This window comes from Oncorhynchus nerka, unplaced genomic scaffold (genome assembly GCF_034236695.1).
Source record: "Oncorhynchus nerka isolate Pitt River unplaced genomic scaffold, Oner_Uvic_2.0 unplaced_scaffold_1113, whole genome shotgun sequence".
Taxonomy (NCBI): Eukaryota; Metazoa; Chordata; class Actinopteri; order Salmoniformes; family Salmonidae; genus Oncorhynchus; species Oncorhynchus nerka.
This window is the reverse complement of record NW_027040209.1, coordinates 69,105-134,805: the sequence shown is the minus strand read 5'-3', so window position 1 is coordinate 134,805 and position 65,701 is coordinate 69,105. Positions and strand designations below refer to the sequence as shown.

The window sequence follows — 65,701 nt, the reverse complement described above, 5'->3', positions numbered from 1 at the left end:
AGGGACTGGGCTGCATGTAGGGACTGGGCTGTATGTAGGGACTGGGCTGTATGTAGGGACTGGGCTGTATGTAGGGACTGGGCTGCAAAAGTAAGTCTAAGTCTAAGTCTTAACTCTTGATACTCCCCATCCCGGATCCGGGAGCGTAATCATCGACTGACACTAATTAGCATAACGCAACGGACATAAATATTACTATAAAATATTCCTTTTCATGAAAATCACAATTTAAATATATTGAGACACATCTTAGCCTTTTGTTAATCACCCTGTCATCTCAGATTTTAAAAATATGCTTTACAGCCAAAGCAAGACAAGCGTTTGTGTAAGTTTATCGATAGCCTAGCATAGCATTATGTCCAGCTAGCAGCAGGTAACTTGGTCACGAAAATCAGAAAAGCAATCAAATTAAATGGTTTACCTTTGATGAGCTTCGGTTGTTTTCACTCACAAGACTCCCAGTTAGATAGCCAATGTTCATTTTTTCCGAAAATATTATTTTTGTAGGCGAAACAGCTCCGTTTGTTCTTCACGTTTGGCTGAGAAATCGCCCGGAAATTGCGGTCACCACAACGCCACATTTCTTTCCAAATTAGCTCCATAATATCAACAGAAACATGGCAAACGTTGTTTAGAATCAATCCTCAAGGTGTTTTTCTAATATCTATTCGATAATATATCCGTCGGGACAATTCCTTTTTCTCTAGGACCGATTGGAGTAATGGCTACCTCTGTACTTTACGCGAGAAGAATCTCTCTCGGAGCCACAATGTGACCACTTATGCAATGTGCCACCCCCCATACGGCTATTCTTCAACAGAAATGTGTAAAACTACGTCACAATGCTGTAGACACCTTGGGGAATATGTAGAAAGCGTAAGCTCGTTGATGGTACATTCACAGCTGAATAGGGAGTCATTGGAACGCAGCGCTTACAAAACCTGGGGCACTTCCAGATTGGATTTTTCTCAGGCTTTCGCTTGCAACATCAGTTATGTTATACTCACAGACAATATTTGTACAGTTTTGGAAACTTTAGAGTGTTTTCTATCGAAAGCTGTCAATTATATGTATACGTTTTTTTCCAAAAATGACAATACTGCCCCTAGAGTTCCAAGAGGTTTTTAAGGGTGGGACACAGCCAGTTGATTAAGGGTGGGACACAGCCAGTTGATTAAGGCTAGGACACAGCCAGTTGTTTAAGGCTGGGACACTGCCAGTTGATTAAGGCTGGGACACAGACAGTTGATTAAGGCTGGGACACAGACAGTTGTTTAAGGCTGGGACACAGCCAGTTTATTAATGCTGGGACACAGACAGTTGATTAATGCTGGGACACAGCCAGTTGTTTAAGGCTGGGACACAGACAGTTGATTAAGGCTGGGACACAGACAGTTGATTAAGGCTGGGACACAGCCAGTTGATTAAGGGTGGGACACAGACAGTTGATTAAGGCTGGGACACAGACAGTTGTTTAAGGCTGGGGCACAGACAGTTGATTAAGCCAGTTGCTGGGACACAGCCAGTTGATTAATGCTGGGACACAGCCAGTTGATTAATGCTGGGACACAGCCAGTTGCAGTTGATTAAGGGTGGGACACAGACAGTTGTTTAAGGCTGGGGCACAGCCAGTAGAATAAGACATGTGAAATGAAAGCATCAACAGGAAAATGTGAGTAATGCCAGGAAACAGAGACAGTGGAGCGTGTATTGATACAGTGTGGACATTATTGTAGAGAAAGAGAGGATGAGATCTAGTATGAGGAGAAGGGGATACAGGAAATTAGTTTAAAGAGTATAGTGAGTAGAACGTCATTAGATATAGTCGCAAATATTTTATCTTTTTTAAGAGCAACGTGGCTGACAGGTAGGATTTAATTTCTCCGTGTCTCTGGCCCACACTCCAGTACAGTAGGTGGCGGTAATGCACCATAATATAGGATGCCAACCGCCGATAAACCCCACCAAAGAAGACGGAATACTGCTTCGTGATTCCAACGCATACCTCGGAGCTCCGGTATCAAATGTAACATAACTATTTAAACATTTAGAATAGGTTTTACTTGATTTGGGAAGTTGTGAATTCCACACGAGACTGATTTTTTTGTCGAGGGAGAGTGACAGCTACACAGATTTGTTTGATAAATATCTGCTCTTCAAATCTATTTCTGTAATTGTTTCTCAGCCTGAACTGCAGCCCGGAGTTTCAGGATAAGACGGTGAACGTGCAGTGTTTGATTTCGGACAAGTTTCTGATCAAAAACAGTCATGTAAGTTTGTTACGACTAAACTTCAACGTTGGTCTGCGCTGTCCACTGTGAGTTCATGTCATTTCTAAGTTTGCTTAAAAATGTGTTAATATCTAATTCACATTTGGAAGACTATAACATCTTTACTGTACCACTTTTTATATGGAGGAGGCTAATCTACATTTCCCTTTTATATGGAGGGAGGCTAATCTACATTTCCCCTTTTATATGGAGGAGGCTAATCTACATTTCCCCTTTATATGGAGGGAGGCTAATCTACATTTCCCCTTTATATACAAACTGAGTCTACAAAACATTACATGCTCTTTCTATGACCAGGTGAATCCAGGTGAAAGCTATGATCTTTTATATGGAGGGGAGGCTAATCTACATTTCCCCTTTTATATACAAACTGAGTCTACAAAACATTACATGCTCTTTCTATGACCAGGTGAATCCAGGTGAAAGCTATGATCCAGGTGAAAGCTATGATCCCTTATTGATGTAACTTGTTAAATCCACTTCAAATCAGTGTAGATTTGGTGAGGAGACGGGTTTAAGAAGGCTTTTTAAGCTTTGAAACATGGATTGTGTCTGTGGCATTAAGGATGAATGGCCAAGACAATAGTCTGAATGACTAAAACCAGGTAGAAAGTGTGTAGAAATTATTATTAAACTTTTGATTTTATTTATTTAACCTCTGAACTCTTTCTTTCCATTAGTATTTTCAACAGTTATTAGCAGCACTATTTAGTGAATTTGGTAGATTTTTTGATCTCAAACCAGTGACTTTAACATTAAAGTATATGGGCAAAACTGAATTATTGACAATGGAAAAGTTGTTCCCTTGTCATGTAATTGGTACATTTACTATCAACCCCCCCAAATGGATCACGACAGACAACCTGGTTCAATTTGGGTCCGAGGCAAAACCAGTTGAGAACCACTGTATTAGGCTAGCCCAATACTGGACTACAGGAGCTTATCGTTACTCCGTGTAGTCCAGGACCTTCTAGCTACATGTTCTGTTTAAAGGCCAATATGGCTCTGGTAGCCGAAACCGACAAAATGCTACATCCTGAACGTGAATCGATTCTCAATTGCGGCACGGTTCTAGAAGCAAAAATCCCTTTAGTTTCTTATCACATCAAAATAATTTCACAACTAAAAAAATACACTCTTACCGGTTGGTGCCAACAGTATTTTCTGTGACAACACGTTGGTGGCATCATTCTCCTGTTCAGGAGACGCAGATGGCTAACTGGCATCGGTAGTCCACTCTGTCTTCCATTGACATGCTCTTATATGGACATATGACTGTTGTTGGGACACTAACCATATATCAATTTAACACTAAACCTAACCGTGTATCAATTTAACCCTATTTATATATATATATATAGTGGGGCAAAAAGTATTTAGTCAGCCACCAATTGTGCAAGTTCTCACTTAAAAATATGAGGCCTGTAATTTTCACACAAAATCACATTGTAGGATTTTTTTTAAATGAATTTATTTGCAAATTATGGTGGAAAATTAGTATTTTAAAAATGTACATACAAAAAAAGACTTTAGGGGAGTCTCAAAGTTGGATTTGATTTACCTTGAATATTGCAACCCATTTGTGTAGACTATTAGCCAGACGACCTGCTGAGTTTAACAATAGAGACTGAATTGATCCACCAGGCGACCGCTTTTTCCTCATTGTTAGGCTATTTGATGTGGAATCTTTATGAAGGTTTATGAATGGAAGCTAAATACGGTATATAGATAATACACTGCATGAACTGACGGTAGTATTTGGCGTTAATAGACTGGTTTTACGCACGACAACTTTCTAACCAAGCTGGGAGATCATTAGAGGACGGCTCATGTCACTCAGGTTCAGCTAGATTATATATTCAAAACAATCTATTGGTAGCTGATCAGTATGTTGCATAAAAAAAGTATTTTTTTTACCGATAGCCAGGGGTTCCAACAGTCACACTGTTTAGTGAGTTCAACAGATCATATCAAATAAAGGTTAAATAAATTAAATCTGAGGCAGTAGGGATGACCGCAGTAGGAATGACCGCAGTAGGGATGACCGCAGTAGGGATGACCGCAGTAGGGATGACCGCAGTAGGAATGACCGCAGTAGGGATGACCGCAGTAGGGATGACCGCAGTAGGGATGACCGCAGTAGGAATGACCGCAGTAGGGATGACCGCAGTAGGGATGACCGCAGTAGGGATGACCAGGGATGTTCTCTTGATTAGTGTGTGAATTAGACCATTTTCATGTCCTGCTTAGCATTCAAAACATTACTTTTGGGTTTGAGGGAAAATGTATGGAGTAAAAAGTACATTATTTTCTTTAGGAATCTAGTGAAGTAAAAGTTGTCAAAAAAAATATAAATAGTAAAGTACAGATAAATACATAAACTACTTCAGTAAAAATACTTGAAAGTACTACTTAAGTACTTTACACCACTACAAGTGAGCCAGCTGTGATCAGTACCATCAGCTGGGAACTCGAGGTGGGCCGGCTGGAACCCCACTTGGGTTCTTGAGAGCTAATCTAAAGTAGGAGAAATTGTTTGCTGAATGTATTTGCTGTCAGTAAGAGGCTAAACTGTGATATTTTAGTGATTAGCTGAAGCTGTATCGGCTCATGTACAGTATCCCGGACAACTTGTGGGGCGATAGATGTACATACTGTTCCAGCTAACCCTGTCCATGAATCATTCACACCTTACCAGGCTTCTACACCTTTCAAGCTGAACCTGTTCTTATTTATTTCAAATCCCCACATAGCTGATGTGCCCTTGTAATGGAGGCAGCCAGGCCTGTCTGTGTAGTTGTCTGTCTGTCAGCCAGGCCTGTCTGTGTAGTTGTCTACACCCTGATGACCTTGCTGAAACTATTCGTCTGCCTGCCTGCCTGCCTGCCTGCCTGCCTGCCTGCCTGCCTGCCTGCCTGTATTGCTGTCTGTATTGCTGCCTGTATTGCTGTCTGTATTGCTGCCTGTATTGCTGTCTGTATTGCTGCCTGTATTGCTGTCTGTATTGCTGTCTGTATTGCTGTCTGTATTGCTGCCTGTATTGCTGTCTGTATTGCTGTCTGTATTGCTGTCTGTATTGCTGTCGTGTAACACTACCTCTCCCCCCTTCTCCAGGGAGATGTTACTGTGCTGCTGCTGTAGTCTGGATGTGTGCCTGTATTGCTGCGTCACGGTGGTCAGGCCAAATCGTGTAACACTACCTCACCCCCTTCTCCAGGGAGATGTTACTCTGTGGGTGTTAGGTGTTTTTACCCCAGCTGCTGCTGTTCTCCAGTCTGAGTGTGGTACTCCTTCTGGGTTCCTTCACCTCAGTAGCTCCTAACCCCTAGAGGATTCCCACCCCAGTAGCTCCTAACCCTAGGTGGTCAGGGCCTTTACCTCAGGCTCCTCCAGAAGCTCTAACCCTAGGATTCCTTTACCTCAGTAGCTCCTAACCCTAGAGGATTCCTTTACCTGGGGAACAGAACCCTAGTTATTTACCTCAGTAGTCCTAACCCCTAGGGATTCCTTTTACCTCAGTAGCTCCTAACCTGCTTTACGTGTCCTACCTGGGACACATGAACAATGCCCGAGGATTCCTTTACGTCTCCTAACCCCTAGAGGATTCCTTTACCCCAGTCCTAACCCCTAGAGGATTCCTTTACCTCAGCTCCTAACCCTAGGTTCCTAGATCCTAACCCCTAGGGTTCCTTTACCTCAGGCTCCTAACCCCTTTCTCTGTTAACCCCTAGTTTTACCCCACAACCCCTATTCCTTTACCCCAGTAGCTCCTAACCCTAGAGGATTCCTTTACCTCAGTAGCTCCTAACCCCTAGAGGATTCCTTTACCTCAGTAGCTCCTAACCCCTAGAGGATTCCTTTACCCCAGTAGCTCCTAACCCCTAGAGGTTCCTTTACCCCAGTAGCTCCTAACCCCTAGAGGATTCCTTTACCTCAGTAGCTCCTAACCCCTAGAGGATTCCTTTACCTCAGTTCCTAACCCCAGTTCCTTTAGCTCCTAACCCCTAGAGGATTCCCCTCAGTAGGAGATTCCTTTACCTCAGTAGCTCCTAACCCCTAGAGGATTCCTTTACCCCAGTAGCTCCTAACCCCTAGAGGATTCCTTTACCTCAGTAGCTCCTAACCCCTAGGATTCCTTTACCTCAGTAGCTCCTAACCCCTAGAGATTCCTTTACCTCAGTAGCTCCTAACCCCTAGAGGATTCCTTTACCCCAGTAACCCCCCCTAGTCCTTTAGCTCCTAACCCCTAGAGGATTCCTTTACCTCAGTAGCTCCTAACCCTAGATTCCTTTACCCAGTAGAACCCCTTCCTTTCCTTTACCCCAGTAGCTCCTAACCCCTAGAGGATTCCTTTACCCCAGTCTCTAACCCCTAGAGGATTCCTTTACCCCAGCTCCTAACCCCTAGAGGATTCCTTTACCTCAGTTCCTAACCCCTCAGTAGCTCCTAACCCCTAGAGGATTCCTTTACCCCAGTAGCTCCTAACCCCTAGAGGATTCTTTACCTCAACCCCCCCTAGAGGATTCCTTTACCTCAGTAGCTCCTAACCCCTTTACCTCAGAGCTCCTAACCCTAGAGGATTCCTTTACCTCAGTAGCTCCTAACCCTAGAGGATTCCTTTAGCTCTCAGTAGGCTTTACCCCAGTAGCTCCCAACCCCTAGAGGATTCCTTTACCCCAGTAGCTCCTAACCCCTAGAGGATTCCTTTACCTCAGTAGCTCCTAACCCCTAGAGGATTCCCTCAGTTCCTAACCCTAGGTTCAGTAGCTCCTAACCCCTAGAGGATTCCTTTACCCCAGTAGCTCCTAACCCTAGAGGATTCCTTTACCTCAGTAGCTCCTAACCCTAGAGGATTCCTTTACCTCAGTAGCTCCTAACCCCTAGAGGATTCCTTTACCTCACTCCTAACCCCTAGTTCCTTTAGCTCCTAACCCCTAGAGGATTCCTTTACCCCAGTAGCTCCTAACCCCTAGAGGATTCCTTTACCTCAGTAGCTCCTAACCCCTAGAGGATTCCTTTACCTCAGTAGCTCCTAACCCCTAACCCTAGAACCCCTAGAGGATTCCTTTACCTCAGTAGCTCCTAACCCTAGAGGATTCCTTTACCTCAGTAGCTCCTAACCCCTAGAGGATTCCTTTACCCAGTAGCTCCTAACCCCTAGAGGATTCCCCTCAGTAGCTCCTAACCCCTAGAGGATTCCTTTACCTCAGTAGCTCCTAACCCCTAGAGGATTCCTTTACCCCAGTAGCTCTAACCCTAGAGGATTCCTTTACCTCAGTAGCTCCTAACCCCTAGAGGATTCCTTTACCTCAGTAGCTCCTAACCCCTAGAGGATTCCTTTACCCCAGTAGCTCCTAACCCCTAGAGGATTCCTTTACCTCAGTAGCTCCTAACCCCTAGAGGATTCCTTTACCTCAGTAGCTCCTAACCCCTAGAGGATTCCTTTACCCCAGTAGCTCCTAACCCCTAGAGGATTCCTTTACCTCAGTAGCTCCTAACCCCTAGAGGATTCCTTTACCTCAGTAGCTCCTAACCCCTAGAGGATTCCTTTACCTCAGTAGCTCCTAACCCCTAGAGCAGTGGTCACCAAACTACGGCCCGCGGGCCGGATACGGCCCATCAGCACATTTGGCCCGGCCCTCTGAACAATACCAGAGACGCTATCAAATTTTTTTCCTATTTGGCCTCCAGAAAAAAAATCCTAGGCCCGGCCCTGTCAAAGAGAGAACGGAATAATGGCGAAAAGGTTAGGTAAGAGAAAAATTGATTCAGAATGCAGGGTATTTAACCTGCAGTGGACAAACAATTTTTTTGTTCAATGCAAAGAAAAGGCTGTTTGTCTCATCTGTCAAGAGACGGTGGCGGTATTCAAAGAATACAATCTTCGCCGACACTATGAATCCCGTCACAAAGACAAGTACGATAGCTTGCAAGGCCAAATACGAGCAGACAAACTCTCAAAGCTAAAAAGTGGACTACTGTCTCAGCAGAATACATTTGTACGCCAAGCTCAGCTGAACCAGGCATCCGTTCGGGCCAGCTTTCGGGTTGCTAAACTGATAGCAAGAAGCGGTAAGCCTTTCACTGACGGAGAGTTTGTTAAGAAATGTATGGATGCTGTCGCGGAGGAGGTGTGTCGAGAAGAAAGATGCATTTAATGCCGTAAGTCTGTCGGGCGAGTACAATCACCAGACGCGTTGAAGAAATCGGGAGTAATGTATATGCCCAGCTGCAGCAGAAGACAAAAGAATTTGACTTTTTTTCATTAGCACTGGATGAGAGCACGGACGTGCAAGACACAGCGCAACTGCTCATTTTTATTCGTGGAGTTAGAGCAAACTTTGAGATATGCGAGGAGCTGGCAGCCCTCCAAAGTCTCAAAGGGACTACAACGGGAGAGGATATTTTTGACAAAGTGTGCCAAACCATGGAGAAGTTGGACCTGGACTGGTCAAAGCTAGCTAGCATCACGACTGACGGGGCTCCTAGCATGGTGGGCGAAACTCGCGGTCTAATAGGACGCATGAACCGGGAGTTGGAAAAAGGGGTCTCACCGCCCGCTACGAGTCCACTGCCTAATTCACCAGCAAGCACTGTGCTGCAAAGTGTTGAAGTGGGATTCTGTAATGAAGGTTGTGGTGTCGTGCATAAACTTCATCAGAGCAAAGGGACTTAAACACAGGCAGTTCCAAGAATTCCTGTCTGAACTGGAGTCTACGCACGGAGATGTGCTGTACTACACAGAGGTCCGATGGCTGAGCCGGGCAGAGTTTTGAGGCGTTTTTACGAGCTGCTACCCGAAATTAACGCATTTCTTCATTTAAAAGACAAAACGGTCCCAGAGCTGATCGACCCAGAATGGAAATGGCACCTCGCATTTTTAACAGACGTGACAGAAATACTTAACAGCCTTAACTTGCAGCTACAAGGCGAGGGAAACTCATTTGCGACATGTATTCACACATAAAAGCATTTGAGGTGAAATTAGCGCTGCTTTTGGAACAAGTGAAAAGCGCAACTTCGTCCATCTTCCTGCTACCCAAAACCTGTCGACAGAGAACCCAGCGGTCCCGTTCCCAGCTGAAAAGTGCGTGGAAGCACTGGAAATGCTGAAGGCGGAGTTCGGTGTGCGATTCAGTGAACTACATGTTCATGCAAAAGAAATCCGTCTTTTTCAGAACCCCTTTGTTGCCGACATTGATGAAGCCCAGCCTTCATATCAGTTTGAGTTGGCTGAGTTACAGAACTGTGATGTTCTGAAAGACGCATTCAAGCCCAACAGTCTCATTGACTTCTATGCCGCCCTCCCAAACGACACATATCCAAACATCAAAAAACACGCAATGAAAATGTCCACAGTTTTTGGCAGCACGTATATCTGCGAAAACCTTTCTCGCATGAAACTGCTGAAAACCCGATGAGATCAAGATTGACAGATGAACATTTGCATCAGTGCTTGAGACTGGCTGTAACTAGAATGGAACCTGATATTCAACTTCTCACCAGCCAGATGCAGGCCCACAGTTCACACTGATGAACATACATAGGTAAGCTCACTTTTCTGACTTGAATGAGTCATTCTGAGCATAAACAAATATAATCATAATAAAATCTACTGGGATAAAATCCATCTTTACAACCATACTGGTAGTGAAATGTATTGTGCTGTGTAGGTGCTGTATCACTTAGTTCAGTTTCTCAACCTGCTTCTTTTGTGGTTTTCACAGGGAAGTTGATGAGAGAGAGCTGCAAACAGCGGTGTCTACAAGCCTACTGGAACCTACAAAAGGATTATAAGGAAGGAACACAAGAACTTTAAGAGACTGCTCATATGTGTCAGAGAGATTCTGCTCTGACAACTGAGCTGAACTTTTATCTGTTAAGATTGTGCATGGCACGACAGAAAGTTAATGTTCCATGGCTTTTTTTTCTATGAAGAACCCAGAGAGAGTTATTTAGTTATTATTTATTTCATTAATAGTGTTATTATTTGTTTCCTGACTTTTTTTCTGTGAAGAACCTGGAAAGGGTTATTTGGTTATGTGTGGCTTTCTGGAAAACAATAAATTTTTTAAGCTCCCCTACGATCGTCACACTTTTTCTGTTACAAACTGACACCGGCCCCCCATCAGAGAAGGGAAAAGTTGTGGCCCTCACAGGAAAAAGTTTGGGGACCCCTGCCCTAGAGGATTCCTTTACCCCAGTAGCTCCTAACCCCAAGACAATTGTGTGTGTGTGTAACGTCCTGTACCCACACAGGGTGTATGATGATGATGTGGAAATGTTGTCCTCTCTCAGGTTCTCCCTGTACAGTCGTAACGGGGTGTTTAAAGCCTGCAGAGCCCTGAGGGCCACCATGGTGGTGGGGGCCACTACTATCCGCCTGCGCCGGGCCCTGTGCCTGGGGGAAGCATTTGAGCTGCGCACCAGAATCGTGGTCTGGGACGAGAAGGCCTTTTACCTAGAGCAGCGTTTCGTCTCCTGCAGGTGTGTGTCTGCTAGTATAATGCCTTATGGACTTCAATGGAACTGTGTATGGCACGGGGACAACTGTGTATGGCGCGGGGACAGCTGTGTATGGCACGGGGACAACTGTGTATGGCGCGGGGACAACTGTGTATGGCACGGGGACAACTGTGTATGGCACGGGGACAACTGTGTATGGCACGGGGGACAACTGTGTATGGTACGGGGACAACTGTGTATGGTACGGGGACAACTGTGTATGGTACGGGGACAACTGTGTATGGCACGGGGACAACTGTGTATGGCGTGGGGACAACTGTGTATGGCGTGGGGACAACTGTGTATGGCGCGGGGACAACTGTGTATGGCGCGGGGACAACTGTGTATGGCGCGGGGACAACTGTGTATGGCGCGGGGACAACTGTGTATGGCGCGGGGACAACTGTGTATGGCGCGGGGACAGCTGTGTATGGCGCGGGGACAACTGTGTATGGCGCGGGGACAACTGTGTATGGCGCGGGGACAACTGTGTATGGCGCGGGGACAACTGTGTATGGCGCGGGGACAACTGTGTATGGCGCGGGGACAACTGTGTATGGCGCGGGGACAACTGTGTATGGCGCGGGGACAACTGTGTATGGCGCGGGGACAACTGTGTATGGCGCGGGGACAACTGTGTTGTTTACAACCTGTTTTGGCTTCATGTGTTACATCCCATATTAATCAGTCTATCATTGTTTCCTCTTCCAGGGACGGTCTGGTGGCAGCTGTCATGTTGTGTAAACAGAACGTCATGCGCAGCAGTCCTGACAAGATCCTACAGTTCCTCTGCAAGAGAAAAGTAAGAGGAGGTGGAAGGGAAGGAGGGGTGTGGGGGAGATGAATGACTGGATGGGAGGAAGATGAATGACTGGATGGGAGGAAGATGAATGACTGGATGGGAGGACGAGCGACGGATGTAGAAGTTGAGAATTGTAAAGGAGGGCTGCTATAAGTTTTAGTCCTCATAAGGAAATGAGGGCTTGGAGGCGTGGCTCTCTCCTGTGTGTGTATGTTTGTACGTGGGAAGAGTTGGGACATCTGCCAAAACACTACAGTTACAGGCACTCAGCCTTCTAGATAACTTTAAACCGTCTAACCAGGAAGTAGCCTGTAACTAAAAACTTTAAACCGTCTAACCAGGAAGTAGCCTGTAACTTTAAACCGTCTAACCAGGAAGTAGCCTGTAACTTTAAACCGTCTAACCAGGAAGTAGCCTGTAACTTTAAACCAGTCCTAACCAGGAAGTAGCCTGTAACTTTAAACCGTCTAACCAGGAAGTAGCCTGTAACTTTAAACCGGAAGTCTAACCAACCAGGAAGTAGCCTGTAACTTTAAACCGTCTAACCAGGAAGTAGCCTGTAACTTTAAACCGTCTAACCAGGAAGTAGCCTAGACTATCTAGCCAACTTTTTTCTTCAGCCGGTTTGACTTTGGATAGCCTCTCTGGGGCTAGTTAGGAACGTCAATATATTCCACAATGTAAATGGGACAATATTTTCATGTTGCACACCTTTTCTCATTAAATGCTTTCAATATTTGTATATGAATTTCTACAATTCATAGTATCAGGTTTTTAAGTCATTGAATTTGAACATATTGTCATGTACATACATGTACATTGTGTAATTTACTGATGGATATATCCAAAAACCAAACCAAGTCAGTGTGCACCACAGTCAGTGTGCATACCACAGTCAGTGTCAGTGTGCATACCACAGTCAGTGTGCATACCACAGTCAGTGTCAGTGTGTGTTCCATTCCCAGGTGTTGGCCATTATGATCGGGTTGCCTTCAGCTCCAAATGGATGATAACTTGGGTACAGCTTTGAGCATGTGGGCATGAATGAAATATACTCAACCCAGGGTTACACTTATACATAGTCTACCCTTCATCTGTCTGGCAAATCTCCACTTTGGACGAGACCAGACTTTATGACCAAAATGTTCCTATTTCCACTTCCTAGTGTATTTTGACACTAAAATACATGGAATATCGCTCAGTCCTCTTCTCTCACTCAGTCCTCTTTCTCTCACTCAGTCCTCTTTCTCTCACTCAGTCCTCTTTCTCTCACTCAGTCCTCTTTCTCTCACTCAGTCCTCTTTCTCTCACTCAGTCCTCTTTCTCTCACTCAGTCCTCTTTCTCTCACTCAGTCCTCTTCTCACTGTGTGTTCAGGTGGAGTGTCCCGACTCAGTCCTCTTCTCTCTGTGTGTTCAGGTGGAGTGTCCCGACTCAGTCCTCTTCTCTCTGTGTGTTCAGGTGGAGTGTCCCGACTCAGTCCTCTTCTCTCTGTGTGTTCAGGTGGAGTGTCCCGACTCAGTCCTCTTCTCTCTGTGTGTTCAGGTGGAGTGTCCCGACTCAGTCCTCTTCTCTCTGTGTGTTCAGGTGGAGTGTCCTGACTCAGTCCTCTCCTCTCTGTGTGTTCAGGTGGAGTGTCCCCTTCTCTCTGTGTGTTCAGGTGGAGTGTCCCGACTCAGTCCTCTCCTCTCTGTGTGTTCAGGTGGAGTGTCCCGACTCAGTCCTCTTCTCTCTGTGTGTTCAGGTGGAGTGTCCCGACTCAGTCCTCTCCTCTCTGTGTGTTCAGGTGGAGTGTCCCCTTCTCTCTGTGTGTTCAGGTGGAGTGTCCCGACTCAGTCCTCTCTCCTCTGTGTTCAGGTGGAGTGTCCCGACTCAGTCCTCTCTTCCCGACTCAGTCCTCTTCTCTCTGTGTGTTCAGGTGGAGTGTCCCGACTACCCTGAGGATCTACAGCACTGGATCAGCTTCATCTCAGCCAGCAGCCAGGCCCTGAGAGCCCAGAGTGGTCTAGAGGACAAGACTGGACCGCAGGAAGACAAAGACAAGTGATTGAGTGCTGTGCTGTTGTCGACGATATGGGAGCATGAAGGCTCTCTCTGACAGATCTGGGGTGTATTCATTAGTGTCGACTGTAGGAAAACGTTTCTCATTTGAAAATAAGAGTTACTATTAGATTAATGTAGGTAGGTTTGTTCCGTTTGGTTCCTAGTGAATACACCCAAGCTTCAGACTGCTGGACGCTCTATCTCTTCCACTCTGACCTCCTGCTGACTAAGGCTGCGTTTACACAGGCAGCCCAATTCTAATCTTTTTTGCCACTAATTGGTCTTTTGACCAATCAGATCAGGTATTTTGCCACTAATTGGTCTTTTGACCAATCATATATTTTCACATCAGAAATTTTTCGGAGCTGATCAGATTTGGGCTGCCTGTGTAAACACAGCCCATGAGACTTCACTTCACTGGTGCCTTCTCTCTTCTAGGCCCAGTCCCAAATGGACCATATGCCATATGTACTTGTGGAGATTTGAGAGAATTTGATTGGTATAAGCGATACGGTGAAACTTCTACCGAGCCTATCAAAGTGGAAGTTGGATCCATTTCCATATCGATTGCATCTGACCAATCATCTCACATCTGTACTAGGGCATAGGGTCCGTTGTGGGACTGGACCTAGAGTCAAATAGGACAGACCTGTCTATGGACCCTCTGCTGTATCCTGGATACTCCTTGTGGAGGGTGGCATGCACAACGGTCTGTTACTACTGACCATTCCATATAGGAATTGGAACATAGGAATCTATAGGAAAGAGGTCAAATGAATTCATCTATATTTTCTATGTTGTAAAATAAAAATCAATTGATTTGAGTTTGTTTGTTTGTTATAGGCTTAATTAATTAAGATCTGATAAAATGGTAACTAAGGTTGATTGTGAAATATTGGGAATAGAAACCTGGTTAAAATGTATTATAGTTTAAGATCTAATCGGGAGAATTTAAAGATTCTCTTGATGCAGACAGTGGGGTCTTTTCTCAACTCCTCGTGTCCTCTCGCCTCCTGCGGGACCTCTGATTTTCTCATCCAATGGGTTTTGAGGATGAGGAAAGAGGACGCGAGGGGTATGCAATTGAGAGAAGGCCAGACTCTCCTCGACCACTCATCGGTTTCCGGGTCACGGAGGAGAGAGGGAGGATGGACTTTTCCCCAAATGAGAAAAGGTCAGGGTTTTTGTTGTGATTAAAAATCAGCGAAGCATGTGACATTATTTGGTTCGTGGTTCAGCTGGGATGTGTACTACCCTGTCAGAGCTTTTGTATCCAGGCCATTGCAGTCAATGTTTTCTCATGTAGACAGTGTTGGCAGACAGGAGCTGAGCTGTAGGATGTCTGGGGAAGATCACTTTGATGTTGATTGTATAGCAGAAGAGAATTACAAAGGAATAAAGTGTAGTAACTGTGGAGGAGAACATGAGGGGAGATCCTTGGAATGCCAAAATCAGGGCAGTGGTATAGCGGAAGACGGTGCTTGACTTGGGCAGGAGTTCATCGGAGCTGAGTACCGGCACATCAAATGTTCGATTGCTTGAGCTGCTATTCCTGTTATAGAATAGATGTAGCTGCTGTTCCTGTTATAGAATAGATGTAGCTGCTGTTCCTGTTATAGAATAGATGTAGCTGCTGTTCCTGTTATAGAATAGATGTAGGTCCTGCACCTACATATCAAGCTGCCGGCACTGAAAATGAGTACGGGAACTCTTTCAGTCCAAGTCAAGCACTTGGAGGAGCTAAAGAGCAATATGCACCAAGGCCTGCGTGTCACCAGCAGGATCCAGACAGGCTTCAAGTGAAGAATGTGGACTTTATTGCTTTAAAAGCAATGCGCAAATTGGAGGAAAAAAGTCAGCTGAGCTGTTTCTGGGATTAAAAGACTACATGCATTACTGACTCGTGCAGTCACACCCTCACAGGCCCCAGAGCCTGAACAAGGGATTTGAAGTTTAGAATGACTAAAGGAGTGGCAATATATTTGATTAAATTATTTTGTGTAGATTAATGTTCATTTTCTCACACCAGTAGTATAATTCACTTTTCTTTAGTGTTTATTTTTTTTCACCCCCGTCCAGTTGGTGGCGAGAATATACATTTAGCGTGTAGTTCGCCAACAAACCCGAAGAAGACATTGTTTGAACCAATCGAATTGTGGCAGGGTGACCGGCTGAAAGTAAGCACACCGTATATAACCGTTCTCCTAGCAGCAGGATATTAATGCTGACAGCACAATAGCGGATGTTTTTTTTTATTCCTCTTCGAAATAAGAGTCCCTGTGGAAAAGACAAGCTACATTTGAGAATATCGATATTTTTTTTCACTCCAGTGCAGTACAACGTTTAATCACAACATTGCAACCACCTCTTAAAAAGACAATGGGAAATTTTATGTATTTTATTATTGTATTATTTAACCCAGAGTTAAGTTTACATAAATACTCATATGTTGAAAGCTATTGGGTGGGCTATATTTAAAGAAATACACTGTTAATAAAATACAAATATATGTTATTAGAATTACTCAATACAGTCTGCAAAACTTAAATGGGTCTCTTGTGCTGACAGAGTACTGGTGAGCCTTTACTCCACCCACTCCTTTCACTGCACCGCAGACGCAGTATAAGGGATACTTATTATAGGGGCAGCAGGTAGCCTGGTGGTTAGAGTGTAGGGGAGGAGGTAGCCTAGTGGTTAGAGTGTAGGGGAGGTAGGTAGCCTAGTGGTTAGAGTGTAGGGCGGCAGGTAGCCTGAGTGGTTAGAGTGTAGGGCCGGCAGGTAGCCTAGTGGTTAGAGTGTAGGGGCGGCAGGTAGCCTAGTGGTTAGAGTGTAGAGTCGGCAGGTAGCCTAGTGGTTAGAGTGTAGAGGAGGTAGGTAGCCTAGTGGTTAGAGTGTAGGGGCGGCAGGTAGCCTAGTGGTTAGAGTGTAGGGGAGGTGGGTAGCCTGGTGGTTGGGGTGTAGGGGCGGCAGGTAGCCTAGTGGTTAGAGTGTAGGGCCGGCAGGTAGCCTAGTGGTTAGAGTGTAGAGGCGGCAGGGTAGCCTAGTGGTTAGAGTGTAGAGGCGGCAGGGTAGCCTAGTGGTTAGAGTGTAGGGGCTTGCAACCGAAAGGTTGCAAGTTCATATCCCAGAGCTGACAAGGTTAAATAAAGGTAAAGTTAAAGGTAAAATAAAAATAAAATTGGCTTCTAGAGAGAGAATCTTTCTACCTGCTTCAGCTAAATTGGTCTGGGAAATACTCAGTAGGGTCTCTACTAACCAAATATGTGTAGTTTTGAAGTGGGGCTGTGCTGCACTATGGTGGGAACCATAAGCATACTGAAAGTCTGGTAAGACTGAAAGATGCAATGTAATTCATATGATTCCTCATGAATTTAGAACAAAACAGGACCATGATGATGATTTATTTTTATGAAATGTCGGCCTGGACACTTTTTGAATTCCTAACAACAATAACAAAGCAACTAACTATTGATAACCGTCTACTTGAACTTCAAAATGAACGTGCCTGTAAAAAAAAGGTGTTTAGTATGTGTAGTTAATCATATCAGTAATGTAGGTTCAATATATCCGAGCTGTAGCTCCGCCCACCGGTGAAGTGGAGCAGAGCATGCTGGGTGATCTCAAGCCCAGAGATCAGTGAGAGAAAGCTCCAGCCATCCTTGTGTTTTCACCAGTTAGCTTTCATTGTGTTAGCCAAGGCCAGTGGGCATCCTTGTCTTTTCACCAGTTAGCTTTCATTGTGTTAGCCAAGGCCAGTGGGCATCCTTGTCTTTTCACCAGTTAGCTTTCATTGTGTTAGCCAAGGCCAGTGGGCATCCTTGTCTTTTCACCAGTTAGCTTTCATTGTGTTAGCCAAGGCCAGTGGGCATCCTTGTCTTTTCACCAGTTAGCTTTCAGTGTGTTAGCCAAGGCCAGTGGGCATCCTTGTCTTTTCACCAGTTAGCTTTCATTGTGTTAGCCAAGGCCAGTGGGCATCCTTGTGTTTTCACCAGTTAGCTTTCATTGTGTTAGCCAAGGCCAGTGGGCATCCTTGTCTTTTCACCAGTTAGCTTTCAGTGTGTTAGCCAAGGCCAGTGGGCATCCTTGTCTTTTCACCAGTTAGCTTTCATTGTGTTAGCCAAGGCCAGTGGGCATCCTTGTGTTTTCACCAGTTAGCTTTCATTGTGTTAGCCAAGGCCAGTGGGCATCCTTGTCTTTTCACCAGTTAGCTTTCAGTGTGTTAGCCAAGGCCAGTGGGCATCCTTGTCTTTTCACCAGTTAGCTTTCATTGTGTTAGCCAAGGCCAGTGGGCATCCTTGTCTTTTCACCAGTTAGCTTTCATTGTGTTAGCCAAGGCCAGTGGGCATCCTTGTCTTTTCACCAGTTAGCTTTCATTGTGTTAGCCAAGGTCAGTGGGCATCCTTGTCTTTTCACCAGTTAGCTTTCATTGTGTTAGTTGTAACTTTTTTTTTTACCAATAATGAAAATGTTGACACAGTTATGTTGAGAATGGTGGGCTGTAGAGAAGTGTTCTACTGTCTCAGCTAAAGTGGGGTGGGAGATAATCAGTAAGATTTCTCTTATGTGTATTTTTAGAGGGGACGGTTTTTAGTACACAACCATAAGCAGCACTTATAGCTGCACTCAATGCATTATGGTGCCATAGGCAATCCAAATCACTGTAGGGGAGGACTTGGTGGCCTGTATATTCTTTGAATGAGTTATACACGTTGCAATGTTTTGAAATACGGGCTTTTATTTTTAACATTTCCTCATTACCATACCAACCGGAAGTCATCGTTTGTGCTGCTGGCAGAATACCGGCTTGTCATTTACGGCTTCTTCCACTTCGCAGCACATCTCCAGATAAACGCAGTAAGTTTACCGGCTATTCAATTATGAAAATTAAAAACATACCTTGTACATGTTAACATCTGTCTAGAAATATATATAATACAACTTCAATGATAAAATAAGATTCAATACAATCCCGACCCCACATTTGAGCTAGCTAATTTAGCTAGCAGATTACCTGAGGTAGCGCGCTAACGTTTGTTGGTCTGTACTTGAACGTTATTGAACAAGCTAACGCTAGTCATCTAGTAATTCAATTACATTTTGCTCAGTGTTTGATTTCAAGTTGAATGTGTAGTTTACGCTGCTGATGATTTACAGTGGTTGCCAAGGGAAAGCCACGTTTCCCCAAATAATATATATATATTTTAAACAACCATATATATATAATAATTTCGGGAATCTCTTGTGTTTCATAAATGTCCAATCAATTCGCAAGAGGCTGAATGTGTCTCACTGGAGAAAGCGAACGAAACAACGCCCCTCTGTCTCAGTATGTGTAGTGTATCTATCTGATGCTGTCTGGTCAGAAAGAGTATGACACTGAAGACACCCATAGCATTAAATGCAAGGGAAGCCAGTGAGCATTTGGCCTCCCTTGATAAAAACATAAAATAATAGCCCATCAGCGTTCTTTCCTCTCTTCCTGCAAGTGTATACTCGTCAGACGTCATGATATGTCATTAGAAGTGTCCACTTCATTTGAGGGCTGAGGGGATAGGGTGTGTCTTATAAGTGTTTGGGCTACAGCCAGGGATTTGTACAGTTTTACTTAATTCTCTGTACTGGCCAATGACGATAACAGGGATTCAGATCCAACCATTAATTCATACATTATGCCCCTGGTCTGGGAGGATGGAAGTTTAATATGTAGCTGGAGGTAGTATGCGAGCAAGCATTTTAGTCAGGTAGTTTAGGACAACAAAACTGAAAGGTGGTACTGTATGACATAGACCGTTTAGACAACATGAAAGATGAGGATGGCATCGGTGTTTCTCTACAAGTAGGGTTAGTCAACATGTATTTTTCTTCTACACACAGATGTGCAAAAATCAGTACAATTGACAGCCACATCATATTTAGCTTACTTTGATTGGACTAAATAGTTTTTGGTATCTTTTAGTTGTCAACTGTATTAGACTAAGAGGAGGTGATTAGATGCTGAAATGGTGTGGGTTTGTCATGCAATAGAATCCAACTGATGCGTTCTGCATACAACAAAATCTGTTTCATAGTTTGTTTTGGTATGTTGCATTGAAAATAGCTAATAGGGCTTTGATTTGATCACAATTCCCACAATAGAGGGGAACGTTGATAGTGTTAACTAAGGGGGAAAACGAGAAAGGTGAGAAGTTCAATCTTGTGCTTGTCTGTGCAGCAGTACCAGAGAGCTGCACACTCGCCACTTAGGGGGAACGTTGATCACAACACATACGTTGTAATATGGCATTATGTTCTGGATTGGCTTCCCCGGTGATTTAACCCACGCTAATGTTGATTTAACAAATGACCCTAGCTAGCTAGTGAGTAGCCATAATCCCAATAAGACATTCATTACCTTCTCTCTCTAATGTTGATTTAGCAATGATAGCTTGGCTAAATACAGGGAGTACCAGTACCTAGTCAATTATAGCTTGGCTATATACAGGGAGTACCAGTACCTAGTCAATGACAGCTTGGCTATATACAGGAAGTACCAGTACCTAGTCAATGATAGCTTGGCTATATACAGGAGTACCAGTACCTAGTCAATGATAGCTTGGCTATATACAGGAAGTACCAGTACCTAGTCAATGATAGCTTGGCTATATACAGGAGTACCAGTACCTAGTCAATGATAGCTTGGCTATATACAGGAGTACCAGTACCTAGTCAATGATAGCTTGGCTATATACAGGGAGTACCAGTACCTAGTCAATGATAGCTTGGCTATATACAGGAAGTACCAGTACCTAGTCAATGATAGCTTGGCTATATACAGGGAGTACCAGTACCTAGTCAATGATAGCTTGGCTATATACAGGGAGTACCAGTACCTAGTCAATGATAGCTTGGCTAGATATACAGGGAGTACCAGTACCTAGTCAATGATAGCTTGGCTAGATATACAGGCTGCACTGTATATGTAAATAATGTGCTGTGTACGTTGACACATTCCCCCTCTTTTCCCACGTTTTATTTTTTATTTTTTTTACCTTTATTTAACCAGGCAAGTCAGTTAAGAACACATTCTTATTTTCAATGACGGCCTAGGAACAGTGGGTTAACTGCCTGTTCAGGGGCAGAACGACAGATTTGTACCTTGTCAGCTCGGGGGTTTGAACTCACAACCTTCCGGTTACTAGTCCAACGCTCTTACCACTCGGCTACCCTGCCGCCCCCGTTGATTTAAACCCCCCTGCAAAATAAAGTAGGTTTCATACATTGTAAAATACAGTGCATTCAGAAAGTATTCAGACCCCTTGACCTTTTTCACATTTTGTTACGTTACAGCCTTATTCTAAAATGGATTAAAAACAAAAACAAATCCTCAGTCAACTACACACAATACCCCATAATGACATCACAATACCCCATAATGACATCACAATACCCCCATAATGACATCACAATACCCCCATAATGACATCACAATACCCCCATAATGACATCACAATACCCCATAATGACATCACAATACCCCATAATGACATCACAATACCCCCATAATGACATCACAATACCCCCATAATGACATCACAATACCCCCATAATGACATCACAATACCCCCATAATGACATCACAATACCCCATAATGACAAAGTGAAAACAGGTTTTAGAAGTGTTTGCAAATGTATTAAAAACAAACAACAGATACCTTGTTTACGTAAGTATTCAGACCCTTTGCTATGAGACTCCTGTTTCCATTGATCATCCTTGAGATGTTTCTACAACTTGATTGGAGTCCACCTGTGGTAAATTCAATTGATTGGAGATGATTTGGAAAGGCACACACCTGTCTATATAAAGGTCCCACAGTTGACAGTGCATGTCAGAGCAGAAACCAAGCCATGAGGTTGAAAGAATTAGAGCTCAAGACAGGATTGTGTCGAGGCACAGATCTGTCAAAGGGTACCAAAACAATTCAGAAGCATTGAAGGTCCCCAAGAACACAGTGGCCTCCATCATTCTGCAGCATTGAAGGTCCCCAAGAACACAGTGGCCTCCATCATTCTTAAATGGAATAGGTTTGGAACAACCAAAACTCTTCCTAGAACTGTCCGCCAGCCAAACTGAGAAATCGGGTGAGAAGGGCCTTGGTCAGGAGGTAAGAGCAAAGAGCAGAGCTCCCTTGGAGTTTGCCAAATGGCACTAAAGACTCTCAGACCATAAGAAACAAGATTCTCTGGTCTGATGAAACCAAGATTGAACTCTTTGGCCTGAATGCCAAGTGTCACGTCTGGAGGAAACCTGGCACCATCCCTACGGTGAAGCATGGTGGTGGCAGCATCATGCTGTGGGATGTTTTCAGCTGCAGGGACTGGGAGACTAGTTAGGATCAAGGGTAAGATGACCGGAGCAAAGTACAGAGAGATCATTGATGAAAACCTGCTCCAGAGCCTCAGGACCTGAGACTGGGGCGAAGGTTCACCTTCCAACAGGACAACGACCCTAAGCACACAGCCAAGGCAACGCGGGAGTGGCTTCGGGACAAGTCTCTGAATGTCCTTGAGTGGCCCAGTCAGAGCCCGGACTTGAACCTGATCGAACATCTCTGGAGAGACCTGAATATAGCTGTTCAGCGACGCTCCCCATCTAACCTGACAGAGCTTGAGAGGATCTGCAGAGAAGAATGGGAGAAACTCCCCAAATACAGGTGTACCAAGCTTGTAGCGTCATACCTAAGAAGACCCAAGGCTGTAATCGCTGCCAAAGGTGCTTCAACAAAGTTCAAACTAAGAGTCTGAATACTTATGTAAATGTGATATTTCCGTTTTATTTTTTATAAATTTGCAAATATGTCAACCTGTTTTAGCTTTGTCATTATGGGATATTGTTTGTAGATTGAGGGTGAAATAACTAATCGATTTTAGAATAAGGCTGTAACGTAACAAAATGAGGGAAAAGTCTGAATACTTTCCGAATGCACTGTTTTCAACACTACAAATACAACATTTCACTGCATTCAACACTACAAATACAACATTTCACTGTATTCAACACTACAAATACAACATTTCACTGCATTCAACACTACAAATACACCATTTCACTGTATTCAACACTACAAATACAACATTTCACTGCATTCAACACTACAAATACAACATTTCACTGCATTCAACAGTGCAAATACCACATTTCACTGTATTCAACAGTGCAAATACCACATTTCACTGTATTCAACAGTGCAAATACAACATTTCACTGCATTCAACAGTGCAAATACAACATTTCACTGTATTCAACAGTGCAAATACCACATTTCACTGTATTCAACAGTACAAATACACCATTTCACTGCATTCAACACTACAAATACACCATTTCACTGCATTCAACACTACAAATTAGAGGTCGACCGATTATGATTTTCAACGCCGATACCGATTATTGGAGGGCCCAAAAAAAAGCCTTTGCCGATTAATCGGACGATTTTTAAAAATCTATTTGTAATAATGACAATTTCAACAATACTGAATGAACACTTATTTTAACTTAACCTCTTACCTCTACCTGGGACGCTTGCGTCCCAACTAGAGCTCTGGAAATGCAAATGTGCTACTCTAAATGCTAATAGTATTAGTTAAAACTCAAAAGTTCATTAAAATACACATGCAGGGTATCAAATTAAAGCTACACTCGTTGTGAATCCAGGCAACAAGTCAGATTTTTAAAATGCTTTTCGGCGACAGCATGAGAAGCTATTATCTGATAGCATGCACCAATACACTACAACAGAAAAGCACAGCAGGGGACGTAAACAAAATAATTAGCATTTCGGCGTTACACAAACCGCACAATAAAATAGAAAACAGTCATTACCTTTTTTCACCATCTTCTTTGTTGGCACTCCTAGATGTCCCATAAACACTATTGGGTCTTTATTTCGATTAAATCGGGCCATATAAAGCCAAGATATCGTTATATGTAGACTGTGTGATAAACGAAAAAACAGCGATTTCACAACGTAACGTCATTTTTAAAATTCAAAAAGTAGACGATAAACTTTCACAAAACACTTCGAAATACGTTTGTAATGCTACTTTAGGTATTAGTAAACGTTAATAAGCGATAAAAATCATCCGTAGGCGATGTACATATCATTAGCTGTCGTTTTGGAAAAAATTTCAGGAGAGAGCTCTTCCGGAATGATCTGGGCGGAGACCGGAGGTACGTCGTGCCCTCTTCGGTTCAACCAAGAATCAAAGAGGATTAAATTCACAAGATACTCGACTACATGGGGATGCTGTGGGAGTTGAATGCTCGGTCTTATCTAATTCGGCTCACTGTTAACAATTGCTGGAAGTGGCGCAAGGATATTTATTTCCATTTTCTGTGATCAGGTTTTCCTGCGCTTTCCGATGTAACGCACGTTATGTAATAGCCACAGTCATGATTTAACCAGTTTTAAAAACGTCCGAGGGTTTCCTATACACACATTCTAACCATATGAACGTACTATATTCCTGGCATGAGTAGCAGGGCGCTGAAATGTTGCGCTATTTTTAACAAAATGTTCAAAAAAGTAGAGGGTAGGAGTAAGAGGTTAATATAATACATCAATAAAATCAATTTAGCCTCAAATAAATAATGAAACATGTTCAATTTGGTTTAAATAATGAAACATGTTCAATTTGGTTTAAATAATGCAAAAACAAAGTGTTGAAGTGCAATATGTGCCATGTCAGAAAGCTAACGTTTCAGTTCCTTGCTCAGAACATGAGAACATATGAAAGCTGGTTGTTCCTTTTAACATGAGTCTTCAATATTCCCAGGTAAGAAGTTTTAGGTTGTAGTTATTATAGGAATTATAGGACTATTTCCCTCTATACCATTTGTATTTCATTAACCTTTGACTATTGGATGTTCTTATAGGCACTTTAGTATTGCCAGTGTAACAGTATAGCTTCCGTCCCTCTCCTCGCTCCTCCCTGAGCTCGAACCAGGAACACAACGACAACAGCCACCCTCGAAGCAGCGTTACCCATGCAGAGCAAGGGAAACAACCACTAGAAGGCTCAGAGCGAGTGAAGTTTGAAACGCTATTAGCGAGCGGTAACTAGCGAGCCATTTCACTTCGGTTACACCAGCCTCATCTCGGGAGTTGATAGGCTTGAAGTCATAAACAGCGCAATGCTTGACGCACAACGAAGAGCTGCTGGCAAAACGCACGAAAGTGCTGTTTGAATGAATGTTTACGCACCTGCTTCTGCCTACCACCGCTCAGTCAGATGCTTAGATACTTGTATGCTCAGTCAGATTATATGCAACGCAGGACACGCTAGATAATATCTAGTAATATCAACCATGTGTAGTTAACTAGTGATTATGATTGATTGTTTTTTATAAGATAAGTTTAATGCTAGCTAGCAACTTACCTTGGCTTACTGCATTCGCGTAACAGGCAGTCTCCTTGTGGAGTGCAACGAGAGAGAGGCAGGTCGTTATTGCGTTGGACTTGTTAACTGTAAGGTTGCAAGATTGGATCCCCCGAGCTGACAAGGTGAAAATCTGTCTTTCTGCCCCTGAACGAGGCAGTTAACCTACCGTTCCTAGGCCGTCATTGAAAATAAGAATGTGTTCTTAACTGACTTGCCTAGTTAAATAAATATGAAATATGGAAGTAAACTATACATACAGCAGTATGAGACCCCTTCATCCACTATATATACAGCAGTATGAGGACACCCCTTCATCCACTATATATACAGGACACCCCTTCATCCACTATATATACAGCAGTATGTGGACACCCCTTCATCCACTATATATACAGCAGTATGAGGACACCCCTTCATCCACTATATATACAGCAGTATGAGGACACCCCTTCATCCACTATATATACAGGACACCCCTTCATCCACTATATATAGAGCAGTATGAGGACACCCCTTCATCCACTATATATACAGCACTATGTGGACACCCCTTCATCCACTATATATACAGCAGTATGTGGACACCCCTTCATCCACTATATATACAGGACACCCCTTCATCCACTATATATACAGCAGTATGTGGACACCCCTTCATCCACTATATATACAGCACTATGTGGACACCCCTTCATCCACTATATATACAGGACACCCCTTCATCCACTATATATACAGCAGTATGAGGACACCCCTTCATATACTATATATACAGCAGTATGTGGACACCCCTTCATCCACTATATATACAGCAGTATGAGGACACCCCTTCATACACTATATATACAGCAGTATGTGGACACCCCTTCATCCACTATATATACAGGACACCCCTTCATCCACTATATATACAGCAGTATGTGGACACCCCTTCATCCACTATATATACAGGACACCCCTTCATCCACTATATATACAGGACACCCCTTCATCCACTATATATACAGGACACCCCTTCATCCACTATATATACAGCAGTATGTGGACACCCCTTCATACACTATATATACAGGACACCCCTTCATCCACTATATATACAGCACTATGTGGACACCCCTTCATACACTATATATACAGGACACCCCTTCATCCACTATATATACAGCACTATGTGGACACCCCTTCATACACTATATATACAGGACACCCCTTCATCCACTATATATACAGGACACCCCTTCATCCACTATATATACAGCAGTATGAGGACACCCCTTCATCCACTATATATACAGCAGTATGAGGACACCCCTTCATCCACTATATATACAGCAATATGAGGACACCCCTTCATACACTATATATACAGGACACCCCTTCATCCACTATATATACAGGACACTCCTTCATCCACTATATATACAGCAGTATGAGGACACCCCTTCATCCACTATATATACAGCAGTATGTGGACACCCCTTCATCCACTATATATACAGGACACCCCTTCATCCACTATATATACAGCAGTATGTGGACACCCCTTCATCCACTATATATACAGGACACCCCTTCATCCACTATATATACAGGACACCCCTTCATCCACTATATATACAGGACACTCCTTCATCCACTATATATACAGCAGTATGAGGACACCCCTTCATCCACTATATATACAGGACACCCCTTCATCCACTATATATACAGCAATATGAGGACACCCCTTCATCCACTATATATACAGGACACCCCTTCATCCACTATATATACAGGACACCCCTTCATCCACTATATATACAGGACACCCCTTCATCCACTATATATACAGGACACTCCTTCATCCACTATATATACAGCAGTATGAGGACACCCCTTCATCCACTATATATACAGGACACCCCTTCATCCACTATATATACAGCAGTATGTGGACACCTCTTCATCCACTATATATACAGCAGTATGTGGACACCCCTTCATCCACTATATATACAGGACACCCCTTCATCCACTATATATACAGCAGTATGTGGACACCCCTTCATCCACTATATATACAGCAGTATGAGGACACCCCTTCATCCACTATATATACAGCAGTATGAGGACACCCCTTCATCCACTATATATACAGCAGTATGAGGACACCCCTTCATCCACTATATATACAGGACACCCCTTCATACACTATATATACAGCAGTATGAGGACACCCCTTCATCCACTATATATACAGCAGTATGAGGACACCCCTTCATCCACTATATATACAGGACACCCCTTCATACACTATATATACAGGACACCCCTTCATAGACTATATATACAGCAGTATGAGGACACCCCTTCATCCACTATATATACAGCAGTATGTGGACACCCCTTCATCCACTATATATACAGGACACCCCTTCATCCACTATATATACAGGACACCCCTTCATAGACTATATATACAGCAGTATGAGGACACCCCTTCATCCACTATATATACAGCAGTATGTGGACACCCCTTCATCCACTATATATACAGCAGTATGAGGACACCCCTTCATCCACTATATATACAGGACACCCCTTCATCCACTATATATACAGGACACCCCTTCATCCACTATATATACAGCAGTATGAGGACACCCCTTCATACACTATATATACAGCAGTATGAGGACACCCCTTCATAGACTATATATACAGGACACCCCTTCATCCACTATATATACAGCAGTATGAGGACACCCCTTCATACACTATATATACAGGACACCCCTTCATAGACTATATATACAGCAGTATGAGGACACCCCTTCATCCACTATATATACAGCAGTATGTGGACACCCCTTCATCCACTATATATACAGGACACCCCTTCATCCACTATATATACAGGACACCCCTTCATAGACTATATATACAGCAGTATGAGGACACCCCTTCATCCACTATATATACAGGACACTCCTTCATCCACTATATATACAGGACACCCCTTCATCCACTATATATACAGCAGTATGTGGACACCCCTTCATCCACTATATATACAGGACACCCCTTCATCCACTATATATACAGCAGTATGTGGACACCCCTTCATCCACTATATATACAGCAGTATGAGGACACCCCTTCATCCACTATATATACAGCAGTATGAGGACACCCCTTCATCCACTATATATACAGGACACCCCTTCATCCACTATATATACAGGACACCCCTTCATATACTATATATACAGCAGTATGAGGACACCCCTTCATCCACTATATATACAGCAGTATGAGGACACCCCTTCATCCACTATATATACAGCAGTATGAGGACACCCCTTCATCCACTATATATACAGCAGTATGAGGACACCCCTTCATCCACTATATATACAGGACACCCCTTCATCCACTATATATACAGCAGTATGTGGACACCCCTTCATCCACTATATATACAGCAGTATGTGGACACCCCTTCCTACACTATATATACAGCAGTATGAGGACACCCCTTCATCCACTATATATACAGGACACCCCTTCATCCACTATATATACAGCAGTATGTGGACACCCCTTCATCCACTATATATACAGCAGTATGTGGACACCCCTTCATCCACTATATATACAGCAGTATGAGGACACCCCTTCATCCACTATATATACAGCAATATGTGGACACCCCTTCATCCACTATATATACAGCAGTATGTGGACACCCCTTCATCCACTATATATACAGGACACCCCTTCATCCACTATATATACAGGACACCCCTTCATCCACTATATATACAGCAGTATGAGACCCCTTCATACACTATATATACAGGACACCCCTTCATCCACTATATATACAGCAGTATGAGGACACCCCTTCATCCACTATATATACAGCAGTATGTGGACACCCCTTCATCCACTATATATACAGCAGTATGAGGACACCCCTTCATAGACTATATATACAGGACACCCCTTCATCCACTATATATACAGCAGTATGAGGACACCCCTTCATCCACTATATATACAGCAGTATGAGGACACCCCTTCATCCACTATATATACAGCAGTATGAGGACACCCCTTCATCCACTATATATACAGGACACCCCTTCATCCACTATATATACAGCAGTATGAGGACACCCCTTCATCCACTATATATACAGCAGTATGTGGACACCCCTTCCTACACTATATATACAGGACACCCCTTCCTACACTATATATACAGCAGTATGTGGACACCCCTTCATCCACTATATATACAGGACACCCCTTCATCCACTATATATACAGGACACCCCTTCATCCATTATATATACAGGACACCCCTTCATCCACTATATATACAGCAGTATGAGGACACCCCTTCATCCACTATATATACAGCAGTATGAGGACACCCCTTCATCCACTATATATACAGGACACCCCTTCATCCACTATATATACAGCAGTATGAGGACACCCCTTCATCCACTATATATACAGCAGTATGAGGACACCCCTTCATCCACTATATATACAGGACACCCCTTCATCCACTATATATACAGCAGTATGAGGACACCCCTTCATCCACTATATATACAGGACACCCCTTCATCCACTATATATACAGCAGTATGAGGACACCCCTTCATACACTATATATACAGCAGTATGTGGACACCCCTTCATCCACTATATATACAGGACACCCCTTCATCCACTATATATACAGCAGTATGAGGACACCCCTTCATCCACTATATATACAGCAGTATGAGGACACCTCTTCATCCACTATATATACAGCAGTATGTGGACACCCCTTCATCCACTATATATACAGGACACCCCTTCATCCACTATATATACAGGACACCCCTTCATCCACTATATATACAGCAGTATGAGGACACCCCTTCATCCACTATATATACAGGACACCCCTTCATCCACTATATATACAGCAGTATGAGGACACCCCTTCATCCACTATATATACAGCAGTATGAGGACACCCCTTCATCCACTATATATACAGGACACCCCTTCATCCACTATATATACAGCAGTATGAGGACACCCCTTCATCCACTATATATACAGCAGTATGTGGACACCCCTTCATCCACTATATATACAGCAATATGAGGACACCTCTTCATCCACTATATATACAGCAGTATGAGGACACCCCTTCATCCACTATATATACAGGACACCCCTTCATCCACTATATATACAGGACACCCCTTCATCCACTATATATACAGGACACCTCTTCATCCACTATATATACAGCAGTATGTGGACACCCCTTCATCCACTATATATACAGCAGTATGAGGACACCCCTTCATCCACTATATATACAGCAGTATGTGGACACCCCTTCATATACTATATATACAGGACACCCCTTCATCCACTATATATACAGGACACCCCTTCATCCACTATATATACAGAACACCCCTTCATCCACTATATATACAGCAGTATGTGGACACCCCTTCATCCACTATATATACAGGACACCCCTTCATATACTATATATACAGGACACCCCTTCATCCACTATATATACAGGACACCCCTTCATCCACTATATATACAGCAGTATGTGGACACCCCTTCATCCACTATATATACAGCAGTATGAGGACACCCCTTCATACACTATATATACAGGACACCCCTTCATCCACTATATATACAGCAGTATGTGGACACCCCTTCATCCACTATATATACAGGACACCCCTTCATCCACTATATATACAGCAGTATGTGGACACCCCTTCCTACACTATATATACAGGACACCCCTTCATCCACTATATATACAGGACACCCCTTCCTACACTATATATACAGCAGTATGTGGACACCCCTTCCTACACTATATATACAGGACACCCCTTCATCCACTATATATACAGCAGTATGAGGACACCCCTTCATCCACTATATATACAGGACACCCCTTCATATACTATATATACAGGACACCCCTTCATCCACTATATATACAGCAGTATGTGGACACCCCTTCATCCACTATATATACAGCAGTATGTGGACACCCCTTCATCCACTATATATACAGGACACCCCTTCATCCACTATATATACAGCAGTATGTGGACACCCCTTCATCCACTATATATACAGCAGTATGAGGACACCCCTTCATCCACTATATATACAGCAGTATGAGGACACCCCTTCATCCACTATATATACAGGACACCCCTTCATCCACTATATATACAGCAGTATGAGGACACCCCTTCATCCACTATATATACAGCAGTATGTGGACACCCCTTCATCCACTATATATACAGGACACCCCTTCATCCACTATATATACAGGACACCCCTTCATATACTATATATACAGCAGTATGAGGACACCCCTTCATCCACTATATATACAGCAGTATGAGGACACCCCTTCATCCACTATATATACAGCAGTATGAGGACACCCCTTCATCCACTATATATACAGCAGTATGAGGACACCCCTTCATAGACTATATATACAGCAGTATTAGGACACCCCTTCATCCACTATATATACAGGACACCCCTTCATCCACTATATATACAGCAGTATGTGGACACCCCTTCATCCACTATATATACAGCAGTATGTGGACACCCCTTCATATACTATATATACAGCAGTATGTGGACACCCCTTCATCCACTATATATACAGCAGTATGAGGACACCCCTTCATCCACTATATATACAGGACACCCCTTCATCCACTATATATACAGCAGTATGTGGACACCCCTTCATACACTATATATACAGGACACCCCTTCATCCACTATATATACAGCAGTATGTGGACACCCCTTCATCCACTATATATACAGCAGTATGTGGACACCCCTTCCTACACTATATATACAGCAGTATGAGGACACCCCTTCATCCACTATATATACAGCAGTATGAGGACACCCCTTCATACACTATATATACAGGACACCCCTTCATCCACTATATATACAGCAGTATGAGGACACCCCTTCATAGACTATATATACAGGACACCCCTTCATCCACTATATATACAGCAGTATGAGGACACCCCTTCATCCACTATATATACAGCAGTATGAGGACACCCCTTCATCCACTATATATACAGCAGTATGAGGACACCCCTTCATCCACTATATATACAGGACACCCCTTCATCCACTATATATACAGCAGTATGAGGACACCCCTTCATCCACTATATATACAGCAGTATGTGGACACCCCTTCCTACACTATATATACAGGACACCCCTTCCTACACTATATATACAGCAGTATGAGGACACCCCTTCATCCACTATATATACAGGACACCCCTTCATCCACTATATATACAGCAGTATGTGGACACCCCTTCCTACACTATATATACAGGACACCCCTTCATCCACTATATATACAGGACACCCCTTCATCCACTATATATACAGCAGTATGAGGACACCCCTTCATCCACTATATATACAGCAGTATGAGGACACCCCTTCATCCACTATATATACAGGACACCCCTTCATCCACTATATATACAGCAGTATGTGGACACCCCTTCATCCACTATATATACAGCAGTATGAGGACACCCCTTCATCCACTATATATACAGGACACCCCTTCATCCACTATATATACAGGACACCCCTTCATCCACTATATATACAGCAGTATGAGGACACCCCTTCATCCACTATATATACAGCAGTATGAGGACACCTCTTCATCCACTATATATACAGCAGTATGTGGACACCCCTTCATCCACTATATATACAGGACACCCCTTCATCCACTATATATACAGGACACCCCTTCATCCACTATATATACAGCAGTATGAGGACACCCCTTCATCCACTATATATACAGGACACCCCTTCATCCACTATATATACAGCAGTATGAGGACACCCCTTCCTACACTATATATACAGCAATATGAGGACACCCCTTCATATACTATATATATACCATAGACTATATAGTATAGCCACGCCAGTTGCTGACAGGTGTATAAAATCAAGCACACAAACACTGGCAGTAGCATGGCTCATACTGAAGAGCTCAGTGACTTTCAACGTGGCACCGTCATAGGATGCCACCTTTCCAACAAGTCAGTTTGTCAAATTTCTGCCCTGCTAGAGCTGCGCCCCGGTCAACTGAGATTGTGACGTGAAAATGTCTTGTAGCAACAACGGCTCAGCCGCAAAGTGGTAGGCCACACAAGCTCACGGAACGGAACTTCTTGAGGATCTGACGGCCCATGCCAAATCTTTACAGCCTCCCGAGGCTAGCTCCTTAGACAGATTTTTTTTTACCTTGTCGGCTCGGGGATTCAATCTTGCAACCTTTCGGTGACTAGTCCAACGCTCTAATCACTAGGCTACCTGCCACCCCATATGGAGTATATGGAGGCTGGTCAACCAGATGGCAAAAAATCCTACTAAAAAATATATTGTTCATTTCATGAAGTCCCATTAGAACAAGGCCAGTGAAACCAGAGGCCCTGTCTTTCCTGCCCCAAAGTGAAACCTGACATGTGTGAGATAGAGATACTTCAGAGCTGGTCTCTTGTAACACCTGTCTCTCTCTCCCCTCTCTTTCCATTTAACCAATGGAAGATCACTAAAGTTCATATTTAGTTTAGATCAACACCATGTTTAGCATGTCTGGGGTTTCTGTACAATTTACAGTGTTCTGTTTGTGACACTTAAAGGTGCTGATGGTCACTAGAATTGTATCCTTGTTTTACCCCCAATGCATACAGAACATTTGGTACTGTCTGATTAGGATATAGAGGGCCTGGTTGGTGTTTACAGAACATTTGGTACTGTCTGATTAGGATATGGCCTGGCTGGTGTTTACAGAACATTTGGTATTGTCTGATTAGGATATAGAGGGCCTGGCTGGTGTTTACAGAACATTTGGTACTGTCTGATTAGGATATAGAGGGCCTGGCTGGTGTTTACAGAACATTTGGTACTGTCTGATTAGGATATAGAGGGCCTGGTTGGTGTTTACAGAACATTTGGTATTGTCTGATTAGGATATAGAGGGCCTGGCTGGTGCTTACAGAACATTTGGTACTGTCTGATTAGGATATAGAGGGCCTGGTTGGTGTTTACAGAACATTTGGTACTGTCTGATTAGGATATAGAGGGCCTGGTTGGTGCTTACAGAACATTTGGTGCTGTCTGATTAGGATATAGAGGGCCTGGTTGGTGTTTACAGAACATTTGGTGCTGTCTGATTAGGATATAGAGGGCCTGGTTGGTGTTTACAGAACATTTGGTACTGTCTGATTAGGATATAGAGGGCCTGGTTGGTGTTTACAGAACATTTGGTATTGTCTGATTAGGATATAGATGGCCTGGTTGGTGTTTACAGAACATTTGGTATTGTCTGATTAGGATATAGAGGGCCTGGCTGGTGTTTACCGGATATTTGGTACTGTCTGAATAGGATATAGAGGGCCTGTCTCAAAAAAGCCAGTTAGAAACTTGTCATAAACCAGTTTTTTTTGTTGACTTTATCTGTGACTTCTCTTCTGTTCGCCTGGAAATTCAAACCCTTTGTCGCTCTCCTCGATCCCTCTCTCTCTCCTCCAGAGAGATGTTGCTGTGTGCTCTGGTGGGTCTGCTGCTGCTGTTCTCCTGTCTGGATGTGTGGTACTTCCTGCGGGGGGTGGTGGTGGTGGTGCAGGCCTGGTTCCAACCCCCGGTCTGGGATGTCCTGGCAGAGCAGAGTGTTGCTGGGAGGGTCCTACCTCATGACCTGGACTATATGGGTCACATGAATAACGCCAGATACCTCCGGGAGTGTGACTTCGCCAGGTTAGACGAACACACTCACATAGGCCTGCTACTTTACTACTTTACTTTAAAAACATATTTAAGTGTTTTGTATGTTTTATAGAGAGAGAGCGGTGAAAGGCACATTACCAGTCAAAAGTTTGGACACACCTACTCATTCAAGGGTTTTTCTATATTTTTACTATTTTCTACATTGTAGAATAATATTGAAGACATCAACACTATGAAATAACACACATGGAACCATGTAGTAACCCAAAAAAAGTGTTAAACAAATTAAAATAGATTTTATTCTTCCAGTAACCAGCCTTTGTCTTGATGACAGCTTTGCACACTCTTAGCCTTCTCTCAACCAGCTTCATGAGGAATGCTTTTCCAACAGTCTTAAAGGATTTCCCACATATGCTGAGCACTTGTTGGCTGCTTTTCCTTCACTCTGCGGTCCAACTCATCCAAAACCATCTCAACTCTGTTGATGTCAGGTGATTGTGGAGGCCAAGTCATCTGATGCAGCCCTCCATCATTCTCCTTCTTGGTCAAATTGCCCTTAAACAGTCTGGAGGTATGTTGGGTCATTGTCCTGTTGAAAAACAAATGATAGTCCCACTAAGCACAATCCAGATGGGATGGCGTATCGCTGCAGAATGTTGTGGTAGCCATGCTGATTAAGTGTGCCTTGAATTCCAAATAAATCACTGACCGTGTCACCAGCAAAGCACCATCACACCACCACCTCCATGTTTCATTGTGGGAACCACACATGTGGAGATCATTCGTTCACCTACTCTGCCTCTCAAAGACACGGTGGTTGGAACCAGAAATCTCAAATTTGGACTCATCAGAAGGACAGATTTCCACCGGTCTAATGTCCTTCGCCCAAGTCTCTTCTTCGTATTGGTGTCCTTTAGTATCTGGACCCTCTCTTTCTATAATAATCCGCTGCCATTGTTGCAACCCCTATTACTAGTCTGTTCAACCTGTTTCGTATCGTCTAAGATTCCTAAAGATTGGAAAGCTGTCGCGGTCATCCCCCTCTTCAAAGGGGGTGACACTCTAGACCCAAACTGTTACAGACTTATATCCATCCTGCCCTGTCTTTCTAAATTCTTCGAAAGCCAAGTTAATAAACATATCACTGACCATTTCGAATCCCACCGTACCTTCTCCTGGGTTTCCGAGCTGGTCACGGGTGCACCTCAGCTACGCTCAAGGTACTAAACGATATCATAACCGCCATCGATAAACGACAGTACTGTGCAGCTGTCTTCATCGACCTGGCTAAGGCTTTCGACTCTGTCAATCACCGCTTTCTTATCGGCAGACTCAACAGCCTTGGTTTCTCAAATGACTGCCTCGCCTGGTTCACCAGCTACTTCTGAGATAGAGCTCAGTGTGTCAAATCGGGGGGCCTGTTGTCCGGACCTCTGGCAGTCTCTATGGGGGTACCACAGGGTTAAATTCTCGGGCCGACTATTTTCTCTGTATATATCTATGATGTTACTTTTGCTGCGGGTGATTCCTTGAGCCACCTCTATGCAGACGACACCATTCTGTATACATCTGGTTCTTCTAGCATCACTATTCTGGACGGTTCTGACTTAGAATATGTGGACAACTACAAATACCTAGGTGTCTGGCTAGACTATAAATTCTTCTTCCAGACTAATATTATGCTTCTCCAATACAAAATTAAATCTAGAATCGGTTTCCTATTTCGCAACAAAGCATCCTTCACTCACGCCGCCAAACATACCCTCGTAAAACTGACTATCCTACCGATCCTCGACTTCAGCAATTTCATTTACAAAATAGCCTCCCAACACTCTACTCAGCAAACTGGATGCAGTCTATCACAGTGCCATGCGTTTTGTCACCAAAGCCCCATATACTACCCACCACTGCGACCTGTGTGCTCTCGTCGGCTGGCCCTTGCTACATATTCATATTTCATAGTTACAATGTAGAAAATAGTAAAAAATAAAGAAACTCTTGAATGAGTAGATGTGTCCCAACTTTTGACTGGTACTGTATATATGCAGTGCATCCAGAAAGTATTCAGACCCCTTGACTTTTTCCACATTTTGTTAACAGCCTTTTTCTATAATGGATCAAATTAATTGTTTTCCTCATCAATTTACACACAATACCCCATAATGGCAAAGCAAAAACAGGTTTTTAGACATTTTTGCAAATGTATTATAAATCAAAATCTGAAATATCACATTGACATAAGTATTCAGACCCTTTACTCTCAGTACTTTGTTGAAACACCTTTGGCAGCGATTACAGCCTCAAGTCTTATTGGGAATGACGCTACAAGCTTGGCACACCTGTATTTGGGGGGTTTCTCCAATTCTTCTCTGCAAATCCTCTCAAGCTCTGTCAGGGTGGATCGTGAGCGTCGCTGCACAGCTATTTTCAGGTCTCTCCAGAGATGTTCGATCGGGTTCAAGTCTGAGCTCTGGCTGCGACACTGAAGGACATTTAGAGACTTGTCCCGAAGCCACTCCTGCATTGTCTTGGCTGTGTGCTTATGGTCATTGTCCTGTTGGAAGGTGAACCTTCGCCCCAGTCTGAGGTCCTGAGCGCTCTGGAACAGGTTTTCTTCAAGGAGATATCTGTACTTTGCTCCGTTCATCTTTCCCTCGATCCTGAGTAGTCTCCCAGTCCCTGCCGCTGAAAAACATCCCAATAACATGATGCTGCCACCACCATGCTTCACTGTAGGGATGGTGCCAGGTTTCCTCCAGATGTGACGCTTGGGATTCAGGCCAAAGAGTTCAAACTTGGTTTCATCAGTCCATAGAATCTTGTTTCTCATGGTCTGAGAGTCCTTTAGGTGACTCTTGGTAAACTCCAAGTGGCCTGTCATGTGCCTTTTACTGAGGAGTGACTTCTGTCTGGCCACTCTACCATAAAGGCCTGATTGGTGGAGTGCTGCAGAGATGGTTGTCCTTCTGGGAGGTTCTCCCATCTCCACAGGGGATCTCTGGAGCTCAGTTTGGCTGGGCGGCCAGCTCTAGAAAGTCTTGGTGGTTCCAAACTTCCATTTAAGAATGATGGAGGCCACTGTGTTCTTGGGGACCTTCAATGCTTCTGAATTGTTTTGGTACCCTTCCCCAGATCTGTGCCTTGACTCAATCCTGTCTCGGGAGCGCTATGGACAATTCCTTCGACCTCATGGCTTGGTTTCTGCTCTGACATGCACTGTCACCTGTGGGACCTTTATATAGACAGGTGTGTGCCTTTCCAAATCATCTCCAATCAGTTGAATTTACCACAGGTGGACTTCAATCAAGTTGTAGAAACATCTCAAGGATGATTAATGGAAACCGGATGCACCTGAGCTCAATTTCGAGTCTCATAGCAAAGGGGTCTGAATACTTATGTAACTAAGGTATTTTTGTGTTTTATTTTTAATAATATCTATCCATTACAGTTAATATTGGTGAGGTAGGACATGGATATTTTGGGGTTTTAAGGTATTTTTGATATTTTTGGATTGAATGGGATCCTATGGGCAAATGGCATGACACATATCTATACGTTCAAAATAGGTGAGATACCAAAAACAACCGTAGGATGTTATAAACAGGTAAGTTTGAAATCTGGTACACTTGAAAATGAGGGATATACTTTTTTAAGTGGTAATGCTGCTCTTTGCTGAAACACACTGACAGTTGTGACTTAAAGGAGAATAACTGTTTATACCATATTTATGCCATGTTCTTTGACAAACCCTACTTAATTAAATAACTGTTGTTTTCCAACAACAGAATCTATCCATGTACGTGGTAAATACGTAACGTTACTGCCGACTACCGATTGACTATATATTACAATTAGCTTATTATCATTACCGAAAACGATGTTCTCATTACCGAAACGGACCTAAAAAAGGGCGTGGTAATGCGAAACGTGTGTTTCTTTAATGAGGCTCAATCAATCAAATACACTGCTCAAAAAAATAAAGGGAACACTAAAATAACACATCCTAGATCTGAATGAATGAAATATTCTTATTAAATACTTTTTTTTCTTTACATAGTTGAATGTGCTGACAACAAAATCACACAAAAATTATCAATGGAAATCAAATTTATCAACCCATGAGGGTCTGGATTTGGAGTCGCACTCAAAAGTGGAAAACCACACTACAGGCTGATCCAACTTTGATGTAATGTCCTTAAAACAAGTCAAAATGAGGCTCAGTAGTGTGTGTGGCCTCCACGTGCCTGTATGACCTCCCTACAACGCCTGGGCATGCTCCTGATGAGGTGGCGGATGGTCTCCTGAGGGATCTCCTCCCAGACCTGGACTAAAGCATCCGCCAACTCCTGGACAGTCTGTGGTGCAACGTTGGTGGATGGAGCGAGACATGATGTCCCAGGTGTGCTCAATTGGATTCAGGTCTGGGGAACGGGTGGGCCAGTCCATAGCATCAATGCCTTCCTCTTGCAGGAACTGCTGACATACTCCAGCCACATGAGGTCTAGCATTGTCTTGCATTAGGAGGAACCCAGGGCCAACCGCACCAGCATATGGTCTCACAAGGGGTCTGAGGATCTCATCTCGGTACCTAATGGCAGTCAGGCTACCTCTGGCTAGCACATGGAGGGCTGTGCGGCCCCCCAAAGAAATGCCACCCCACACCATGACTGACCCACCGCCAAACCGGTCATGCTGGAGGATGTTGCAGGCAGCAGAACGTTCTCCACGGCGTCTCCAGACTCTGTCACGTACAGTGCCTTGCGAAAGTATTCGGCCCCCTTGAACTTTGCGAACTTTTGCCACATTTCAGGCTTCAAACATAAAAATATAAAACTGTATTTTTTTTGTGAAGAATCAACAACAAGTGGGACACAATCATGAAGTGGAACGACATTTATTGGATATTTCAAACTTTTTTAACAAAGCAAAAACTGAAAAAATTGGGTGTGCAAAATTAGTCAGCCCACTTAAGTTAATACTTTGTAGCGCCACCTTTTGCTGCGATTACAGCTGTAAGTCGCTTGGGATATGTCTCTATCAGTTTTGCATATCGAGAGACTGACATTTTTTCCCATTCCTCCTTGCAAAACAGCTCGAGCTCAGTGAGGTTGGATGGAGAGCATTTGTGAACAGCAGTTTTCAGTTCTTTCCACAGATTCTCGATTGGATTCAGGTCTGGACTTTGACTTGGCCATTCTAACACCTGGATATGTTTATTTTTGAACCATTCCATTGTAGATTTTGCTTTATGTTTTGGATCATTGTCTTGTTGGAAGACAAATCTCCATCCCAGTCTCAGGTCTTTTGCAGACTCCATCAGGTTTTCTTCCAGAATGGTCCTGTATCTTCCCATCAATTTTAACCATCTTCCCTGTCCCTCCTGAAGAAAAGCAGGCCCAAACCATGATGCTGCCACCACCATGTTTGACAGTGGGGATGGTGTGTTCAGGGTGATGAGCTGTGTTGCTTTTACGCCAAACATAACATTTTGCATTGTTGCCAAAAAGTTCAATTTTGGTTTCATCTGACCAGAGCACCTTCTTCCACATGTTTGGTGTGTCTCCCAGGTGGTTTGTGGCAAACTTTAAACGACACTTTTTATGGATATCTTTAAGAAATGGCTTTCTTCTTGCCACTCTTCCATAAAGGCCAGATTTGTGCAATATACGACTGATTGTTGTCCTATGGACAGAGTCTCCCACCTACAGCTGTAGATCTCTGCAGTTCATCCAGAGTGATCATGGGCCTCTTGGCTGCATCTCTGATCAGTCTTCTCCTTGTATGAGCTGAAAGTTTAGAGGGACAGCCAGGTCTTGGTAGATTTGCAGTGGTCTGATACTCCTTCCATTTCAATATTATCGCTTGCACAGTGCTACTTGGGATGTTTAAAGCTTGGGAAATCTTTTTGTATCCAAATCCGGCTTTAAACTTCTTCACAACAGTATCTCGGACCTGCCTGGTGTGTTCCTTGTTCTTCATGATGCTCTCTGCGCTTTTAACGGACCTCTGAGACTATCACAGTGCAGGTGCATTTATACGGAGACTTGATTACACACAGGTGGATTGTATTTATCATCATTAGTCATTTAGGTCAACATTGGATCATTCAGAGATCCTCACTGAACTTCTGGAGAGAGTTTGCTGCACTGAAAGTAAAAGGGGCTGAATAATTTTGCACGCCCAATTTTTCAGTTTTTTTGATTTGTTAAAAAAGTTTGAAATATCCAATAAATGTCGTTCCGCTTCATGATTGTGTCCCACTTGTTGTTGATTCTTCACAAAAAAATACTGTTTTATATCTTTATGTTTGAAGCCTGAAATGTGGCAAAAGTTCGCAAAGTTCAAGGGGGCCGAATACTTTCGCAAGGCACTGTATGTCACATGCTCAGTGTGAACCTGCTTTCATCTGTGAAGAGCACAGGGCGCCAGTGGCGAATTTGCCAATCTTGGTGTTCTCTGGCAAATGCCAAACGTCCTGCATGGTGTTGGGCTGTAAGCACAACCCCCACCTGTGGACATCGGGCCCTCATACCACCCTCATGGAGTCTGTTTCTGACCGTTTGAGCAGACACATGCACATTTGTGGCCTGCTGGAGGTCATTTTGCAGGGCTCTTGCATGGCTCTGGCAGTGCTCCTCCTGCTCCTCCTTGCACAAAGGCGGAGGTAGCGGTCCTGCTGCTGGGTTGTTGCCCTCCTACGGCCTCCTCCACGTCTCCTGATGTACTGGCCTGTCTCCTGGTAGCGCCTCCATGCTCTGGACACTACGCTGACAGACACAGCAAACCTTCTTGCCACAGCTCGCATTGATGTCCCATCCTGGATGAGCTGCACTACCTGAGCCACTTGTGTGGGTTGTAGACTCCGTCTCATGCTACCACTAGAGTGAAAGCACCGCCAGCATTCAAAAGTGACCAAAACATCAGCCAGGAAGCATAGGAACCGAGAAGTGGTCTGTGGTCACCACCTGCAGAACCACTCCTTTATTGGGGGTGTCTTGCTAATTGCCTATAATTTCCACCTGTTGTCTATTCCATTTGCACGACAGCATGTGAAATGTATTGTCAATCAATGTTGCTTCCTAAGTGGACAGTTTGATTTCACAGAAGTGTGATTGACTTGGAGTTACATTGTGTTGTTTAAATGTTCCCTTTATTTTTTTAAGCAGTGTAAAAGGAGACAACCAATTTGAATCAGCAAACAATTGACCACATCACTGAAACCCATTCATGCCTCCATGTTGGTAAGGTAATGGCTCTCTGACTTTTTCCCAATTTAGCTTTTTAGCCGTTTCGGTAATGAGAAGGCCAAGTGAGTTAAAGGGGGTGTTTAGAGAATGAGCTCCTCATTCGGAAGGTTAACTTGACCTGAGGACTACTCTAGACCAGGTTTCCCAGAGTGACCCTGGGCAGGTGAGTCCTGAGAATACATCTATATTCACACACTTTCTTCTTTGGGTTAATGGAGGACGATTTGGGTCACAGGGCGGTCAATGTCTCATTTCACGGGTGGACGGTCAATGTCTCATTTGGGTCACGGGAGGACGGTCATTGTCTCATTTCACAGGAGGACGGTCAATGTCTCATTTGAGTTACGGGAGGACGGTCAATGTCTCATTTGAGTTACGGGAGGACGGTCAATGTCTCATTTGAGTTACGGGAGGACGGTCAATGTCTCATTTGAGTTACGGGAGGACGGTCATTGTCTCATTTCACGGGTGGTTGGTCATTGTCTCATTTCACGGGTGGACGGTCATTGTCTCATTTCACGGGTGGACGGTCATTGTCTCATTTCACGGGTGGACGGTCATTGTCTCATTTCACGGGAGGACGGTCATTGTCTCATTTCACGGGAGGACGGTCATTGTCTCATTTCACGGGAGGACGGTCATTGTCTCATTTCACGGGAGGACGGTCATTGTCTCATTTCACGGGAGGACGGTCATTGTCTCATTTCACGGGAGGGCGGTCATTGTCTCATTTCACGGGAGGACGGTCATTGTCTCATTTCACGGGAGGACGGTCATTGTCTCATTTCACGGGAGGACGGTCATTGTCTCATTTCACGGGAGGACGGTCATTGTCTCATTTCACGGGAGGACGGTCATTGTCTCATTTCACGGGAGGACGGTCATTGTCTCATTTCACGGGAGGACGGTCATTGTCTCATTTCACGGGAGGACGGTCATGGTCTCATTTCACGGGAGGACGGTCATGGTCTCATTTCACGGAGGACGGTCATGGTCTCATTTCACGGGGGACGGTCATTGTCTCATTTCACGGGGGACGGTCAATGTCTCATTTGGGTCACGGGGACGGTCATGGTCTCATTTCACGGGAGGACGGTCATGGTCTCATTTGGGTCACGGGGGGACGGTCAATGTCTCATTTGGGTCACGGGGGGACGGTCATGGTCTCATTTCACGGGAGGACGGTCATGGTCTCATTTGGGTCACGGGGGGACGGTCAATGTCTCATTTGGGTCACGGGGGGACGGTCATGGTCTCATTTGGGTCACGGGGGGACGGTCAATGTCTCATTTGGGTCACGGGGGGACGGTCAATGTCTCATTTGGGTCACGGGGGACGGTCAATGTCTCATTTGGGTCACGGGGGGACGGTCAATGTCTCATTTGGGTCACGGGGGGACGGTCAATGTCTCGGTTCTGGAGCTGAAATAGTTTAAGAACCCCTGATGTAGATGATGCATCCTGGGTGTGCTTTTATGTAATAAACATATTTTAATGTCAACTTTACCTAGTATACCATTTTTATGATTTATGGACAAACTAAAGCTATTTTGTATTCAAATAAGTTAGGTTTTTGTAAAGTAAAATTGTATAAAATAACTCCTTTGAATCCGGATATATATATATATATTCAGAATGACACCTAACACCTCTTAGTTCTCAGAATGACACCTAACACCTCTTAGTTCTCAGAATGACACCTGACACCTCTTAGTTCTCAGAATGACACCTAACACCTCTTAGTTCTCAGAATGACACCTAACACCTCTTAGTTCTCAGAATGACACCTAACACCTCTTAGTTCTCAGAATGACACCTAACACCTCTTAGTTCTCAGAATGACACCTAACACCTCTTAGTTCTCAGAATGACACCTAAACACCTCTTAGTTCTCAGAATGACACCTAAACACCTCTTAGTTCTCAGAATGACACCTAACACCTCTTAGTTCTCAGAATGACACCTAAACACCTCTTAGTTCTCAGAATGACACCTAACACCTCTTAGTTCTCAGAATGACACCTGACACCTCTTAGTTCTCAGAATGACACCTAACACCTCTTAGTTCTCAGAATGACACCTAACACCTCTTAGTTCTCAGAATGACACCTAACACCTCTTAGTTCTCAGAATGACACCTAAACACCTCTTAGTTCTCAGAATGACACCTAAACACCTCTTAGTTCTCAGAATGACACCTAACACCTCTTAGTTCTCAGAATGACACCTAAACACCTCTTAGTTCTCAGAATGACACCTAACACCTCTTAGTTCTCAGAATGACACCTAACACCTCTTAGTTCTCAGAATGACACCTAACACCTCTTAGTTCTCAGAATGACACCTAACACCTCTTAGTTCTCAGAATGACACCTAACACCTCTTAGTTCTCAGAATGACACCTAACACCTCTTAGTTCTCAGAATGACACCTAACACCTCTTAGTTCTCAGAATGACACCTAACACCTCTTAGTTCTCAGAATGACACCTAAACACCTCTTAGTTCTCAGAATGACACCTAACACCTCTTAGTTCTCAGAATGACACCTAAAACACCTCTTAGTTCTCAGAATGACACCTAAACACCTCTTAGTTCTCAAAATGACAGTTGATTTTTTTTTAGCAGATGCATCATGGTTCTGTAACTCAAATTTGCTCCAGACATTTTGGAACTGGTTTTGTGAGAATCACTCAGACAGACGTAAGGCATTAGGTAATGTCTGTACTGGTTCCTTATCCTCCTCCAGGTTCCACCATTACATGCGGAACGGGATCTTTAAGGCCCTACGGACCCTGAAGGCCACCATGGTGGTGGGGGCCTCCACCATTCGCTACCGACGCTCGCTGGCCTTTGGGGAAGCATTTGACTTGCGCACTCGCATCGTGGCATGGGACGACAAGTCATTCTTCGTGGAGCAGCGGTTTGTCTCCCAGGGCGACGGGTTCATCTCCGCGGTGATGCTATGCAGACAGAATGTTCTCCGTAGCAACCCTGAGAGCATCCTACAGCTGCTCTGCAAGAGGAAGGTAGGAGAGGAAGGGATGAGAGGGTGTGGAGGGGAGGGATGAGAGGGTGTGGAGGGGAGGGGGGGAGGATGGGAGGAGAGGGGGCCTTTGATGCATGGTATATCACTCGGTCCTCTTCTCTCTGTGTGTTCAGGTGGAGTGTCCCGACTCAGTCCTCTCCTCTCTCTCTGTGTTCAGGTGGAGTGTCCTGACTCAGTCCTCTCTGTGTGTTCAGGTGGAGTGTCCCGACTCAGTCCTCTCCTCTCTGTGTGTTCAGGTGGAGTGTCCCGACTCAGTCCTCTTCTCTCTGTGTGTTCAGGTGGAGTGTCCCGACTCAGTCCTCTCCTCTCTGTGTGTTCAGGTGGAGTGTCCCGACTCAGTCCTCTTCTCTCTGTGTGTTCAGGTGGAGTGTCCCGACTCAGTCCTCTTCTCTCTGTGTGTTCAGGTGGAGTGTCCCGACTACCCTGAGGATCTACAGCACTGGATCAGCTTCATCTCAGCCAGCAGCCAGGCCCTGAGAGCCCAGAGTGGACTAGAGGACAAGACTGGACCGCAGGAAGACAAAGACAAGTGATACACACATTTCCTTGAGTAGCCCTGACATTACACGTTGTTGTAGCCCGGCCCAGAGCACACCTGATTCAACGAATCTGCTTATCATTCAGCTGTTGATTAGTTGAATCAGGTGAGGGCCTAGAACTGACATGACTGACAGCTCCCTCAGAATACAGGAAGTAAACTGACATGACTGACAGCTCCCTCAGAATACAGGAAGTAAACTGACATGACTGACAGCTCCCTCCAGAATGCAGGAACTAAACTGACATGACTGACAGCTCCCTCAGAATACAGGAACTAAACTGACATGACTGACAGCTCCCTCCGAATACAGGAACTAAACTGACATGACTGACAGCTCCCTCAGAATGCAGGAACTAAACTGACATGACTGACAGCTCCCTCAGAATACAGGAAGTAAACTGACATGACTGACAGCTCCCTCAGAATACAGGAAGTAAACTGACATGACTGACAGCTCCCTCAGAATACAGGAACTAAACTGACATGACTGGCAGCTCCCTCAGAATGCAGGAACTAAACTGACATGACTGACAGCTCCCTCAGAATACAGGAACTAAACTGACATGACTGATAGCTCCCTCAGAATACAGGAACTAAACTGACATGACTGACAGCTCCCTCAGAATACAGGAACTAAACTGACATGACTGACAGCTCCCTCAGAATACAGGAACTAAACTGACATGACTGGCAGCTCCCTCAGAATGCAGGAACTAAACTGACATGACTGACAGCTCCCTCAGAATACAGGAACTAAACTGACATGACTGACAGCTCCCTCAGAATACAGGAACTAAACTGACATGACTGACAGCTCCCTCAGAATACAGGAACTAAACTGACATGACTGACAGCTCCCTCAGAATACAGGAACTAAACTGACATGACTGGCAGCTCCCTCAGAATACAGGAACTAAACTGACATGACTGACAGCTCCCTCAGAATACAGGAACTAAACTGACATGACTGGCAGCTCCCTCAGAATACAGGAACTAAACTGACATGACTGACAGCTCCCTCAGAATACAGGAACTAAACTGACATGACTGACAGCTCCCTCAGAATACAGGAACTAAACTGACATGACTGACAGCTCCCTCAGAATACAGGAACTAAACTGACATGACTGACAGCTCCCTCAGAATACAGGAACTAAACTGACATGACTGGCAGCTCCCTCAGAATACAGGAACTAAACTGACATGACTGACAGCTCCCTCAGAATACAGGAACTAAACTGACATGACTGACAGCTCCCTCAGAATACAGGAACTAAACTGACATGACTGACAGCTCCCTCCGAATACAGGAACTAAACTGACATGACTGACAGCTCCCTCAGAATACAGGAACTAAACTGACATGACTGACAGCTCCCTCAGAATACAGGAACTAAACTGACATGACTGACAGCTCCCTCAGAATACAGGAACTAAACTGACATGACTGACAGCTCCCTCAGAATACAGGAACTAAACTGACATGACTGACAGCTCCCTCAGAATACAGGAACTAAACTGACATGACTGACAGCTCCCTCGGAATACAGGAACTAAACTGACATGACTGACAGCTCCCTCCAGAATACAGGAACTAAACTGACATGACTGACAGCTCCCTCCAGAATACAGGAACTAAACTAACATGACTGACAGCTCCCTCAGAATACAGGAACTAAACTGACATGACTGACAGCTCCCTCCAGAATACAGGAACTAAACTGACATGACTGACAGCTCCCTCAGAATACAGGAACTAAACTGACATGACTGACAGCTCCCTCAGAATACAGGAACTAAACTGACATGACTGACAGCTCCCTCAGAATACAGGAACTAAACTGACATGACTGACAGCTCCCTCAGAATACAGGAACTAAACTGACATGACTGACAGCTCCCTCAGAATACAGGAACTAAACTAACATGACTGGCAGCTCCCTCAGAATACAGGAACTAAACTGACATGACTGACAGCTCCCTCAGAATACAGGAACTAAACTGACATGACTGACAGCTCCCTCCAGAATACAGGAACTAAACTGACATGACTGACAGCTCCCTCAGAATACAGGAACTAAACTGACATGACTGACAGCTCCCTCAGAATACAGGAACTAAAGTGACATGACTGACAGCTCCCTCAGAATACAGGAACTAAACTGACATGACTGACAGCTCCCTCAGAATACAGGAACTAAACTGACATGACTGACAGCTCCCTCAGAATACAGGAACTAAACTGACATGACTGACAGCTCCCTCAGAATACAGGAACTAAACTGACATGACTGGCAGCTTCCTCAGAATACAGGAACTAAACTGACATGACTGACAGCTCCCTCAGAATACAGGAACTAAACTGACATGACTGACAGCTCCCTCAGAATACAGGAACTAAACTGACATGACTGACAGCTCCCTCCGAATACAGGAACTAAACTGACATGACTGACAGCTCCCTCAGAATACAGGAACTAAACTGACATGACTGACAGCTCCCTCCAGAATACAGGAACTAAACTGACATGACTGACAGCTCCCTCAGAATACAGGAACTTATTCATTATGATTTTAAAATACAAAACTGATAGATGGGCCTTTGATAACCTGGTACTGCAGTGGGCTAAATCAGGGTCACACAGAGGGATTCTGGGTAGTCTTAAACAGATCTACATTGAAACAAAAGAATACATCTCAGACACATGGTTCTGGGCTTAAACAAAGACACCTGTACCACGTCAGATATGGAGTTGAAATGTATAAAATGTTGAGTTTGCATCCCAATATTACACTTTATATACGTCACAGAAGACTGAAATATTACAAAACTGCTTGACATAGAAACACCGGATTTCTACATTTAAAAAAAACAAATGTTTCTTAATTATGAAAAATATGAGTCACATTTCACCCATGAGGCCACTAGAGAGCACTTTGGTTATTCGCCTGCAGGATAGAGGACCATCGTGTTGGGATTCATCCTAACCTGAGATGCAAAACCTTTTCCCATTGACATGAAACTCTTACCATAATAGTTTTAGTTACGTGTGCATGTATCTCGGGATAAGACTCTTTCAATTATTCATTTTGACATCTGTGGGATTCACCAGAATTTCCTAAGTAGCTTGAAGGACCAATCGTAAATGTCTGTCGGAGACTGACAGGTCGAGTGGCGAATGACGGAGCCCCTCCCATCATACTAAAGAGCCAGCCACCAGTCCTCTGATCATTCTTAGAGTGTAGAGGTGGCAGGGTAGCCTAGTGGTTAGAGTGTAGAGGAGGTAGGGTAGCCTAGTGGTTAGAGTGTAGAGGAGGTAGGGTAGCCTAGTGGTTAGAGTGTAGAGGAGGTAGGGTAGCCTAGTGGTTAGAGTGTAGAGGAGGTAGGGTAGCCTAGTGGTTAGAGTGTAGAGGAGGTAGGTAGCCTAGTGGTTAGAGTGTAGAGGAGGTAGGGTAGCCTAGTGGTTAGAGTGGAGAGGTGGCAGGGTAGCCTAGTGGTTAGAGGGGAGAGGCGGCAGGGTAGCCTAGTGGTTAGAGTGTAGAGGCGGCAGGGTAGCCTAGTGGTTAGAGTGTAGAGGCGGCAGGGTAGCCTAGTGGTTAGAGCGTTGGACTAGTAACCGAAAGGTTGCAAGTTCGAATCCCCGAGCTGACAAGGTACAAATCTGTCGTTCTGCCCCTGAGGAACCCACTGTTCCTAGGCCGTCATTGAAAATAAGAATTTGTTCTTAACTGACTTGCCTAGTTAAATAAAGGTAAAATAAAAAATAAAATAAAAAACTCTCTTCCACACAGAGGAGTTCTACTCAGCTCTCCTCAGCACCACTAGTTCTGTCTTCCTGTTCACAGGCTTAACGGTGGTTACACAGCCGAGCGATGGTTGACCTTGAGCAAGGCACTTAACCCGAGTTGCTCCCTGTAAGTCCCTCTGGATAAGAGTTTTTGATAAATTACTAAAATGCAGAATGAACGTTTTCGCTTCACTGTTTTTTCTTCATTCGTCTCCTGTTGTAGCTAGCGTAAAACAGCTAGCGTAAAACAGCTAGCGTAAAACAGCTAGCTAAGGAGACTTGGCTAGCTTAGCTGCAAGGCCAGCTCCCCTACCGACCTAGCTCTTCTACCTGGAAAGGTAGAATTACTAGTTTGCTCTCTCGTTTAGTTCAACCCACTACCGATGTTGACCAGACCGACCATCCTAGCGTCACTGCTTATCGATCGAGAAGCTCACTTTTGTTCATCACAAGACCAACATAGCGCCATCTTCCTTTGGCTAGCCATGCTACTAGCCCTTGTGACGAACGCTAGCTGCGCTCACCTTGTTAAAGGGATTGGCTCACACTGTGCTAACTCGCTAGCCTACCACACACACTAGCCTACCACGCTCGCTAGCCTACCACACACGCTAGCCTACCACACTCGCTAGCCTACCACACTCGCTAGCCTACCACACTTGCTAGCCTACCACACTCGCTAGCCTACGACACTCGCTAGCCTACCACGCACGCTAGCCTACCACGCACGCTAGCCTACCACGCTCGCTAGCCTACCACACTCGCTAGCCTACCATCGTTTCACTTTGTTCTCGAATTAGCCTTTTTTTGGAGCCATGGAACATGCTAACTCGGCCCAAGATTTACCGAACAAGGCCTCTACCGGCACACCTGTGCCCATGCTGGGCTACCATATATTTTTATACGGGATGACGTTACTCCGCATAAAAGTAACGTTGTAGCCCCTTGGTGGCAAGGCAAGCTGTGGATAGCGGAGGTCGTTCACCCGCTGTACAAACAAGCCTTGGCAACTCCTGTTACGCAGAGATCAGCTGACCAAAGCGAACTGAGAGACTGTCCCTCGCCCGGAAGCCATGGCCCTCTGGCCCTTGAGAGGTTAAATGTGTACTATTGAGTCTATCCAGAGTGCTAGGGCTCTTAGGGCTCTATCCAGAGTGCTAGGGCTCTTAGGGCTCTATCCAGAGTGCTAGGGCTCTATCCAGAGTGCTAGGGCTCTTAGGGCTCTATCCAGAGTGCTTAGGGCTCTATCCAGAGTGCTTAGGGCTCTATCCAGAGTGCTTAGGGCTCTATCCAGAGTGCTAGGGCTCTATCCAGAGTGCTAGGGCTCTATCCAGAGTGCTAGGGCTCTTAGGGCTCTATCCAGAGTGCTAGGGCTCTATCCAGAGTGCTAGGGCTCTATCCAGAGTGCTAGGGCTCTTAGGGCTCTATCCAGAGTGCTAGGGCTCTATCCAGAGTGCTAGGGCTCTATCCAGAGTGCTAGGGCTCATTCTACATGCTCACTGTATGGAAACAAGTGGTGTTTTTTTTTTTAAAGCTACATCAACCACACTGACATGTTACCATTGTAACCCCATTACCACCAGACAGGAAGGTATTTATTTACAAGCCTTGTCAGTTCTCCATTCCTGTCTGTAGAGCCAGTGAGCTGCATCCCCTGTCTGTAGAGCCAGTGAGCTGCATCCCCTGTCTGTAGAGCCAGTGAACTACATCCCCTGTCTGCAGTTTGCCTTGGGCTTTTTCCAAGGTCACCTTGTTGCTCAACCCCACCTTTATACTCAAGGTTGGCTGCAATTACAAATGTCTGTCCTTGGAGCTTGTGGTTTTCCACATGCCTTCTGTCCATGGAGCTTGTGGTTTTCCACATGCCATCTGGCCTTGGAGCTTGTGGTTTTCCACATGCCTTCTGTCCTTGGAGCTTGTGGTTTTCCACATGCCTTCTGTCCATGGAGCTTGTGGTTTTCCACATGCCTTCTGTCCATGGAGCTTGTGGTTTTCCACATGCCTTCTGTCCATGGAGCTTGTGGTTTTCCACATGCCATCTGGCCTTGGAGCTTGTGGTTTTCCACATGCCTTCTGTCCATGGAGCTTGTGGTTTTCCACATGCCTTCTGTCCATGGAGCTTGTGGTTTTCCACATGCCTTCTGTCCATGGAGCTTGTGGTTTTCCACATGCCTTCTGTCCTTGGAGCTTGTGGTTTTCCACATGCCTTCTGTCCATGGAGCTTGTGGTTTTCCACATGCCTTCTGTCCATGGAGCTTGTGGTTTTCCACATGCCTTCTGTCCTTGGAGCTTGTGGTTTTCCACATGCCTTCTGTCCTTGGAGCTTGTGGTTTTCCACATGCCTTCTGTCCATGGAGCTTGTGGTTTTCCACATGCCATCTGTCCTTGGAGCTTGTGGTTTTCCACATGCCTTCTGTCCTTGGAGCTTGTGGTTTTCCACATGCCATCTGTCCTTGGAGCTTGTGGTTTTCCACATGCCTTCTGTCCATGGAGCTTGTGGTTTTCCACATGCCATCTGTCCTTGGAGCTTGTGGTTTTCCACATGCCTTCTGTCCTTGGAGCTTGTGGTTTTCCACATGCCATCTGTCCTTGGAGCTTGTGGTTTTCCACATGCCTTCTGTCCTTGGAGCTTGTGGTTTTCCACATGCCATCTGTCCTTGGAGCTTGTGGTTTTCCACATGCCTTCTGTCCATGGAGCTTGTGGTTTTCCACATGCCTTCTGTCCATGGAGCTTGTGGTTTTCCACATGCCTTCTGTCCATGGAGCTTGTGGTTTTCCACATGCCTTCTGTCCATGGAGCTTGTGGTTTTCCACATGCCTTCTGTCCTTGGAGCTTGTGGTTTTCCACATGCCTTCTGTCCATGGAGCTTGTGGTTTTCCACATGCCATCTGGCCTTGGAGCTTGTGGTTTTCCACATGCCTTCTGTCCATGGAGCTTGTGGTTTTCCACATGCCATCTGGCCTTGGAGCTTGTGGTTTTCCACATGCCTTCTGGCCTTGGAGCTTGTGGTTTTCCACATGCCTTCTGTCCATGGAGCTTGTGGTTTTCCACATGCCTTCTGTCCATGGAGCTTGTGGTTTTCCACATGCCGTCTGGCCTTGGAGCTTGTGGTTTTCCACATGCCGTCTGTCCATGGAGCTTGTGGTTTTCCACATGCCGTCTGTCCTTTCTATGGAAGAGGATAGGCTACCCCATTTCTGTCCAGTACTCGCGTTGTGCGTATAATTGGATTGGATGACAGCTTTGCGCAAGCGCAGCCAACTCTTTGTCCTGGGTGCCTCCCTGCAAGGGCTCAACGGTTGTCTCATTGGATGGGGAAGCTTTTATATTGGCCTTCAATAGCAAGGAGTTACAGCCTCCGGAGGGCCAGAGGGCTCAACGGTTGTCTCATTGGATGGGGAAGCTTTTATATTGGCCTTCAATAGCAAGGAGTTACAGCCTCCGGAGGGCCAGAGGGCTCACTACCTCTTGGACACTGTTGAAGGGCATCTCCTAACAGGAGATCTGCCATGTGGCTTGTTGGGCATCCCCTCATATATTTATGAGGTTCTACCAACCAGACGTCACTCCGCTTTCATTGGCACACACTTTCCTTGGTGGTGGGGCATCTGAGGGATGGTATTGAAGACTGCTTAGCTTCAGAGGGCATCTGAGGGATGGTATTGAAGACTGCTTAGCTTCAGAGGGCATCTGAGGGATGGTATTGAAGACTGCTTAGCTTCAGAGGGCATCTGAGGGATGGTATTAAAGACTGCTTAGCTTCAGAGGGCATCTGAGGGATGGTATTGAAGACTGCTTAGCTTCAGAGGGCATCTGAGGGATGGTATTAAAGACTGCTTAGCTTCAGAGGGCATCTGAGGGATGGTATTGAAGACTGCTTAGCTTCAGAGGGCATCTGAGGGATGGTATTAAAGACTGCTTAGCTTCAGAGGGCATCTGAGGGATGGTATTGAAGACTGCTTAGCTTCAGAGGGCATCTGAGGGATGGTATTGAAGACTGCTTAGCTTCAGAGGGCATCTGAGGGATGGTATTAAAGACTGCTTAGCTTCAGAGGGCATCTGAGGGATGGTATTGAAGACTGCTTAGCTTCAGAGGGCATCTGAGGGATGGTATTGAAGACTGCTTAGCTTCAGAGGGCATCTGAGGGATGGTATTGAAGACTGTCCCTGACAGATGTGTATGATTGGTTCCCCCGAGCTATTTAGGAGATTCTGGTGAATTCCACGGTGAGACGTCTCACTCAGAGAACCGTGGTTACGCAGGTAACCTTACGTTAGGGAACTCTATCTTGTGTCTACTGCGTATAAATGATGCACCAAAGCTTCTCCATTCTGTGTTTTTATTACAATTAGTGTTTCTATAATTTATTGATGATGATGTTCATTGTCTTATTTATTTTGTACATTATTTATGTTGCTTTCTGTAGATTTTAAATATTGAATTGGATGCAGAGTATATCATGATTTGGAATTGAATGTCAATTAATTATTTTGAATAAAACAGTACCTCCTGGTTACTGCTTTGATTTACTGTGTTCAACACTAGACGACAGTCCGACGCGCAAAAAGGGAGACTCGAAAACTCCCGCGCACTCCGAGCTAGCAATGCTGCTAATTGGTTGTTTTGAGTATTTAAGTTGATAACTCACTGTTCATTAACTAAATAGCTATACAAAAATAGGTAATACAACGATAGCCGCGAGGACAATGGGAGTTTTTTAGTCTCCCACCCTCCTCAACTGTCATCGAAAGACCAGGCGCATCTCTCTGCCGCTGTCTCTTCCCACCCAGAGATTTAACTGGTGCTGCTAGAGAGACCCGAGTTGGATGATACTGCTCGTGAGTAACCACTCATTGTAAAAGTAACCCGTTTTCAGATTTATTTTCAGACAATTGAGACGTGGATTGTGTATGTGTGCCATTCAGAGGGTGAATGGGCAAGACAAAATATTTAGGTGCCTTTGAACGGGGGCATGGTGATAAGTGCCAGGTGCACGCACTGGTTTGTGTCAAGAACTGCAACGCTGCTGGGTTTTTCACGCTCAACAGTTTCCTGTGTGTATCAAGAACGGTCCACCAGCCGAAGGACATCCAGCCATCTTGACACAACTGTGGGAAGCATTGGAGTGAACATGGGCCAGCATCCCTGGAGTGAACATGGGCCAGCATCCCTGGAGTGAACATGGGCCAGCATCCCTGGAGTGAACATGGGCCAGCATCCCTGGAGTGAACATGGGCCAGCATCCCTGGAGTGAACATGGGCCAGCATCCCTGTGGAACGATTTCGGCATCTTGCAATTGATGAATGTATGCAGATATTCTAAACTAAGTGTTTTGGTAACAGGTCCATGTAGAATAAACATTTTACATAATACCATAGAAGAAGTGTTCTGATAGTATAACAATGTAACAGATACTGTGCCTATATGCACCCTGTCTGGTGGTAATGGGGTTACCATGGTAACATGTCAGTGATCCTCACCCCATTACCACCAGACAGGAAGTTACCTTGGTAACATGTCAGAGTGGTCATACCTTCCTGTCTGGTGGTAATGAGGTTACCATGGTAACATGTCAGTGGTCATACCTTTCTGTCTGGTGGTAATGGGGTTACCATGGTAACATGTCAGTGGTCCTACCTTCCTGTCTGGAGGTAATGGGGTTACCTTGGTAACATGATCCTGGTCCAGAATAGACAGGGTTTCTCCCTCCTCATATTGACTGATACCTGATCCTGGTTCAGAATACACAGGGTTTCTCCCTCCTCATATTAACTGATACCTGATCCTGGTCCAGAATACACAGGGTTTCCCCCTCATATTGACTGATCCTGGTTCAGAATACCCAGGGTTTCTCCCTCCTCATATTGACTGATACCTGATCCTGGTCCAGAATACACAGGGTTTCTCCCTCCCCATATAGACTGATACCTGATCCTGGTCCAGAATACCCAGGGTTTCTCCCTCCCATATTGACTGATCCTGGTCCAGAATACACAGGGTTTCTCCCTCCTCATATTGACTGATACCTGATCCTGGTTCAGAATACACAGGGTTTCTCCCTCCTCATATTAACTGATACCTGATCCTGGTCCAGAATACACAGGGTTTCCCCCTCATATTGACTGATCCTGGTTCAGAATACACAGGGTTTCTCCCTCCTCATATGGACTGATCCTGGTCCTGAATACACAGGGTTTCTCCCTCCTCATATTGACTGATACCTGATCCTGGTTCAGAATACACAGGGTTTCTCCCTCCCCATATAGACTGATACCTGATCCTGGTCCAGAATACCCAGGGTTTCTCCTTCCCATATTGACTGATCCTGGTCCAGAATACACAGGGTTTCTCCCTCCTCATATGGACTGATCCTGGTCCAGAATACACAGGGTTTCTCCCTCCCATATTGACTGATCCTGGTCCAGAATACACAGGGTTTCTCCCTCCCCATATAGACTGATACCTGATCCTGGTCCAGAATACCCAGGGTTTCTCCCTCCCATATTGACTGATCCTGGTCCAGAATACACAGGGTTTCTCCCTCCTCATATGGACTGATCCTGGTCCAGAATACACAGGGTTTCTCCCTCCCATATTGACTGATCCTGGTCCTGAATACACAGGGTTTCTCCCTCCTCATATTGACTGATACCTGATCCTGGTCCAGAATACCCAGGGTTTCTCCCTCCCCATATTGACTGATACCTGGTTCAGAATACACAGGGTTTCTCCCTCCTCATATTGACTGATCCTGGTCCAGAATACACAGGGTTTCTCCCTCCCCATATTGACTGATACCTGGTCCAGAATACACAGGGTTCCTCCCTCCCCATATTGACTGATACCTGGTTCAGAATACACAGGGTTCCTCCCTCCCCATATTGACTGATACCTGGTTCAGAATACACAGGGTTTCTCCCTCCCCATATTGACTGATACCTGGTCCAGAATACACAGGGTTTCTCCCTCCCCATATTGACTGATCCTGGTTCAGAATACACAGGGTTCCTCCCTCCCCATATTGACTGATACCTGGTTCAGAATACACAGGGTTCCTCCCTCATATTGACTGATCCTGGTCCAGAATACACAGGGTTCCTCCCTCATATTGACTGATCCTGGTTCAGAATACACAGGGTTCCTCCCTCATATTAACTGATACCTGATCCTGGTTCAGAATACACAGGGTTCCTCCCTCATATTAACTGATACCTGATCCTGGTCCAGAATACACAGGGTTCCTCCCTCCCATATTGACTGATACCTGATCCTGGTCCAGAATACACAGGGTTCCTCCCTCCCATATTGACTGATACCTGATCCTGGTCCAGAATACACAGGGTTCCTCCCTCCCATATTGACTGATCCTGGTCCAGAATACACAGGGTTCCTCCCTCATATTGACTGATACCTGATCCTGGTCCAGAATACACAGGGTTGGTCCAGAATCCCTCCCATATTGACTGATACCTGATCCTGGTCCAGAATACACAGGGACTGATCCTGGTCCCTCCCATTCCTCCCTCCCATTGACTGATACCTGATCCTGGTCCAGAATACACAGGGTTCCTCCCTCCCATATTGACTGATACCTGATCCTGGTCCAGAATACACAGGGTTCCTCCCTCCCATATTGACTGATACCTGATCCTGGTCCAGAATACACAGGGTTCCTCCCTCCCATATTGACTGATACCTGATCCTGGTCCAGAATACACAGGGTTCCTCCCTCCCATATTAACTGATACCTGATCCTGGTCCAGAATACACAGGGTTCCTCCCTCATATTAACTGATACCTGATCCTGGTCCAGAATACACAGGGTTCCTCCCTCCCATATTGACTGATACCTGATCCTGGTCCAGAATACACAGGGTTCCTCCCTCCCTCCCATATTGACTGATACCTGATCCTGGTCCAGAATACACAGGGTTCCTCCCTCCCATATTGACTGATACCTGATCCTGGTCCAGAATACACAGGGTTCCTCCCTCCCATATTGACTGATACCTGATCCTGGTCCAGAATACACAGGGTTCCTCCCTCCCATATTGACTGATACCTGATCCTGGTCCAGAATACACAGGGTTCCTCCCTCCCATATTGACTGATACCTGATCCTGGTCCAGAATACACAGGGTTCCTCCCTCATATTGACTGATACCTGATCCTGGTCCAGAATACACAGGGTTCCTCCCTCCCATATTGACTGATCCTGGTCCAGAATACACAGGGTTCCTCCCTCCCATATTGACTGATACCTGATCCTGGTCCAGAATACACAGGGTTCCTCCCTCCCATATTGACTGATACCTGATCCTGGTCCAGAATACACAGGGTTCCTCCCTCCCATATTGACTGATACCTGATCCTGGTCCAGAATACACAGGGTTCCTCCCTCCCATATTGACTGATACCTGGTCCAGAATACACAGGGTTCCTCCCTCCCATATTGACTGATACCTGATCCTGGTCCAGAATACACAGGGTTCCTCCCTCCCATATTGACTGATACCTGATCCTGGTCCAGAATACACAGGGTTCCTCCCTCCCATATTGACTGATACCTGGTCCTGGTCCAGAATACACAGGGTTCCTCCCTCCCATATTGACTGATACCTGATCCTGGTCCAGAATACACAGGGTTCCTCCCTCCCATATTGACTGATACCTGATCCTGGTCCAGAATACACAGGGTTCCTCCCTCATATTAACTGATACCTGATCCTGGTCCAGAATACACAGGGTTCCTCCCTCCCCATATTGACTGATACCTGGTTCAGAATACACAGGGTTCCTCCCTCCCCATATTGACTGATACCTGGTTCCTCCAGGGTTCTCCCCCATATTGACTGATACCTGGTTCCAGAATACACAGGGTCCCTCCCTCCCATATTAACTGATACCTGATCCTGGTCCAGAATACACAGGGTTCCTCCTCCCATATTAACTGATACCTGATCCTGGTCCAGAATACACAGGGTTCCTCCCTCCCATATTGACTGATACCTGATCCTGGTCCAGAATACACAGGGTTCCTCCCTCCCATATTGACTGATACCTGATCCTGGTCCAGAATACACAGGGTTCCTCCCTCATATTAACTGATACCTGATCCTGGTCCAGAATACACAGGGTTCCTCCCTCCCCATATTGACTGATACCTGGTTCAGAATACACAGGGTTCCTCCCTCCCATATTGACTGATCCTGGTCCAGAATACCTGGTCCAGAATACCTGGTTCAGGGGGTTCCTCCCTCCCATATTGACTGATACCTGATCCTGGTCCAGAATACCTGGTCAGGGTTCCTCCCTCCCATATTGACTGATACCTGGTCCAGAATACACAGGGTTCCTCCCTCCCATATTGACTGATACCTGATCCTGGTCCAGAATACACAGGGTTCCTCCCTCCCCATATTGACTGATACCTGATCCTGGTCCAGAATACACAGGGTTCCTCCCTCCCCATATTGACTGATACCTGATCCTGGTCCAGAATACACAGGGTTCCTCCCTCATATTGACTGATACCTGATCCTGGTCCAGAATACACAGGGTTCCTCCCTCCCATATTGACTGATACCTGGTTCAGAATACACAGGGTTCCTCCCTCCCATATTGACTGATACCTGGGTTCCTCCCTCATATTGACTGATCCTGGTTCAGAATACACAGGGTTCCTCCCTCCCATATTAACTGATACCTGATCCTGGTCCAGAATACACAGGGTTCCTCCCTCCCATATTAACTGATACCTGATCCTGGTCCAGAATACACAGGGTTCCTCCCTCCCATATTGACTGATACCTGATCCTGGTCCAGAATACACAGGGTTCCTCCCTCCCATATTGACTGATACCTGATCCTGGTCCAGAATACACAGGGTTCCTCCCTCCCATATTGACTGATACCTGATCCTGGTCCAGAATACACCCATATTGGGTTCCTCCAGGGTTCCTCCCCATATTGACTGATACCTGGTTCAGAATACACAGGGTTCCTCCCTCCCATATTGACTGATACCTACCTGGTCCAGAATACCCAGGGTTCCCTCCCTCCCATATTGACTGATACCTGGTTCCTCCCTCCCATATTGACTGATACCTGGTTCAGAATACACAGGGTTCCTCCCTCTCATATTGACTGATACCTGATCCTGGTCCAGAATACACAGGGTTCCTCCCTCTCATATTGACTGATACCTGATCCTGGTCCAGAATACACAGGGTTCCTCCCTCCCATATTGACTGATACCTGATCCTGGTCCAGAATACACAGGGTTCCTCCCTCCCATATTGACTGATACCTGATACCTGGTCCAGAATACACAGGGTTCCTCCCTCCCATATTGACTGATACCTGGTCCAGAATACACAGGGTTCCTCCCTCATATTAACTGATACCTGATCCTGGTCCAGAATACACAGGGTTCCTCCCTCCCATATTGACTGATACCTGATACCTGGTCCAGAATACACAGGGTTCCTCCCTCCCATATTGACTGATACCTGATCCTGGTCCAGAATACACAGGGTTCCTCCCTATTGACTGATCCTGGTTCCAGAATACACAGGGTTCCTCCCTCCCCCATATTGACTGATCCTGGTCCAGAATACCATATTGACTGATACCTGGTCCAGAATACACAGGGTTCCTCCCTCATATTAACTGATACCTGATCCTGGTCCAGAATACACAGGGTTCCTCCCTCCCATATTAACTGATACCTGGTCCAGAATACACAGGGTTCCTCCCTCCCATATTGACTGATACCATTCAAATAAATAAGACAATACAAGTAAAAGTGGTCTAGTAACATGTATGCAGAGTGCCAGGTCTCTGTCCATTCAGAGACAACAGTATCTAGCCTGTCTGGTCTCTCTCCATTCAGAGACATCAGTATCTGTCTGTCAGAGTGCCAGGTCTCTGTCCATTCAGAGACAACAGTATCTAGCCTGTCTGGTCTCTCTCCATTCAGAGACATCAGTATCTGTCTGTCAGAGTGCCAGGTCTCTCTGTCAGAGTATCTAGCCTGTCTGGTCATTCAGTCAGTATCTGTCTGTCAGAGTGCCAGGTCTCTGTCCATTCATCAGTATCTGTCTGTCAGAGTGCCAGGTCTCTGTCCATTCAGAGACAACAGTATCTAGTGTCTGGTCTCTCTCCATCAGAGACATCAGTATCTGTCTGTCAGAGTGCAGGTCTCTGCCATTCAGGTCTCCTGTCTGGTCATCAGTATCTGTCTGTCAGAGTGCCAGGTCTCTGTCCATTCAGAGACAACAGTATCTAGCCTGTCTGGTCTCTCTCCATTCAGAGACATCAGTATCTGTCTGTCAGAGTGCCAGGTCTCTGTCCATTCAGAGACAACAGTATCTAGCCTGTCTGGTCTCTCTCCATTCAGAGACATCAGTATCTGTCTGTCAGAGTGCCAGGTCTCTCTCCATTCAGAGACATCAGTATCTGTCTGTCAGAGTGCCAGGTCTCTGTCCATTCAGAGACAACAGTATCTAGCCTGTCTGGTCTCTCTCCATTCAGAGACATCAGTATCTGTCTGTCAGAGTGCCAGGTCTCTCTCCATTCAGAGACATCAGTATCTGTCAGGAGGTACTCCGAGATAGACCATCTTCTTTAAAACTTGTTTGTGTTGAACTCGAACTCACCCCATGGCTGTGACAATGTCAATCCCTCACTGCTCATTACTCTTCCCACTGCTCGTTACTCTTCCCACTGCTCATTACTCTTCCTGGTCTGCTCATTACTCTTCCCACTGCTCATTACTCTTCCCACTGCTCGTTACTCTTCCCACTGCTCATTACTCTTCCCACTGCTCATTACTGTTCTCACTGCTCATTACTCTTCCCACTGCTCATTACTCTTCCCACTGCTCATTACTCTTCCCACTGCTCATTACTCTTCCCACTGCTCGTTACTCTTCCCACTGCTCGTTACTCTTCCCACTGCTCGTTACTCTTCCCACTGCTCGTTACTCTTCCCACTGCTCGTTACTCTTCCCACTGCTCATTACTCTTCCCACTGCTCATTACTCTTCCCACTGCTCATTACTCTTCCTGGTCTGCTCATTACTCTTCCCACTGCTCATTACTCTTCCCACTGCTCATTACTCTTCCCACTGCTCATTACTCTTCCCACTGCTCATTACTCTTCCCGGTCTGCTCATTACTCTTCCCACTGCTCATTACTCTGCCTGGTCTGCTCATTACTCTTCCCACTGCTCATTACTCTTCCCACTGCTCATTACTCTTCCCACTGCTCGTTACTCTTCCCACTGCTCATTACTCTTCCTGGTCTGCTCATTACTCTTCCCACTGCTCATTACTCTTCCTGGTCTGCTCATTACTCTTCCCACTGCTCATTACTCTTCCCACTGCTCGTTACTCTTCCCACTGCTCATTACTCTTCCTGGTCTGCTCATTACTCTTCCCACTGCTCGTTACTCTTCCCACTGCTCGTTACTCTTCCCACTGCTCGTTACTCTTCCCACTGCTCGTTACTCTTCCCACTGCTCGTTACTCTTCCCACTGCTCGTTACTCTTCCCACTGCTCGTTACTCTTCCCCCTGCTCGTTACTCTTCCCACTGCTCGTTACTCTTCCCACTGCTCGTTACTCTTCCCACTGCTCGTTACTCTTCCCACTGCTCGTTACTCTTCCCACTGCTCGTTACTCTTCCCACTGCTCGTTACTCTTCCCACTGCTCGTTACTCTTCCCACTGCTCGTTACTCTTCCCACTGCTCATTACTCTTCCTGGTCTGCTCATTACTCTTCCTGGTCTGCTCATTACTCTTCCCACTGCTCGTTACTCTTCCCGGTCTGCTCGTTACTCTTCCCACTGCTCGTTACTCTTCCCACTGCTCGTTACTCTTCCCACTGCTCGTTACTCTTCCCACTGCTCGTTACTCTTCCCACTGCTCGTTACTCTTCCTGGTCTGCTCGTTACTCTTCCTGGTCTGCTCGTTACTCTTCCTGGTCTGCTCGTTACTCTTCCTGGTCTGCTCGTTACTCTTCCTGGTCTGCTCGTTACTCTTCCTGGTCTGCTCATTACTCTTCCCACTGCTCATTACTCTTCCTGGTCTGCCCTCCCATTAGTAGGATGGGTTTACAGCCACACGCCATGCAACGGCTGCGCCTGGAACACAAACATCAACAGCCCACATGTCTGATCTTTACAACGTAAACCAGTGTTTGGATGAATTGGCTCTAGAACAACATGCTCCAACTGTATGCCTACACAAGCATCCATCTGTCCAATGATTGCATGGCGTGGCTGTAAACCCAACAGCCTACACGTCTGATTGGATGAATTGGCTCTAGAACAACATGCTCCAACTGTATGCCTACACAAGCATCCATCTGTCCAATGATGACGCAGCTGTCCGTCTGCCCTTAGTTGAATTCAATAATTTCATTTCATATTGCCCTGGTGCCTGCTGCATCCGTATTAGATGTTCAGTCTTGAATACCAGGGGCTGAGGTGTTTCAGGGTTCAGTCTTGAATACTAGGGGCCGAGTTGTTTCAGGGTTCAGTCTTGAATACTAGGGGCTAAGGTGTTTCAGGGTTCAGTCTTGAATACTAGGGGCCGAGTTGTTTCAGGGTTCAGTCTTGAATACCAGGGACCGAGGTGTTTCAGGGTTCAGTCTTGAATACCAGGGGCCGAGGTGTTTCAGGGTTCAGTCTTGAATACCAGGGGCTGAGGTGTTTCAGGATTTAGTCTTGAATACCAGGGGCTGAGGTGTTTCAGGGATCAGTCTTGAATACCAGTGTTTCAGGGATCAAATCAAATTTATTTATATAGCCCTTCGTACATCAGCTGATATCTCAAAGTGCTGTACAGAAACCCAGCCTAAAACCCCAAACAGCAAGCAATGCAGGTGTAGAAGCACGGTGGCTAGGAAAAACTCCCTAGAAAGGCCAAAACCTAGGAAGAAACCTAGAGAGGAACCAGCCTATGTGGGGTGGCCAGTCCTCTTCTGGCTGTGCCGGGTGGAGATTATAACAGAACATGGCCAAGATGTTCAAATGTTCATAAATGACCAGCATGGTCGAATAATAATAAGGCAGAACAGTTGAAACTGGAGCAGCAGCACAGTCAGGTGGGGACAGCAAGGAGTCATCATGTCAGGTAGTCCTGGGGCATGGTCCTAGGGCTGGTCAGTTGAAACTGGAACAGCAGCATGGCCAGGTGGACTGGGGACAGCAAGGAGTCATCATGTCAGGTAGTCCTGGGGCATGGTCCTAGGGCTCAGGTCAGTTGAAACTGGAACAGCAGCATGGCCAGGTGGACTGGGGACAGCAAGGAGTCATCATGTCAGGTAGTCCTGGGGCATGGTCCTAGGGCTCAGGTCCTCCGAGAGAGAGAAAGAAAGAAAGAAGGAGAGAATTAGAGAACGCACACTTAGATTCACACAGGACACCGAATAGGACAGGAGAAGTACTCCAGATATAACAAACTGACCCCAGCCCCGACACAAACTACTGCAGCATAAATACTGGAGGCTGAGACAGGAGGGGTCAGGAGACACTGTGGCCCCATCCGAGGACACCCCGGACAGGGCCAAACAGGAAGGATATAACCCCACCCACTTTGCCAAAGCACAGCCCCCACACCACTAGAGGGATATCTTCAACCACCAACTTACCATCCTGAGACAAGGCTGAGTATAGCCCACAAAGATCTCCGCCACGGCACAACCCAAGGGGGGGGCGCCAACCCAGACAGGATGGCCACAACAGTGAATCAACCCACTCAGGTGACGCACCCCCTCCAGGGACGGCATGAGAGAGCCCCAGTAAGCCAGTGACTCAGCCCCTGTAATAGGGTTAGAGGCAGATAATCCCAGTGGAAAGAGGGGAACCGGCCAGGCAGAGACCGCAAGGGCGGTTCGTTGCTCCAGAGCCTTTCCGTTCACCTTCCCACTCCTGGGCCAGACTACACTCAATCATATGACCCACTGAAGAGATGAGTCTTCAGTAAAGACTTAAAGGTTGAGACCGAGTTTGCGTCTCTGACATGGGTAGGCAGACCGTTCCATAAAAATGGAGCTCTATAGGAGAAAGCCCTGCCTCCAGCTGTTTGCTTAGAAATTCTAGGGACAATTAGGAGGCCTGCGTCTTGTGACCGTAGCGTACGTGTAGGTATGTACGGCAGGACCAAATCAGAGAGATAGGTAGGGGCCGAATACCAGGGGCCGAAGTGTTTCGGGGTTCAGTCTTGAATACCAGGGGCCGAGGTGTTTCAGGGTTCAGTCTTGAATACCAGGGGCTGAGGTGTTTCAGGGTTCAGTCTTGAATACCAGGGGCCGAGGTGTTTCGGGGTTCAGTCTTGAATACCAGGGGCCGAGGTGTTTCAGGGTTCAGTCTTGAATACCAGGGGCTGAGGTGTTTCAGGGTTCAGTCTTGAATACCAGGGGCTGAGGTTTCAGGGTTCAGTCTTGAATACCAGGGGCCGAGGTGTTTCAGGGTTCAGTCTTGAATACCAGGGGCCGAGGTGTTTCAGGGTTCAGTCTTGAATACCAGGGGCCGAGGTGTTTCAGGGTTCAGTCTTGAATACCAGGGGCCGAGGTTTTGTGGGTCCTAAAAAAGGGGGGGGGGGGGTTCTACATTTTACATGACTGGTTCAAAAATGTCTTGAATTTACCAGGGGATCAATAAAACGAGGTGTTTTAAATACAACCAATAGCATGGTTGAAAGTAAATGAATTTGTATTTCCCTTAATCTGCAGGGGCTTGCAGGTGTTTTCTCCCCAGGGATTCAGTCTTGAATAATGGATGGGGGTCAGTAACCCCATATGAGGTGTTGGTAGGCCTACTGTTAAAATAATCTGCCAGCAAATAGCCTCTTGAATACCAGGAGGTGTGGTGTTTCAGGGTTCAGTCTTGAATACAGATCACAGACCTGAGGTGTTTCAGGGTTCAGTCTAATCCTGATAGCAGCCATAAAGGTACAATCTGGGATGTGTTTCTGTGGGTTCACCTCTCTGGTGTAATACCTTCAGGGTGCGAGCCGTGGTTTTGTGATGTCCTAAAAATAGGGGGGGACTCTACATTTTAAAAAGACATGACTGCAGACATTACAAAAAACGCTGACCAAACCAGTTCTGATTTCTTTTCTGATTTTTAC

General features: G+C 45.3%; 2 protein-coding genes across 2 annotated transcripts; both read left to right on the top strand.

Annotated features, from left to right (window-relative positions):
* The first annotated feature begins 10,078 nt into the window (after nucleotides 1–10,078).
* On the top strand, nucleotides 10,079–14,464 carry LOC115127239 (protein THEM6). Its single transcript, XM_065016160.1, has 3 exons — nucleotides 10,079–10,778; nucleotides 11,508–11,598; nucleotides 13,516–14,464. The coding sequence occupies exons 1-3, from the start codon at nucleotides 10,573–10,575 to the stop codon at nucleotides 13,642–13,644; spliced, it is 426 nt and encodes a 141-aa protein (XP_064872232.1). The 5' UTR covers nucleotides 10,079–10,572; the 3' UTR covers nucleotides 13,645–14,464.
* Nucleotides 14,465–18,418: 3,954 nt separating this feature from the next.
* Nucleotides 18,419–46,468, top strand: LOC135570093 (protein THEM6-like). Its single transcript, XM_065016161.1, has 4 exons — nucleotides 18,419–18,494; nucleotides 34,743–34,967; nucleotides 44,932–45,211; nucleotides 45,636–46,468. Exons 2-4 carry the CDS (start codon nucleotides 34,747–34,749, stop codon nucleotides 45,762–45,764), a joined length of 630 nt encoding a protein of 209 aa, XP_064872233.1. The 5' UTR covers nucleotides 18,419–18,494; nucleotides 34,743–34,746; the 3' UTR covers nucleotides 45,765–46,468.
* The last annotated feature ends 19,233 nt before the right edge of the window (nucleotides 46,469–65,701 follow it).

What these genes read in the sequence shown, in the direction of transcription:
- LOC115127239 (XM_065016160.1), top strand. Translation starts at nt 10,573, where the DNA reads ATGTTGTCCTCTCTCAGGTTCTCCCTGTACAGTCGTAACGGGGTGTTT. An exon ending in CAGCGTTTCGTCTCCTGCAG is followed by an intron (nt 10,779 to 11,507) that starts GTGTGTGTCTGC and finishes TTCCTCTTCCAG; the next exon opens with GGACGGTCTGGTGGCAGCTG. An exon ending in AGTTCCTCTGCAAGAGAAAA is followed by an intron (nt 11,599 to 13,515) that starts GTAAGAGGAGGT and finishes CTGTGTGTTCAG; the next exon opens with GTGGAGTGTCCCGACTACCC.
- LOC135570093 (XM_065016161.1), top strand. Translation starts at nt 34,747, where the DNA reads ATGTTGCTGTGTGCTCTGGTGGGTCTGCTGCTGCTGTTCTCCTGTCTG. An exon ending in CGGGAGTGTGACTTCGCCAG is followed by an intron (nt 34,968 to 44,931) that starts GTTAGACGAACA and finishes ATCCTCCTCCAG; the next exon opens with GTTCCACCATTACATGCGGA. An exon ending in AGCTGCTCTGCAAGAGGAAG is followed by an intron (nt 45,212 to 45,635) that starts GTAGGAGAGGAA and finishes CTGTGTGTTCAG; the next exon opens with GTGGAGTGTCCCGACTACCC.